This window comes from Chenopodium quinoa, unplaced genomic scaffold (assembly GCF_001683475.1).
Source record: "Chenopodium quinoa cultivar QQ74 unplaced genomic scaffold, ASM168347v1, whole genome shotgun sequence".
NCBI lineage: Eukaryota > Viridiplantae > Streptophyta > Magnoliopsida > Caryophyllales > Amaranthaceae > Chenopodium > Chenopodium quinoa.
The window spans coordinates 107,781-179,869 of NW_018744052.1; the positions used below are offsets into that span (position 1 = coordinate 107,781).

General features: G+C 38.3%; 1 protein-coding gene and 1 long non-coding RNA gene across 2 annotated transcripts; both read right to left on the reverse strand.

Annotated features, from left to right (window-relative positions):
* Positions 1-1,053: 1,053 nt before the first annotated feature.
* On the reverse strand, positions 1,054-32,125 carry LOC110690619 (transforming growth factor-beta receptor-associated protein 1-like). Its single transcript, XM_021867469.1, has 14 exons — positions 30,556-32,125; positions 27,065-27,340; positions 19,842-20,038; positions 15,768-15,909; positions 12,547-12,819; positions 12,402-12,474; positions 10,706-10,754; positions 9,395-9,680; positions 8,773-8,828; positions 6,559-6,627; positions 6,336-6,447; positions 5,131-5,220; positions 3,109-3,279; positions 1,054-1,327 (listed from the first exon to the last, which is right to left on the reverse strand). The coding sequence occupies exons 1-14, from the start codon at positions 31,783-31,785 to the stop codon at positions 1,235-1,237; spliced, it is 3,117 nt and encodes a 1,038-aa protein (XP_021723161.1). The 5' UTR covers positions 31,786-32,125; the 3' UTR covers positions 1,054-1,234.
* Positions 32,126-53,909: 21,784 nt separating this feature from the next.
* Positions 53,910-56,840, reverse strand: LOC110690620. The gene is made up of 4 exons (XR_002505121.1): positions 56,384-56,840; positions 55,542-55,629; positions 54,209-54,535; positions 53,910-54,118 (listed from the first exon to the last, which is right to left on the reverse strand). It is a non-coding gene; the product is annotated as an uncharacterized LOC110690620 (long non-coding RNA).
* Positions 56,841-72,089: the final 15,249 nt, after the last annotated feature.

The following is a 72,089-nucleotide window of genomic DNA, read 5'->3' on the forward strand; positions in this document are numbered from 1 at the left end:
GTATACCTACTACTGCGACAACAGTTGGGGGTGCCTCTTCTCCGCCTGGGTTTTTAATGGCACAACTTGGCCTGACTCCCCATGGCAGTGCTTTACTATCTCTTCAGGTAGATGGCTCCTGGTTCAAGGATTCTCGACAAGCAGGTATGGGATGGTGTTTGGACAATGATGACCCACTGGATGATCGGATCAGTGGAGGTAGTAACTTCGGGGTTTGCTCCTCACCTTTACATGCGGAGGCTTTGGCTTGCATGTATGGGCTTCAGTGGGCGTTTGATAGGGGATTTCTGTATCTCGCGGTTTTTACTGATTCCTATAATTTGGTCTCCCTGCTTCGTGAGGAGGGCCAAGGTTATATCGCCTATATATGGCTCATTCGGAGGATTCTACTACTTGCCTCTAGGTTTAGAGTGTGCGGTATCCATAACGCGGATCGCCAGCGCGTCCACAGAGCTCATCTAATTGCAGGAGAAGCGGCGGTTAACTCTATTTGCTTTAGTATTAATATGTAATATCTTGTTTGTATCCTTTGTCAAAAAAAAAAAAAAAAAAAAATTTGTGGGAAAAACTTTTATATACACCCAATTACACTAATACATCAAGCAATATAAGGGTAACTTTTAGCTAATTTTAAGGTAGCTTTTTGCCTTTTTTTAGATGACTTTAAATATAATACAATTTTTATATAAATAAACAACAAGAAAAATTTTATAAAGGTAATTTAATTACATTCAATCACTAACAATTGATTTTTAGTAATTTAAAATGTAATTCTTTACTAACAAAGCTTAGATAATTTTTATTTGTATTGAGTTACTTTTATGCATATTAGAGTAACTTTTATTCATTTCACGGATAACTTTTGCTCATTTTAGAGTAACTTTATAACGGATGTTTTATTGTACATATTGTACATCCATTTTTTTATAAAAAAGTTTGTCTTTCTGCGGATCAAAAAGTACATTAAGTTTGGCAATTTAACTTTTTTGAAAGGCATCTCATCAAAAGAGCTCATGAACTTGTTGGGAAATAAAATATGGCTGACTAAGAGAGTGAATATGATATTCAAATTTTGAATACACACTATGATTACATTTCAGAATTTACTGACTAATCATATATCCACAACACAATCAGTATCAATTAACAACCTAAACAGCAAGGACCCAAAACAAAGTAAGCAACCAAGAGCTACTATGTGCAGCCATTTGCTTCCAGAATGTCTCTCAATACACTACCTAGAAACAAGCCAACCGGGTTTAATTAATGCATCCTTCTTGAAATTACGGCGCCCTACAGATGTAGATTCCCCAAGGCGACGGAAACACTGTATGAAAGATGCGAGATATTAGACAGTAGACCTAAGTAATGGTATCAAATAATTTCATATAAAACAGTTTCTTAACACCAGAAAAAATCAATCCACAAAATTCCCACCAAAACAACAAAAACAATTATCAGTCTACAAAATAAGCACTCAGCTCTACGCCCAAAAGATCCATTCAACATTTATTAAGTATCCTTTAGATTCTGAAAGTGTATCTGAAATTCTAAACTAGAAGATACAGAAACAGTCACCCCCCTAACTTAGAAGCATACATATTCTTTTTTTCTGATATAAAACAACCCCTGAGAAGGATCTTTATTCGTTAATCCCAAAACCATCCCTAGCTTAGAAAAATATACTTCGTACAAAAATTATATGTACTTACGCTGGGAAGATACAAAAACTCATGTACCTGTGTTGAATGGTACAAAATTATACAAATATGAACTTATATTCCAAACATTCAAAAAGCTGCCCCTGAATGGTAAACATGCCAAACCATTACTTAATCCCCTAGTCCTACCCCCCCCCCCCCCCCCCCCCCAAATTTTTTTTTTTTTTTTTTTTTGCCATATAACCAGCCTTTCCTCTGCTCTCTCTCTCCCCCCCCCCCCCCCCCACCCACCCCTTGCGGCATACCCCTACATCACTGGTCCAGCCTACATGTACAGATGTACTTGTGCTGGGTGGGAACATATGATTTAATCTGGCCAGTTCTTCTGAACTCAACATCATCATAGCTAAAATTAGATAATTGAGCTTAAACAGTTTTAAGTGAGGCAATGGTAAGCAATCTAGAAATTTCACAATGGTTTATTTTAAACCAGGAAGCCTCCCATAGACTCTCAATGTGCTGTAATGGTGGGGCCTGGATAATTGTGCAAAACAGATTAGCAACAGAAGGCAGATGGAGTGTTTTCTCTGCTATGGTTGACAGTGGATATACAAATACCACAATAGGCTGATCAACTCAACAAAATCAAGTCCAAGACACTGCTGGTTCTCCTATCATTTTGCACATTTAAAGTAATTGCCTAAATAAGGAGTGGTGATGGAGGCAGGGAGGAAGATGAGGTGTTGACCAAGGGGAGAGAGGGTGAGCAGGGGTAAATTTAGGTGGTGCCTTTCCAGCTTGATGGTAAAGAGATAGAAAGAAAAGTTTTGGCCGAGTTAAAGAGGAACAAAGAGAAAGCTATAATGATCGTAAAAAGAAAGAGTTCTATGAAGGTTTCAGTGTTGCTGGAAGCTATGGAAGAGAGAAAAAGAGGGGGGGGGGGATTTTTTTTTATTTATTATTTCTTTTCCAATTAAGTTAGAGATTGATTGGAAACTTAATTGAGTATTGAACCAATGAACAGGGTAAAATAAGAAACATTTTAGAATTTAATTAACCTTAAGGTTTGACAATACTGACTAAAGAAAGGGTATGATTTGATGGAATAAGGTTGATAAAGTGATTCTTGTTTTAAAATCCTTTATAAATAGGACAGTTAGATTGGCAAAGAGGTAAAAAATGAAAGAGATGTATACTAATATAAACATAGGGCAGGAATTTGGTTACTAGTTTACTATTAGTCATCCATCTCTACAGTGAAACAGAGGGAGCTTGTAGGTCTATTACCAACTTATAGAATTCTCTAGAGCAGAGTTTATTCTCAGAATCTAGCTAAATATCTGCCAGAATGAAATACACAATGCCATTGCAACACCAAAAGAGATGACAAGACTACAAAATCCACCATTTACCTACTGCTGAATTTATCACATACAAAATTACCAACCTTATAACAGACGATAGAATCATCAGGGTACATTGCAAAGAGCTTGGTTCCAAGACGGGCATGGCAAGAATCACATAAGCTCTCATCATTAAGCTGCACATTCCGTGCTCTCTCTTCAAGTCTAGCAAGCCTAGCATCAACATTTACTGCACGCGAAAGACTATGCACAATCTGGGAAAAAACGCGTTATGTCAGATCTGCAGGGAACTTAATAGTGTTCTATGCATTAACAAAGACATCTGGATTCTGGAAATAGAATATACAATACAACATAAGCAGGTTATGTTTGAGCCGAGAGTACTTTAGTCAAATGTGAAGATTAAGGGTGATCTCAATAATTACAAGGAGTCTTTTTTGTTTTAGATCCCCCGTATGCAATATGTTGGCTTTTGAATCAGTCCAATAAAAACCTAAGTGAAGAGGATTACTATAAGGCTTTTGAATCAGTCCAATAAAAACCTAAGTGAAGAGGATTACTATAACTTTCTTAAAAGTGGCATGTTACAAAAGCAGGTTTTGGAAACCCATAAGGAGCCTTGATTGTGTCAAGATACATAGCTCTTGATCATGGCTCGACTCAGTTGAATCAGTCAGATAAAAACAAAAGTGAAGAGGATTACTATAACTTTCTTAAAAGTGGCATGTTACAAAAGCAGTTTTTGGAAACCCATAAGGAGCCTTGATCGTGTCAAGATACACAGCTCTTGATCATGGCTCGACTCAGTTGAACTTAGTTTCACAAAGTTTGAGCTGGATCAAGCCATCTTGAAATTGGCATGAATGTTGTTAGTGGATTTTGTATTCGAGCTCAGAGCAACAAGCTATTTAACAAAACAAAAACAAAATATAGTATTGCTGCAGTACTGCTGCTCCTACTTGTCTTTGTGGTAGTGTACAGATCATGCAAGCCATTTAAGATTCATTGAGGCACTTTAGTAAACAGCAGACTGGAGACCTTTTAGAGGTTCGACCACTCCAAACCACTAATTTATGTGTTTAGTAGAGGCTAGATTCAAAGAGCAGTTTGGTCCCAAATATCTAATTTCTAAAAGCATGAAAGAGCAGCATTTTTAATTAGCAGTTCAAGATATAAGACATAAAAAGACAAGTTTGCCCCAAGCTATATTCCACATGCATCCTACCTGCCTCCTCTACTCAGTACTCAACCCCATAAAGTCCATATGCAACTGCAATTCAACTTCCATTTTTGGTTATTGATGATTTTGGTAACCTCATCACCCAAAGCCCCCAAAAAGAGGAAAATCCCTCTAGCTTCATCATAATTCCAGATCTAAATATGTATGCATGCTTCAAGTTGAGACTTGAGAGATTCCAGACATGGTAATGAATTGTCAAGAAACATTGCAAGATTTGCAACTGGTAGTAATTTTTTTTATCAAATTACATCTCAACATGGTTGGGAGTATATCAAACTCAGTAAGATCATTTAAAGAAAGAAAAAAGGAGAAGGGTCAAGACAACAAGAGGAAATATGGTAGGTTACTATTTATAAGAGATGGAAAATGTTAACATCCTTCATTAATTTCTGTTTGTTTGGTGAGATGAAGTTCTTGGAAAATTGCCACAAATGAGCCTAACTGCCTAATCTTAACATCATAAACTTTTTTTTTTTTTTAATTTATTTTTGGTGATCAAAGTGGTACTACAGGTTTATTACATAAGCTAGATTGTACTCTCTCTGTCCACAAATGATAATCTTGTATTCCGTTTTTTAAAGGAGTGATTTTACAATTAACTCTTAACTATTAGCTACTTGCCAAACACACATATAACTAATACAATCATCTACTAGTCACCAGCTAATATAATCAGCTAATTAAACAAGCTTATAGCAACAGCTGATTGCTAAAAAAGCATAATCAGCAAAGATTAGAAACTACCAAAACACAGAACTTAAAATAAATATATGTAGATGTGTATTTGCGTAACATTTTTAAAACCACTCAAATCTGTAGTATCATACATACAGCATGCATATATAAAGGGAAGAGGTCAGCATACTTTTCCTTGATGATAATGATGAAGTCGAGCTCTCAGCATTCTCAATATAGTTTCTGATGCAAGCTGGAGTGGCATATCTGGTGATAATCTCTGCGGAGGAGACAAAAAATCAAAGCTGAATAAATACTCCTGAAGTAAAAATAAGATATGCATTCCTATCCTTCATCTAAACATCTACAAAATTGTGTCCACCCCAACACATTCACTATACAGGCTCCCAATGGCCAAACAGTCCCCCCTCCTAATCCCAAAGATAAAAAAATGACTATCATAACATATTAATAATTGGACATCTTCTTAGAAAAGCTTAGTTTAAGTGCAAGGAATCTATATTAGGGGAAGGGTGTGTTAGTCATAGCTTATTAGTAGTAGCTTGGGAAATAAGTTAAGAGTTTGTTATGAGAGTTTTTCGATAAATAGGCCTCATTAGGAGGGATAATGATCATGTTGAATATTGTGAGGATTCTTATTGGGAGAGCGTGAGCCTCTCGAAAGCTCATATTAGGAGAGAATCCACCTCTCGAAAGTGGAATTATCGTTCTATTAGTTGTAATTCTCATCTTAATCCTATAATCAGTCTTTTTCTTCTTAATTTTCTGACATTATTACTGCTGGAAACCATGCTAATGCCTAGCATTAAGCTTCTTAAAGAAGCTATGTTTTTTACTTTAGGTGTTATATTATTTTCTTCTACGTAATTTTTATTCTCAGTATTTTCTACTCCCTCCGTCCCCAAAACCTCAACCCTTTTGGGTTGATTTTGTTGTTATTAAGAAAGTTAAATAAAAAGAAATAAAAACATATTGGAAAGATAAATTTACATGGGCTTTGTAAAAAAGTAGAGATATAAAGTATTAAAAATACATGAAAAAACAAAATTTTATATGGGGAATCTAAATTTGTACAAATATTGTTGTAAATTGGTGGGTATTTTAATGCAAATGGGTCGATCATTTTGGGACTAAAATTAGGCCAAAAGGGTCGAAGTTTTGGGGACAGAAGGAGTATATTTTATGTCTATCAGTCTTTCCCTGATATAGTGAGACTTTTAGATTCTAGCAGTCTTCCCTACAATAGGGGGATAGCTAGTATCCGTGTACCTTTCCATTTTTAAAATAAAAAAAAATACTAATTGACTTCCCTATAAGGATGTTCATATTTTCGGTGTTTAGTTTTGCTTTGGAACAGGGGTCTTGATCAAATACCTCTAGGACTTGCAGAGGATCAAGTGATTCTCCATGATTATGAAGAAGACGAACTGCAGCGTTAAACATTGGCTCCTTGCCGTTCTGTGGATCTAAATACATATCAAGCAACCTGATATTCATGATATTTAAAAATCAATTAGAAGAAAATTACAAAACACAATAGACACAATCTATAAGATAATTAGCTATAGACATAGGAGACAGTGTATGGAAAACTAACTGCATGTAGGCATCTGGTCTGCCAAGTTCTACACAATATTGTTCAGCAGCCTCACTATCTTCTAGCTTCCTGATAGATTAACAACAAATTATCAGTGATCAGAAATATTTGCCAAAAAACACTTCAAGGAACTTTGTGAGCATGCATATGAAACTAAAACTTAGCAACATAAGTTATGTCCCAGATAATGTCATCCAACAAAATAGGACACTACTTTGTATGCTTCCTTTTATTTTATTCTATAATAAGTGGTCTATTGGACCACTTTTCTACCTTAATATCCCCTAAATTTGGTCCCTTTCTCTTATATTTATACCCCATTCAAGGCATTTTTAGTATTTCTTCTTCAGTTTCCTTATCATGCTCTTAGCATGCTCTATTTTACATGATTTTCAGAAATTCATACTGATTTTTAGAAATTCATACCCTTTTTATTCTTCCATTTCCTTTATATACCCTTTTAGCTTATATTGTTGCACAAGAACTTATTGTAGGTTGCTTTTGGAACTTTTTACTGCAAGGTATCATGATGATGGGAACCCCCCGAAGGCCCTTAGCAAGGAAGACCAAAGCAAGGAGTAAAACAGGCGAAGAACGAACGCGCTAAGGAGTGGAGCACCTGCTCCATATTGGTGAAGACCCCTTTGAGAAGAAGGCCTGGAGCAACGCTCTGGCCTATGGAGAGCCTGCTCCGGGTTTTGAAGGAATTTGTGCTTCAGAAGAGGAGCGGCTGCTCCTGACCAGCAGAGTGCATGTCGTATTGATCTAGACTTTAATCTTTGTTTCTAGCTTTATATTTGGGGAATTTTAGGGGGTATACATGAAAATCTCATGTAATTAGAGGATATCTATATTAATATTTTTAGGGTTGATGCTAGACTAAGTAGAGAGAAAAGTGGATCACCATTGTTATACAATCAAGCTTTCAATACAAGTTGATGCGGATTGAGCATCAAGAATTCAAGAGTCTAGATTTATTTCTTTAGCATTTATTTTTCCATATTACTATGATTTACTTAGGATAAAGATTAGGAATATTTATCTTTTTATAAAATATTATTAGTGTTAGCATTTAATTTTATCTTTTAAGTTTATTTATCTTATTAGGCATGAGATTGTATGCCTATAAATATTTGTTTTTATTAATGAAAACTTAGAGATGTTTTGAGTTTAAGAAAATTAATTGTGAGATAGACTCGTGTGAGTTTTCTTCTTATTTTAGTCGAAAAGATCAAAATATTTTGAATTAGGTTTAACCCTAATTGCTAATATCCCTTTCCGTGGTTTAATCCACATCACAAGTTCTCCAATTTTCAGTAATTTCTTGCACTTTTCCTCGATTTACTTGCTTTCCTTGGTAATTTTGTGTGATTACTTAATGATTTATTGCTTTAGTAATTAGTGATAATCTTCATTAATGCTTAATCTTATTATTAATTGATGTCTAGCATAGTTGATTTTGAGATTGAAATTTTAATGTTTTTAAGTTGGTTAAGCTTTCTTTAAATACTTTATTAACATAGATTTAATTGACTACAATGCATTCTTTGAATACTTTATTATAGATTACTAATTGAATTTTGTACCCAACAGCATTTCTATTTGGATTTTAATGCAGCTAGTTTTCCTATTCTTCTCTCCAAGAAGTCTACTCAAAATCCTTTCAAATGCTTTACATTGGAATAATTCTTGTTATCTTGCACAAAGCTAAGTTTAATTCTTCCACTACAATACTACATTCGAGAAGCAAATATCACCATTTTAAACACTACAAAATAAACACAAGCACGTGAATGAAGGCAGGTGCAGACTTATGTACGCATGCAAGAATGATTGTGTGTGTGTGTGTATATATATATATATATATATATATATATATATGAAAGGCTTTTAAATTCATTGACCACCCATGCCAGCCACTTATCCAGCAGAAAGAAATCACCACAACTTATGCTATGCATGCTCCACCATAACCAATACTACAACAATTCTTGGTTTCTCAGATGCATTTCAAGCCATAAGCAGTTATTGTTTTGAAAATTCCTTATATTATTCTCCATCACTTTAAACACACCCCTCCAATAATATAGTAGAAAATACTTAACCACCAAATGCAAAACAGACATCTAAGATATACCCAGGCCTTGATAATATACAATCAATACATTATTAGTAGACTTTGAGGGAAAAGATAACTGTTTTAAATATACTCACAGTGCCAATATTTGAAGAACCAATGTTTCCTGTCCTAACTTCCTGTATAAAATAGCCTGTCACAGAGGAATAGATACTTGATCATCATACTGAAAGTAGAAAACTGGGCACATTTTCTACAACTTAAAAAAGCTAATCTTCAGTGAATATCAGCTTTATTAAGTGAAATTAAAATTGAGTCTCATCAGTCAACTTCAGTTTTAATCTTTAACTGTATGAGGGAAAACTACTAAAAAATAATTATCTTTTTTTTTAGGAAATCTAAAAAATAATTATCTTAATCACAAAAAAATTAAACAAAAAAACCTAGTCCAGCAAATAAGATATATGAGAACAAAGCCTATCATTGATTCATAAGAAAAGGCATAAATACTTATCAGCTGAACCATTATAGATATCAGAGCATTATTAGTGTGAGAAGTGACCCCCCCCCCCAAAAAAAAAAAAAAAAAAAAACACCAAACAAACACACAAACTCCCACCATCCAAAAACTATCCCAAATCGGAAATATTCCCACCAAACTAAACAAAAAAATATATATATCAATCATAATGAGTACATTAACTTATTAACCAGAGAATTTTTCCACATAAATCCAATACTAAAAACATTATGTGTCACCTTCTCTAGCCATAAGTCTGAGCCTTCAATTAACTCAAGAACTTCTTCTGCATTATACAGATCGGAAGAATGAAGAAAGATTTGTAGTCTTTCCCTAACAGGATTTTCAGATGACAAATTTCTTCCAGGTATACATGTATTTGGTTGCCTCATGCTTTTGTTAGTAGCATTCTGAGTAGCATCTGTTTCCAGACTTTCAAGAGCAGTTTTGGCAAGGGAAAGAGCATATAATGTATGAAAATGAGTATCACTAAAGTCTTGATCTTCAATCAACCACTGCAGATATCTGCGCCATAAGAGGCCTGGAAGTTCAAATTATGGTAATAACATCCCAAGGTAAAAGAATAACTAATATAAAGCACACCTTACGTTTTAAAATTTTAATTGAAAAATGAATAAATGATACTTCCTCCGTTCTGTTAATATTGCAACAAGGAGGAAATTACGCATCCCAAAACACATTTTATATGCTAAATATCTATAATTGTGTAAGAGTAAAAATTATAAAAAGTTGATATTGTGAAAGTATTTTATGAGACGAATCCAACAAGATCTCACTTGACTATATTTTGCTTAACGTATAACTCATATTATATGGTCAAACAAGAGTGATGAATAGTGCAAAAAGTCCATTGTTGCAATATTAATAGAACGGAGGAAGTAATTTATATAAGAAATATAATTTTTTTTTGAAAAAAGGACCTGTAAGCCTTTGAAGAAAGAGTGGGTGTAGCAGACTTTTTGTGTGAAACAGCAACATATTTATGAATTTTAGAGGAGACAGATAAAATGGAGCCATTTGACAAGGAGAGAGAGAGAACCATCAGTCAAATTAAACAATTTTGCAATTATTTTGCACTTCCCAAAAAGAAGTGCATAGCATGAAGGAAAGGACACCAAAATTTCTCTACAAAAATTTTCTATCCAAGACTAGATATGAAGTCTTCAAGCCTATTTATCTAACCTGAATGTATCACACATAAACCAAAATAAATTATTTTAGGATTACCCCATGTACATAGCTAACTTATATGGAACTTACATATTCATACACACAAAAGTTAGATTTACTTTGATCAAAATAAAGGTAATAGTCTATCTTAAACAAAACTCTATATTCCATTTATCTAAAGTGTTTCTTTGAACATTAAACCCTCTTTTTCTTACATTTTTATGCACCAACATGTACTAGTGCTACAAAACAGGAATAATTACTATTATGTCCAAGATAACTGGACAAAAAAATGCATCACTTTTTTTTTTTTTCTGAGCAATAACAAACATGCATCACTAATTACAATAGCTTCATACCTTTGAAGGATCTCTATTTTTCTTGGATCAATAGCAGCAATTACATCATCTGCATTAATAAACACATGTAGAAATAATGAGTAACCAAAAATTTCCTTCCAAGGACAGTAATCTATTTTACAGCAAATGCATGAAACCACACTCCATAGTGAACACTCAACAAAGTTATGAGAAATTATCACAAATATACCAATTTCATTTCCCACAATCTTCAAGACATACTTTTGATCATCAATATCATTAATTGTATATTAACAAAAAATTATAAAAAGTTGATATTATAATACTCCTTCCGTCCCTAAATTAAAAGCCTCTTTCTCTTTATATTGTGAGTAATAAATGCTAGAAAGAGGCTTTGTATTAAGGGACGAAGGGAGTACAACATATTGACATGAATCTTATGATATCTTACATGACTACATCTTTTGTATATATTAGTGAGAATTTTTTGTCAAAGTTTATAAATTATGACGCCTAAGCACTATATTATGGGACGGAGGAAATAGTATACACTTGGATAAAACTCCCAAAATATCAAATGATAATATATGTATTTAATTTGTATAACTTCTCTATCACACTTCTAAGGTTTTTTTTTTTTTTTTTTTTTAATGCAGCGCTTGAATTTATTAAGCTATAATTAATTTTATATCTCTTTTATTTTCAAAAATAATTTAGAAGAAAAAGAAGTTGCATGTAAAAGTCTTGTAAGCATGGAAGGTTACATGAATTAATGGAATATTAGCCACCCACACGAAAAGTGGGGGTAATAGGTCATCCTATCCTATAGAGAGAATATCGAGTAAAAACAAATATATATATATATATATATATATATATATATAATAAGGAAATGATGCAGATATTTTTCATTTTAGGGAAATGGTGCAACTACGAGTATATGAAATGCATTTAGTGAATTTGGTAATCCTATATTACTATGGGTAGTTTCCACATTAATATGTATATTATTATGAAATAATCAAGTCTACTTAGTGATTGTGTGTCCAACCACATTGGAATATTACCGAAATAATGAGATTATAGTCAAAATTTAAGTCAAATATTCCGTACTAGATGTTCTTCTAGGGTGCTTGAGGTGTCTAGGTTATTGCAAAAAGTATTGACATGCTTTTGACTTTTTGAGAGACTTCGACAACAAGCAATTGTCAAGTACTTCCCTATTCCTGTTTAGTTGAAATGTTTTCCATATAAAAGGTATCCTATTTAGTTGACACAACCTTTCTCTCCATAAATGGCAAGGACCCACTCATTTTTTAAATATTTCTCTCACCTTACTTTTTACCCACTATTACCCCACTATCAACTATCACACAATAAAATAAGACGAAAAATTTATGCCGACCAAGGTGTGTCAACTTAATAGACAAAGACAAAGGGAATAATAAAATGTAAAGGAGATATACCAAAATATACACACATTCATTCCAAAGTTTAAAGGACAATATGCAGATGCATGAAGTGAATATAAAATGCAAAAAACAAGGAAGCAAAATTACAACTTACCCATGAAATCTAAAATCGGTATCTTTACCCTAAAAGAACTCAAATCAATGATCTTCTCCATGTATACAAATCATGACTTCATGCAAGAGTGGGCAAAAAATGCAACTTAAAGTCGTAAACTACATGACCAAAACAAATACAAGTTGCCTATATGAAGCAGAAATCCTACCAGGTGGAAGTTGGCTGGTACGTTTTTGAGATGTTAAAACGCGAACGGCAAGTTCCTCATTAACTTCTGCAATCTAGACATGGATAAAATACACTGTTGGACACCAAATATATAATCATCAATTGAACTTTACACGGATAAATACCCATCCAAGATGCTGCAGAATCGACTCAACGTCAGCGGACTCCTCAAGTATTTTAGACGCTTCAATGGCTGCAGTTTCCTTGCTGAAAGCTGGTATTGAATTTGAATCACTCGCGTTGTATGAATCAGCAACATCTTGGTGAACGCCAAGCGGATAATTTCTAGCTAAAACACGCCAAATAGCTAATGCATTAGTGCTCATTCCTTTATTCGCATATAGAAAAGCTAGGGTCCTCAAATGCCCAGATTCTTCTAGTAAAGATTCCAATTCCTCCTGCACTGAACATGCAACGTTTATAGTCATACATCAAACAGGCTTTTAAAGAAAGCCTTCAAGATTCTGAGTTTCTGACAAACACAAAGACTGCATAATGTAAACTTTCTTGGAGCCCAAATATTAATCAAGCCAACAAAAAAAAAAGACCAACAAAAATCCTCTCATAAAAATTCAGACCTGCTGACAAGTGTATTACAATGCCATGGCCGCACAGGTAGGGAAGGGGCAGAAGCCTCTCAATTTAATTTTTTTTTTTTTTTAAAAGTAAAATTAAAAAAATACTACTCCATAGCAAGAATTGGATGCGGTTTATCTAAGTCAAGGTTCCTTCTAATTCCAGTGACAATAGGCAAAGCAGAACGTTGAATACAGAAATGATCAGGTGCAGAGAAGAATTCAATTTATTTAAGCCACCTCTATATAGGTTCCTACATTTAGCATGTGCTATCTAATTCTTCAAGTAATAACCAGGTTCAAAAACCAACTCTTACCAATTTTATTCACATTAGGTTATTGCTTTTGTTCCCAAAAATATGATGTTTTGGAAAACAGCAATGCTTGTCAGAATAAAACAATAACTCTTCTATCTTCTCCAACTTATAATTTCTGCTGTAAACTAAAACTGCAGCGAAACTGCACATTAAAAGACAGATTAACAAAGAAGGGTTGAGAAACTAGGACTATAGGAGATACTATAGGTCAAGGATTGAAAATTTAGGGGAAAGAAAGGGAGAAAATGCTTAGGAAAGAGAAGCTGTAGATAGCTTCTGCTAGGAACTGGTATTTAAACAGAGAATTCCAAACAACAAAGTTGAGTAATCAAATAGGCCCAAAGCCCGCAATAGTGTTTGTATTGATGACCAGAGAAATCAACAATATAACTCCTTTCAAGAGGAAGGATTCTCTCCCTAGTGTTTACTTCTCAATTTTCTGGATACCTCTTCCAACGTTACATGGGACGGGATTCGATTCGAAACGTGGTACGAAAACGAATACGCGGAACGCTACCCGTGGTGAATCCGGTACAATTGGGTACGAAATAATTAAATTAATAAAAAAATTATATAGGTGATTTTTATTGAAAGATTTTTATATCTAGGTGAGTGGATTGCTAAAGAAAGTAAATAAAATAAAAAGCCCAAGTTGTTTTTTTAAAAAAAGACCAAGTTGTTGAGAGACATATATAGGTTTAAGGCCTTTAAGCTTTTTACCAAGTAAAACAAAACCCTAGCCGCCACCCTTAGTGTGCACAAATAAAATTAAAAAAAAAAAATATGTTACTGCTAGGTAAATCAGGAGAGAGGAGGGAGAAAAAAGTCAAAAACTTCATAAATTAAAAAAGAAAATACACGTGAAAGAAGAAAGAGAGAGAAAACTACATTAAAAATGTCGGGAAAAAAACCATTAAAGGTTGCAGAGGAAGAACAACCGTGTTTGCTCAGCCACAACTAGGAGTCGCCACCTTCAGCGTTATGGTTCGCTACCACCAGCGACCCAGGTCGCGTTTGTTCCGTGTTCCGGTTCGCACGAATCAGATCGCGATTCATGGCTCCATACCGCGAACCTTGTAACGTTGACCTCTTCCCTCCTACATTCCTTCTATTTATTATAAGCATCTTGCATAACAAACTAACAAAGTCTATCCAGCTAATAGCGAATAACAACTTAAGCACAAATTACTTTATTGCCCAAAAACACTAACAAACTAATAACTGATTTTCCACTTCAGCACTCAGGTAGCTGTTGCACCCATTTTGGCCTTCCTTTGAGCACATGTGATCACAGGCTTGGGCTGATTGGGCTGGTTCCTTGCAGCTTCCTATCAATATGGTTGGTTAAGATAACACTGATAGGAGAGGGTATGTACTCAGTTTAACTATAATTGATTCTAGGGCAATATCGTATCTACACATAAAGGAGCATTAACTTACACTTGTCATGTATTCTTCCTTTATATACATTACAAAAGAAATTACATTGTAGACAAGAAAATCAATTAAGTACAGATCAATAAAATCCTCTCCAGTGGATGAGACACATAAATTAAAGAGCTCAAAGCAATAAAGCTTTCAGTTCTCAGGAATTCTATATAATAGTACTATATTTAATATTATTTTTTATGTATCAATCTGGGTAACTGGTATACTAATTTTATAATAATTAGAATTCAACTTTCTAATCAAACACTGGAAGCCAATACCTTGCATTATTCATAATGTAAGATTTAAAGCAAGAGGTCACCAATTTTTCTACAATACTTTTTGACCAGTTCTTTACAAATAGTTATGAGAATAAGGTCTTGGAAGAAGACTCTTTGACGTCAAATTCTAGTACAAAATTATATGAAATGGTGCTCGATAAATTTCAGCATAATACATTCCTTACTCCTCATGAAGTAAGGCTCTTATCACAAAGAAAATCACCTGATAGATTTATGATGAGCAAGAATAAGAATAAAGCTAATTGGCATGACCTTTTTCACAGCAATTATATTACAAAATATTTATAAAATAAGCAGCACAGAATATTAGAAGCCAAGCTTTAACATAAGCTCATGGCCAATACTACATTGCAAGGTGATGCAAGAAAATATTCTAAAGCTCTATGGAAATATAGATGAGTTGGGTATAGCTGATAATTAAATAGGTTCGCTAACAAAAGGCTTCAGAGGTTCCACAAAGGCTGTTAATTTGCATTTACAGCTCAACGATGTTTGGTCATCACCAAAATTCAACAGCAGCATTGCACATGAATTGACCTCTACATGGAAAATATACAAAAAAAAAGGTCATATGTACAGTGTTTTAGTGGCCAATTGTCCCAGTCATCAATATATTCTAATAAGAACCACCAATGTAAAAGAAATACCTACATAAAAACAGAAGAGAACTCCAATACAGTCATTAAGGGAAAAAAGAAGAGGTTCAGGGAAAAAGAATGCGTACTACAACACAGCTATTTTCAGAAGATGCAAGTTTCTCCATATCTTCAGCGCAATTAAGTATTCTGTATAGGTACATTAGAAGTGTGTCAACTCCTTCCTTCACTGGCTGATTAAGATCTTTATGTCGCATTACCAGGAGATACCTAAGAGAGACATTAAACATACATAAATACAAAGAGTGTGATACAGAGAAATAATATGTGAAAAATGAACTTATTTTAGCTAGGATAAACATGTATAATTTATTCCCTCAACTTCATGGTATATCTTGTTTTTATGAGGGAATGAGTTACATAAAAATACTGGTTATTAAATATTGCTGGAGAAAGAAAATGTTTATGAACAAGGTTGAAAATAAGAAAACGTGAAGTGAAGAGACCATTGTTTCATATTCTCTCACAGGATTCAATATTTGGACTTCTAAACACAGTTTATTTAATTGCTTTAGAGCAGCTAATAGAGTATAACCCATCTATGATGCAAGAACACGAATACAAGTACAGATCAGAGTACCTAGACACATTATAAAAGGATCTGGAAATTGGACTTGAACAGGGGGACACTGACAATCTTTTGGGAATAAGAAATAATGTAAATGAAGTTCATAAATTAGAATGAGTTGATGCTCTAAGAGCTGACATTACAACTATACATGCATCATAGAACTTACCAGACATTCATTGTTTCCATTGTAAGACTAGCTATGTATTTAAAGGGTTACAGCCACACATCACATCACAAAACATACTTCCTCCGTCTTTTTTTTAGATGCATCACTTTCCTTTTTAATTACTACCTCCGTTACATATTAATTGCAATTTTTTGCCAAAACGGGTTGCTACACATTAGTTGCAACTTTCCATTTTTTCCTTTTTTAGTAAGTTTTTTTCAATAAAAGTACAAAAATACCCTTACTAGAGATTTTGTATACACAATTAGTTGCTCAAATCGGATTTCATTAAATTCCTAATCTAACTTATTTAACATAATAATACCACCCAATTAAAGCAACAATCATAAAAAATCATTCAACTTCCATCTTCATCTCCCACGAAATAATCAGACCACCACCTTTACCGTCACCGTCACTGCATCTACCCATCACCATCTTCAACACGTCAATGCTCATCACCAGTGTCAAAGTCGTCGTCGCCTCCTCCTCCTCCGTTGTTCCTCTCTCTCCCCCTCTCAATCGTTTAAATCTGATGGATTTCGAGGTGGATAGGCTAGTTTGGGGTGGCTCAAGGCAGCTGGGTGGATTAGGTTGAGAGAGGGTGGTTTCGTGGTTGTTCAAGTGGCAGAGGGAGTAGTTTTAGAGTTGTCAAGTGTGCGTGGGTGGTTTCAGGGTGGTTCGAGTAGAAATCGGGTGATTTCAAGGCAGTTTAGGTAGAAATGGGGTGGTTTCAGGGTGTGAGGTGGGTGGTTTCAAGGTGACTGCAATTGGGCTACGGTGGTGGACGGGTGGGCTCGGTGCTGTTGGTGGTGGTGGTTACTAATTGATTAATTACCTTCACTTTCTCTCTCTTACCCTTAATTTACTATTCTTTAATTCATTAATCAGCCATTATGAAATTTTGTCTTAAAATCCATGTGGAGCACAAAGTTGCAACTAATTCGAAACGGAGGAAGTAATAAACTGTCTCTATCTCTCTCCTAATACATGGGTCTACTTTTTTCTTTCTCTCTACCCTCTCATCTCCAAAATTGCCTAGGAGTCCGCAATTTTTATATTGATGCAACTAAAAAGAAAAGAAGTAAGAATAAATACAAACGAAAAAGAGAGGCTGTGGATGGGAAGTTGCTGTACAAAGGAGGAAAAAGACTTAAGAAGCAAGGCAGAATAACTCTCAACCTTCCTTCCTCCTATGCTTCATTATCTTTCTCGGCGGGTCCACTTTCTCACCTTACCCTATAATCGATGTCCTCACCCATCCAGGTTTGATTGTGTCAAACGGCACAGTTATTTAACAAATCCAAGCATCAAAGCCAATTAAACCATACAGGAGCTGAACTACAAATTCTCTGTTCCACATTGCACCACATTTAATTTTTCAAAGCATCCCAAATTGGTCTGTTCTGATGTCAAAATAGCCAGTGCCACTTCCTGATTACATCACCCTTCCCATCTTTAATCTCTCAGTCTATCTTCTAACCCTCTCAATTCTTCCCCAGAAAAATCCAACCATGACTCCAATGACTCAATGAGTCACAACTACCCAGCCCAACCCTGCTACACCTCCAGTCCACCATCATCTATTCTACCCTGTCAACACCAGTTACAAAATCATTAATTCCCTTAGCCATCAGCACCGCAATTATTTGAAATCCCCATCCAACCTAGCTGCGGCAACCTCAAATGGAAAACCTTAATGGACAATTCCAACAACTACAACTACAATTACAACTACAATAACAAAAACAACAAAGCTTTAGTCCCAAAATTAAGGGTCTTCATTACCGTCTTCGAAGTGCTTTGTTTGTGGTGAAGGATGAAGTAGTGGGTGAGGGTTGGCGCTGGTGGTGTACGATGAGTGTTTGTGATGTAATTGAGTTTGGTTACAAAATCTGTTTGTGAAAATATTAGGTGAGGGTCTAAGCAAATGGTATTGATGGCAGTGAGGGTCCATGCAAATGGTATCAGTAGCACTGTGGCAGTGAGGGTCCAAGCAGTTGGCATTGAGCATCTAAATCTATAGGCAGGTGGAAAGATGATGATGCGGCTAAGTCAACAGATGGAATGGTGATGGTGGTGGATTCCATATTCAGGAACAGGGTGTTCGTCATTGGGTAGTCAAACTCATTTGAGGGTGGGTGGTGATGGTTTGGTGATTCCAGAATGTGAGGATCAGGTATAAAAGTATTTTACCTTTTAATAAATGTTCCAAATTGCAATGGTACAACTATTGGGGAGCAGAGGAGTATGTAACATATATGCAAGTACACCAATCCCTATCTGAAATTCTGAATGCAAGTTTATGTTGGGTGCACACATGCATGTTGGTCTTAAGGCAACAAATAGCAAGGAAATAAACATCACCAATACAGGGCAATTAGAGTATGAAATTCTTTGTTCCCAATCATGATCACTTTTACTCCCCACGCTCCCTCCCCTTTTAGTACATTTGCACTCCTCGCATTGCTAGCCATTGTTTATCCCTTTCCTACCCTCTAATATCTTTTCATTTGTCACCCTTCTACCCTCCAACTAGACCTTGTGGCAGTATAGAGCTAATCTCTCTTGCTAACAGACCAAGAACTAAACCAATGAATGGAGCTTAATTTTTTCATTGGCCTATAGATTATTTAAAAAGATCAACATAGTTGTAGAAAAGGAGGGGCTAACCAAGAGGATTCAATGATAAACTCTTAATTCATAGTTCTAGAAAAGGAGGGGATAACCAAGCACTTTCTATATTGATCCATATCATAATTCATACTCCAATTTCTAAGAAGAATAATAAGATTAATTCTTTACGGAACTCCGTTTCTCAAGAGTTGCAATTTAATATGTTTATAACCTTGCCAATTTACCTAGAGTCTACATTCTTCCTTTCTTCGGGTTTTTTCGACTGCCATTCTTAATGCTGCCATCATAAAGCAAAAAAAAAAAAAGGGAAGGGCGGCGGGGGGGGGGGGGGGGGGACCTAATGCTAAGCCTTCTACTAGTTCTTCGTTCTTTGGGAGAGTCCAAATGAGCTAATGAATCATTTGAATAAGCAGTTACCTTAAAAGAAGCTTAACACTAGTGAAAGACTGCAAGTTCAAAGGCTAAATTAGGTGCTTTTGCCTCTATTGTCTATAGTGTATAGCTAGTGAAGAAGACATATTTTCTTGTGTGTGCTCCTTAAGGTGGTGACATATATAGGGAAAAGCTACATGAAATTGTCCAAATAAGGTGGATGGTAACAACTAACAAATACTGTACATAATTTGCATGTCCGTACTTTTTCCACAGTTTTGTGTTACTTGATAAGATCTTACAGGGTAACGTCTTTAGTGAACTCACAAACACACAGCTGATATCACCAAGATGCTGCTAGCAATTTACATATAAATTGTACAAAAAGCATCTCACCTAATTAAATTCCTAAATGCTGAATCCAAAAGATCAGCCCTAGTTGGTGGATTCAAAAGAAACTCATTGTCGACAGCACTTTCTACTCCAGCTTTCTTCAAAAAAGATGCTCTTTGGATAGCCAACAGGCCATCTTCTACAACATCCTCAACATGTACGGGGGGTGGATGCAGACCCCAATACCTATTCCTGGGAACCTGCAGAAAACCAAATGGTTAATGCACCCTAAAGACATACATACTATAAGACAGAATATGTATAAATTGACTTAAATATTGAAAGAATAACATGGACTTGGCTTGTTATCAAGGTTCTTGTGATGTTAGGCATGAACTTAGTGCCTAGCCAAATGGTGCCCATCAGTGCTAATGTAATCCCCCCATATTTTTAAATATGTTATAAATGAAATTTAATTTTATTTATAATATTGATTTGTATTTTTCCGTAATTTAATTTCAAAATATTCAAATTATTAATTTGGCTCAAAAATTATTTTGGTACAAATTATTTTATGAACCTTCATTCTATAATTTATTTGGATACAACTAAAGCTTAGTCCATTTCATTCATTTGGCCCATTAATTTTATAAAGCCCAATCTTTCTATTTACCCTACAACATTCTCCCCTATAAATACCCCATTAAACCCCAAAATTTTCCCACATAAAAAGGTTAGTCTTATTTTCTCCTTTGTTTTATTAATTTTTATAATTATAATTATTGATTTATGGGTTTTGATTTTATTGTTTGAAATTAATTTAATTAGTATCAAATTGTATTTTGATGATTAAACTTTTTAATTTCAAATTTTAAAAATGTCATTATTTTCAGATTTTGTAAATTTTATAATCTAGAGTTTTTAATTATTGAAAATCATGATTTTAGGGTTTTTATGAACAATTGATTTAGGGCATTTATAGTAATGATGTTTTGATATTTTGGTGATTATAACTACCGATTAGTTTAACTTAATTCTAGATTATTTTGAACACGTAAATTCGAGTTTTAATTTTTAGATTTCCGTTCGTTAATATTAATCCCGTTTTAATCCCGATCAGGTTCTAAACTCATCCGATTTTGATAAAAAAAAAAAAAAAAAAAAAAAAAAAAAAAAAAAAAGTAGTGTTTTCCATGTGGAAACAACGTTTTACGAAAGATTCACTACCTTCGGTGATGAGAACCACCCTCTCGTGGCCAAATTCAGCCTCTAAATATGATTTTCGGACAGTTTTTTATTTTTAACGAAGTTTGATTAATAAAATTAATTATGTTTAAAGTTAATTAAGCATAAATATATGTTTTTATTGAAGTTTTAAGAGGTTTTTCATCATGATATATTGTTGGAAATTACTTGGGATGGTAATATTAATTGTTGGTTGTTTTTTAGGAAGTGATTATTTCCTAGGAGACTTTTGATTGAGTATTAAAGTGATGTGTTGATAAAGTTTTGAAGGGTTTTTATTTAATCTAAAGTGCTGGAAATAGTTTCTAAGTACTACTTTTGATGTTTTATAAGAGGGTTTAATCACCCATTAAAAAGGGAGACTATTAGGGGTTTTTAAATAATTTTCAGATTTTTATTTAACTTTAAACTTATTGTAATTTCATGTATAAGAGTGTATTTTAAGGTTTTTTTATGAAGAAAATTTAAAGAACTATATATAAGCCTTTAATTTTAACTAAAGGGAAGGTTTTAAAGTGTTGTTCGATTTGGATTTTGAAGGTTTTAAAGTAAGTTAGTATTGCTGTAAATTTGATTGATTGGGTATTGATTGAGATGTTATTGTTTGGTTTAGGAGAGGTGTTTATTGAAGGTGATTTCTAGATAGTAAAGTGGCGTACCAATTCGTTTATTCAAGATACGTACGAGTTACGAAACCTTGCTTTTAGGTGCATGTTTAAGGACGGATCGAGAACTTAGTATCATGTATAGGGATGACTGGATTAAATTGTTTGGTTATACATTGTGGATTTTTGTATGACGTGCACTATTCTATATTGCAAGTATTGTTTATGCTCTAAATATGCAAGGTGCGCTTAGAGGCAAAGGTATGTGGTTGGTGAAATAATTAATTTATTACTCATCATAGTTTTAAAAAGCGCGAGGCGCACCGAGGGTCCCTGGAGCCTAGGCGCAAAGCGCAAAGCGAAAGCGCACGCCTCTTGAATATGAGGTGCAAATTTTTTAATGTGAATTTATTTTTATTTAACTTCTTTTTTGACATTAAAAATTTATTTAAAAATCAAATTAAATTGATAATTTTTTCATTTTATTTTACGTAGTGCTGTTTTGAAGAAATTTTACAGTTTTTTTGTTATTATTTTTCTTAAAATACTTAAATTTAGGCATAATAAATAATTTAAACTATTTTTTTTTTGGGTAAAGAAAAGGGAAGGTGGTCAGGTCACGTGCTTAACACTAAAAAAAAAAAAAAGGAGCAGGCTTTTTGGTAATAATAATAATAATATAATAAAATAAAAAGTAATAAAGAAAAAAAAAACTTTACTTTATTGTAGGTGGGTAGAGACTAGAGAGTCAGAGACTGCAGAGGAGAGAGAATAAGAAGCAGCAGAAAAAGAAAGAATGGAGAAGAGTGTGGATCGAAGAAAGAGAATAGATGGAAAAAAAAATATATATATACCTGGGTTGCTTCACCGGTGCAGGCCGCCGGTATATCTGCAGCCGGAAACCACCGGGGATTGATCGGCGGTCTGCCGTAGCAAAACCCACCAATTTTTCAATTGCAAAGCAACCCGTAAATTAGGTTTTTAAAAAATTAGGGCTTTTAAATTGGGGGTCAAATTGAGGTGATTTCATTCAATAAACAAGGGGCTTTTGCTCTGGGTAAGCTTTAATTTGGAAAAAAATGTGTTTTTATTACAAAAATTAATCCAATCCCCTTTCTCTCACGCCTCTAAACGTAAGGCGGCTCAGGCGTTGCGCCTTACGCCTTGGTGGAGGCGGTATGAGGTGCGCGCCTTCTGGAATCCGCGACGCCTAGGAAGGCCGAGGCGTTTTGGCCTGCGCCTCAACTGCGCGCTTTTTAAAACTAAGTTACTCATTCATGATTATGGAAACAGAATGAGTTTAGGAAGAATTTAAGTCTTATACGACGAGATTAAGTTTGTGGGGTGCCTTATGCACTCAAGGTGTTTATACACCGAGGTAGTTATTAGATTTAATAAATGTTGCTTGTCAATAATAAATCAAGAATTGAAATTTGAAAGTTTGTTTTACGTGATTGAACTAATAATGGATTGATTGTGTTGTTTGCAAATGAGTCATCACCAAGTCTAAACTTGTAAATCACGCAAAGTGCAAGATAGATGAGCAATAAAACTCTAAATTTGTGCACATCTGGAGTAATGACAACACAATCAGGGGTTGGGGTACACGGCGTATTAGCCGTTCACTTTTCATCGAGGTCGTCTGATCTACGAGTCTCTTATTTCAAATACTTTTCAAAACTAGGAGTTAGATGAGATCTCATACTAACTACGGTCACGGAGTCGCGCCCTTGGATGTTTTATTGATGTTTCCGAAAGGAGGCATGGGGTATTTCTTTCATTGATGTTCTAAATGGAGCATGCGTTGGACAACCTTGTCTATTGCTTAATCCAATGATTAAAATAATGATGAGTTAACTAAATTAGTGAAGTCTTAGTAAACTGACAATTGAGTCGTGTGTTGAGTCTATAATTTGATAATGTGTCATGACTGATTATTAGTAGCATGCTAGGGATTTCTTTTCATGTTTCGCAACTTGTATGTACTCAGTTTTGCTGATTGCGTGCTTTGTGTGTCTTTATTTGGTCATGGCCTTCGCCTTTCAATGACCCAGTAATAATCCAATCTTTACACTTGTAATATTGGGGAGCGGACTCATCACAAGTGTTTACATACTTTGGACTTGCATCAAGGTGGTGGGATTTTGAGTGGAGAGTTGGTTATTGTTCGCATATATTTCTTTTTATAAATTTGAAGTTATTTAAACTCTGATATTATTTATTTAATTTGATTTTATTTGTTGGTTTTGAAACTTATTTATAACTGATTTTTTAGTTTTTCCGCTGCTAATGTTTGATATAGCCATAACGTTTGAACACGTGGCGGTAGCACGCCATTAATTCTCTTGGATTTTGTTCAGGGTATTTAAAGGTTTTAAGAGAGAATTATTGGGGTGTTACAGCTAAATTCAGGGAAGAGGTAAGTAGTTTTACAAGAATCTCTTTTCCAAACCGCATAACCTAATACTTTTCGTCTTTGAGAGGTACAGAGATTTTAAAACGCCGGATAAGAAAATGATATATTTAAGCCCATGCAAAAAGAGAATTGCAATGTCTTTTAGAATAAAAAAAAAAAAAAAATTCAATTGTCACATAAGCAAAATAAACGAATTAGAATTAAGATTTTAAATTCAAGTATCACGTAACTACGTAAGTATAAAAAAAATTGATAGTTTAAATTAATTATAATGAAATATATTATATATTTATACTACCTCCGGTCCACATTAGTTGCAACTTTGGGGGTGATTGCGGAGGTCGAGGCAAAAGATCATAAGCATGATTATTGAAAAATAAGGGTATATGCTTAAGTTTTAATCCAACCTTTAAAAAATAAAAAAAAAATAAAAAATAAAAACAATTCAACTCAATTTATATTAATTACCCACCACCACCGGACTGTAGAGAAACCACCCACCGGCCACCACCACCACCACCGCCACCACCGCCTACCACCGAACCCAGCAAACCCAGCACCAACGACCCCCAAACCCACTACCACCAAACCCACGAACCCCCACGAACCCATCAACCACCAATTTATATTAATTACCCAGCAGCACCGATGAATCACACCAAACCCACAGATTTGAAACCCTAACCCACCGAATCCACCAGCCACGACCACCAAACTACCGACCCCGAGCAACCCAACGACCCCCGAACCACCAAAACACCAACCCCGAAACAACCAACACCGAAACCACCACAGCCGAACCTACCAACCCCCAAAACAACCAACACAGGAACCCACCGACGAGCCGCAATAAACACCCACCTACCACCAAACCCACGAACCCAAAGATCCACGAACCCACAAACCCACAAATCTAGAAAAATAATAGGAATGATTGGAGGAGAGAGAAAAAAAAATGGGGATGAGGAAGATGTAGAAATTTGATGAATAATGGTGATGAGGAGGAAGATGAAGGAGAATGAAGGTGGCTGCAATTGGTTTCGGTGGCTAATGGGTTGATTTTGGTGAAAATAGGTAACTTAATTAATGTTAGGGTTTAAGCTAATTAGATAAAATCAGTTTTGTAATTAGGGTGTTTTAAAAAAAAGTAAGGGTAAAATTGTAATTTTACCACTAAAAATTTACTACAAAAGGAAAGAAATGGGAAAGTTGCAATTAATGTGGACCAGCCCAAAATGGAAAAAGTTGCTACTAGTGTGGACCGAAGGTAGTATTAGGAATTATCTAAATATGAGACAAGATATTTACGATTTATTATTTTATAATAAAAAATCAAGTAAAAAACAAATGAATAAAATCATAAAAATTATCAAATAAATATACAAAATATTTGTTTTAAAAAATACAAACAAACCGTGCATCGCACAAGATTCATCTAGTTATAAATAAAATAATGAAAATAAAAAAATGTAGTATAGTGCCTCATATCTGTCACAAAACTCAATATGAGGTAGAAGGTAACATTTCTATTGCTAGGTAAATTTGTTGATGTCACTTATTTTATAACAGCCAATAAATTATCTACTAACCACTTTGTCTTTTTTCTCTTGTGTATTGTAGATTGCCTTAGTAGCTTAAGGTATGTGAGTGAGTAAAATACTTACCTAGGTAATACTGTAACACTCCAATACCACACAAAAGAAAATGATGCTAAGTGATCAAGTATTTCAGGGACTAGAACTAGATTTCATTTATATATTTTTATTTCTCTTTCCATTTCTACAGTGTGCACATTCAAAATAGTGTATACTTCTCTCATTTTCCCCCGCCCCTCAACATCTCCGTTTATCACTATCGTCCACACACATAATCAACTTTAAAAATCATAACAAAATGTAAGCACAAAGCTTTAGCTTAATTTCCACAATCAATAGCAGTTAAATTATCGACTGACAAATAAAACCCTTCACAAATCTGCAAGGAATCAATATTTGGGGGAAGGGTACATTAGTCATAGCCTATTAGTAGTAGCTTGGGGAGTAAATTAGAGTTTAATATGAGAGTTATTCTATAAATAGGCCTCATTAGGAGGAATAATCATCATGTTGAATATTGTTGAGAAGTTTGTTATTGACTTGTTGGAGAGCACCTTCCTCTCAAAAGAAGGCATTGTATTGTTGAACAATCAGTTTGATAATACAACTTATCCCTCTTAGCTATCCTTTTCTATCTAATTAGCTTGCTTACTTACTGTTTGGGAGCTAATTCCTAGCAAAAACCTTCCTCCTCCACACCCAAACCCCCCCCCCCCCCCGCGGTCTTTCCGCCCAAACCACAAATATATATACCTACAAAACAAAGAAATAAAGCAAAAACAAAGAGGCAAGCTTTACAATTTAAGAAACAATGAATTGGTGAGAAGGAGAGACGTGAAAGGATATTTGGACTTGCATTAAATAAAAGATGTGAAAGAAATGAATTTCACAGGGATCAATAAGAGAACAACACTTGAAGCTGTTTTTTCCCCTTGAGGAAACAAAAAAACAAAAAGGTGACTTCAAAGATACAATAGACTTGATTGGTAAAAAGAGTTTTAACCAAAAATGAGGAGACCAATTTGAAGGGTTCACTTCATAAATCCGCAATTTTTATCGTATGATAAAGCGCTTATTGAATGAGCTTGTTGACTTCTTAAAATTGACAAATGAAGTTAGGTTAGCTGTAACCACATAGCAATGATCTCCAAAAGTTACTATAATTTACATCCCTACCAGCCTTACTGCTTATGTCTTCTAGTACTGATTTGTCGTTTTACACGTTCAATAACAAAAAACTATAAGTTATTAACTAATTTTACCAATCATATCAGATTAATATAACCATCTAGTCAAATTAACAATTTTTTTGTAAGAGAGTCAACTAGTAATCAAACAAGGCAATAATCTATATTAATTGCTTAAGATGAATGGAGCAACACAATTCATCACTAATTAAAAAGAAGGGGGGGGGGGGGGAATTACCAGCAAAGACCATCGATTAGGGTCTCGTATAACAAATGGAAATATTTCTGATGGCTCCATGGTTTCTGACAATAAGAAATGTTCAATCGCTTCCTCAAAACGCAAGTCAAACAGCAAAAGAAACCCCACTTGAGCATGGACAAAAGACACCATTTCTCTAGAAAGGTCACCATCAACCTCAAGCTCCTTCACTAAGGAGATCGCTTCCTTATAATTCTTCTTCCGTAACAAATCTTTAATTTGTTCTTCAGATGATATTTTACGGTAACAAAACACCTGCCAAATGAGTATCAAAAAGAACAGCGAACGATTATCATTAAGCATCCAATAAATTATACTTAGATAACTAAGCAGACCTTGCCAATATGACAATAAAACAATAGATAGTGAAATAAAAGTCCCTCCAAAAAATTAAGAAATTCTCCAAGATCTTAAAAAATTAAAACATTTTAAACCTATTATTTAATTACATAAGAATGTCTTTTCTTATTAATTCAGACATCTCCATGTAACAGTGTCTTCTCCCCTTTCCTCCTTAAGTATATTGGTAGGGCTAGCAGCACTATAGATCACTGGTAAGACTTGCTTTCTTCTGATATTTAGTGCTGTGTATAGTTCTTGTTTTCCTCTTTTTGACTCATTGACTGCTGCTTAATTAATTAAAAATTTGCTCAAGAGCTTACGCATATATAGTTTTGCTGGTTATGTTGGTTTTAGTTTTGAGAATGAATTAAAATATTGTGTATTGTGTCTTCCTCTCATCTCATTTAGAAGATGAATTGATTGATGAGGGGACTCCAGTTACCAAGCATGTTAGATCAGCCCTCAGCCAGTCAGCCCTGAGGAGGTCCTTTTTGATATAAAACCTAGAAAGAATAAGATAATTCAGTTCTTAAGAATGATAAGTTTGATTTTAAATTATTCCAATTGTGATAAAGGTAGTAACATGCTCTTTTTTAGCAAGCCAATGAGTTTGAAGTTATAAGCCTTGTTTCACAGTATAGTGTTTTTCTTAAACCTCAATATTATTCCTTGTTCTTCGTAACTTCACAAGTTGTGATCAAGATGTGTTCATTGGTGCTAGACTATCCTGAGAATGCTAAGGGCTAATATAAGGGAGACTTAGTGGCTTAGCTTTAAAGGAATTGTGTAATCTAATATTCTAATTTCAGTCAAAAAAAGAACTTGTTACAGCTGCTGAAGATTAACCTACAAATCAAGATGTATTAAGAGATTTGCAGAATGTAGAGAGCTTGTTAAATTATAGCTCTAGAAAGGAAAGACCTTCCTTAAACTAATATATTCTGTTAACCATGAAGGTTCTGTTAAGCATCCGAATGAGTCGACTTCGCAACAAGTGGATCAAGGATAAGATCAGAGTCGTTTGACAACAAAGATCAGAGTCGTTTGACAACAAAGATCAGAGTCGTTTGACAACAAAGATCAGAGTCGTTTGACAACAAGATTAGACTAGGTTGTCAATACAATCAGGTATTCATGGAAACTGATTGTACCATTTGGATTGACCACAAATGAAAACACCAAATGTTGTTTATGCATGTTTAATCATAAATGCTAATACAAGTAGTGGAAGGCCACCTTGAGTTTAATGATAAAACATTATATTAAAAAAATAATAATAAAAAAATAAAAAATAAAAAAAATAAATAAAAGGACAACAGAAATAAATAATCGCAACTTTGCTCCATCTTCCCAAAACAACCCCTTTTACTGGGATCTTCTTTCAACAATCTCTTTGACCTATAATCTGCTAAACAGGTTAAAATCTTTTTTTTTTCGAAGTCTATCTCCTCCTAACATGGCCACTAGTCCACCACCATAACACCACCCTAAAAATTCACTTGCCCTCTGAAGTTCAACCCTGCCATGGCCACCCCAACCCACCATGAACCCCCCAAGCACACCGAAAAACCCTCTACACACCCCCAAAACTCAACCCAAAATCCCCTTACCACCCCGAAAACCAAACCCTTGCCACAATAAAACCCCCATTCCAACATAAAAAAACCCCACCCCGGCCCTAAAAACCCATTAAACAACCCGAAAACTCAACCTCCACCCCGAAAACCCCACCCCAACCCCAAAAAAAACCCTAAAAAGTGAAAATCCCCTAGCCATGCCAAGAAAACCCTATAACTACTTCGAAAACCGAACTCCCACCCTGAAAATCCTCACCCACTCCTAAACCCCACCATAGCCACGCCGGAGAACCCCCTAACTACCCGTAAACCCTCCGGCCACACCAAGGTGATCATTCATGCCTTGGTGGGGTTGTAGGTTTTTTAAAACTATTTTTGTTTTTTTAATTGTTAAAAAATAAAATATACCTATTAAAAGCCGACACGTGGAAATAACCTAAGAAAAACGATAACCAGTTGCTAAGGGATCGTTAAAAGAAGACTCTTGTCAAAGGTTGGATTATTTTAGTATAATTGAAATGTAGGATTATTTTGGGAAAATGAAGCAAAGGTGGGATTATTTACTTATAGTTTTCCAAACAAAATGAAATAAAAATAAATTTTCCTTTTTTAAATAAAAAATAAAAAAAAAATAAAACTCTTCTTTGTAAATTGATCAAATTTAAACTGCCGCTAAGAGAGGAAATTGCATAGATCAATCTCCCATATTTACATGTTTGAAGGGTTGTGTTACTACAGTTGGTAATTAAAATGATGCACACAAGTCTTTAGAAAAAGTGATTCCTAAGGTCAAGGATCAAACAGTTAACATTCCAAACTTGGAAAAGGTTAAGGGCATTAAAAAAGATAGTGACATAGAGTCCATTGTTTCCATGTACAGTAGCAACTGTTTTGACTTACTTGACACTCCAAAAACTCCTAAATCCTCCCTTCGTTTTCTCAGGTATGCCTTGACCGTGTCAAGTTGATGGATTTACTAGGAATAAATTAAGTAAGGCCACTAAATCCATGGTATGGAGGACAGATAATAATTCTAGTTAGTATCCCCCAGATGATGATACTAACAGATCATGTATTTTCGTATATGAGAGAAGATAGCTCAAAGTAGTCCAGTTTATTTTATGTACTTCTTATTTCCTTTTGTCAGCTTTCTACTTTTTCTCTATACCCAAAATTGCCCAAACAATAGGAAACACAAGATGATTTGTAAAACTATGTTGAGGTTATTATTGATGCATGCCAAAGCTGCAATATCAAAAGAAAGAACAAATGGATAATCTTTCAAAGGAGAATATCTCCATATGTCTTTTACACTAGCATCAAATTCTCGCAACTAAATTATCAGAATATTTCTTGGCCAGAATGTCATATCCAGCAATGAAGTTACCCATCAATTCTCTGGACTGAATTAAATGATTCAATAAATAGAGGATACCTCTGAAGTAAAACAGGAAAAGCAGAATGAATGTCTGATCTAGTAACTATTCCGAATTTCTGAGACAGTAAGTTAAGAAGCAAATAATAGGGGGCAAACAAAATAAAGCACTTTACCTTAGATGATGTAGCAACTACAACAAATCTTCCATTCACATCCTCCTCGTCAGAAACAAAACAATTACTTGTTCCAACATCACCCTTGAAAGAAAGAGCTTGAACACAATTTCCTGATGTTTTATGATATAATTCCATCTTTCCATTACTAGCAACCACCACATACGAAGATATCTCAGCAATCGAACGAGGAACACAAACAAATACCAGGGTACCACCAACGGGCTGTCCATGACTATCCACTACAATGCCCGCATTATCAACTAGTAGAAGCACCTTCTTATCTTTTGACAACAATTTGAGACAAGGAATAGCAGCCGTATCAGGCAGAGAAAATATCAAATCAACATGCCCTGTAATACAGGACATCAAACTATAAGCATTATCAGTCCCTAAAATCAATGAATCATCAAGCCAAGCCATACTCTTCACACCATCAATACAAGACATTTCCTTCAAAACCACGAACAACCCACGTTGCCCATCCGCCTCTCGATCATGCTTACTACTGCCTGAATTCAGCTCAATGAACACCACTTTCTTCCCCATTGCCACCACAAAAAGGCAGGCACCATCATTATCCACTTCCCTAGAACTGAATTCCTTAACCCTCGCCCCATTCGATCTAACCCCGCCACCTAACTTTTTCATAAGCCTCCCACCTACACTACTACCACTACTACTAACTCCCTCTTCATTAATCCAATTAGAATTTCCAGATTCAGTACTACAAACCCTTCTAGCAACAACATTAACACCCTTCAGAATCCCTAACTTTTTCACAGGCTGTAACAATTGCAGATCAACTAGATACAAAAACCCATCAGATAGAACCAAAATTCTACCAATTTGATTAACAACATGAATTGAATTAATACCAGAATGACTGATACTAACACATCTTACAACCTTCAACTTACCATCATCATCGATTGTCGCCGATGACGATGATCGATCAAAATTAGGGTATATGGTCAACAAAAGAAGATCACCGGAATTGGTACCACAGTAAATTAAAAGCTGAGAATCATCGATAACAGCAATGGCGACGCAGTTGAAGGAATGTAGAGAAGAGGAAGACGATGAAGTCGATGAGAGGTCAAAGTGTGCCAAAGATTCTAGGACTGTCCTACAATTTGAGGGCAAGTTCCGTCCCTGAGCCAGGGCAGAAGGGACGGAGACCCTTGACCCAGGGAGAAGAGGTCCGTTTTCATTGTTCCTTCCTAACATAGAAGTGGTAGTGCTAAATCTTACCTTGGAAGGTATTTCAATGGAGGGTTGGAAGCTTAGAAGTCGCTTCAATGGAGGATTTAGACATCAGAGTACGGTTCAATTGAGGAGAGAGACGGAAAGTGAAATGCTCAAAGGAAGAACACAAAAAAGGAAAGGGAAACACTGTGTTTTCAATTTTTTTTTTTTTTTTAATTATTGACGGGAGTGTTTTCAATTTTTTCTATTACACTAGTTGCCCCATCGCGCACCTGGCCAATACTGAAAATATCGACACATCGATAGTGTTTATTGGATTTCTTGGTTAAAGTTTTATTTCCATATTGTATATTTTTGAAACGAATGATAAATTTTAGTTTTTGTAAATTTGATATGGATATGGAAAAAATTGGAATGATTTGGATATCGGGTGTTGATATCAAAGCAGGGATTTATTAACTTATTGTTAGGAATATATGAAAGTAAATTATTGTTAGAAATCATTCAAGCTATTTTAAGCTTTTGGTTTATTAACTTATAGATCATGCATTCTCAACGCTTGAATGTTTACACAAAATACATTAAGCTGCAAATAAATAAACCAGACATGAGAATGCTAAATCAAAGAACTTTATTATACCTTAAACGATAAATTTTCGAGTTATATGAATACATATGAAGCAATTACAGAGGCTAAACTGAAAAATCAAACCTCTTCTCTAGTTATCATATTCCTAATAACAATTGCACTTATACAACAACAGCAATCTAAAACGTTTTACATTATTAGCTCTCGTGCCAACAGAATACCACATAAACTCAATTTCAATTCCAACTATAAAGGAACAAGGTTAGATCAACATTTACTCGTAATCTATCTTTCAATTAATTTTTCCTACTCTGAATCCCCTGCGGAGGACCATTTATTGTTTCTGAACTTTGTTCTGACTCGGATTGCTTAGCTTGTTCACGACGATGTTGGCCATCCATCTTAGCAGCATCAACAATAGCTTGAAGTTCTTCCATCCTTCTACCTGTTTGCAGAATATCTTAATCCACCTGTAGCATCGACCTTTGCAATGTAGCCATTTCTTCCTCTAATTCACTCTTCCGAGATCACAAATTTTTTAAACAACGACGTGACAAAGGTATCTGCATCCAGGTGTCCAAATGTGCAATAGGAACATTTGTAGGCACTTTAGATGATGAAGATGACTTGTCAATGCTGTTTGACATTCTAAAATTGAACAAACCTTCAAGTAGGTTAGTATATAGAGAAATAAGAAATTATAAACCTAAATTATTTTCAGGAATTGAAATAATGAATACAGTCAAATTACAATGACCTAGGCTTTTATAGAGTTCTTAACATTCATTATTATGAATTTCATACATATACAAAAAACAACACATTTGTGGTAAAATTTGGTTGTAACCTGCGTATCTGACAAGGGTTAAAATGGTCGCTACAATCTAACTCTCAATCAAACAATACTTATACGAACACCCTATAACCAAGTACAATGGCAAATAAAGGTTCGGTCCACGAGGAACGAGAGTAATTGCAAATCAATCTTAAACCTAAGCTAGTTCGAAATCAATGGAAAATGGTGTTCTAAAATACTACTAATAAGATGGAATAAATCAATAAACTAAGACACTAGGGAGAACGGGAATCCGCCTAACCATTGGTAACTAAGCAACAAGGAATCACAGAGACAAACGGGATATGCAACGACTATAAGTCTGATCAATATCATGTGATAGGAAGACAACGGGCAATACTAAGCTTGGATTTCTCATGCACTTAACATTACTCGATACATAATCAAACCACATTCAATAATGAAATACTCAATTCACAATCTCTTGTTCAAATCAAGAATATCATGCAATCAAATTCAAGATTCTAGGTTAGCTACTCCTATTATAATGAATTAACATGCAATCGCATATAATCAATTTAATCACAATCCGTTTATCAAAATCAATCCTCAATTACATAGATTACCTAGGCCGGGTTTCATCCCGAAACCCTAGCTAGGAGACTACTCACACATATTCATAATCAAAGCAATAATGAATTCCAAAAGCATAATAGATATAAACATGAATTCTGATTAAGGAATAATAAAGCTTGATTAATAAACAAGAATGAATAATACCAATTGTATTGATGCGAATCAATGGAAAAGTTCAGAACTTTGATATCCGTCGTCAATGAATAATACAAAGAATCTTCGCAAATCTTGCTTCAAATCAATCCAAGAAAACTAAAATCTCTAGAAATATCTCTAAGAAAACTAATGAATCTCTAATACTAAGAACGTTCTCCAATAACTCTCTACAAAGGCTCTCAAAACTATCTCTAAAACTGTCTGAGGAATCCTCTTAAAGTTGGGCCTTATATACGTCTTCTAATGCGGAGAAGTCAAGCGCGCAGTTAACCCTGGATCAGCACGGTCGTGCTGTATTTGGCACGGCCGTGCTAGCTTGTCAGTAAGTAAACCGGATTTCTTCTTCAAATTGGCACGGCCGTGCAGCTTCCTGGCACGGCCGTGCTAAAAATGACACGGCCGTGCTGAATATGCTCTAGCACGGGGCTCATACTGAAGCTGACACGGGCACGGGCAACATCTGGCACGGCCGTGCTAATGGCCTGCACGGCCGTGCGGGTGCGTGGATACTGACACGGCCGTGCTATTGGCTTGCACGGCCGTGCTGCCTTGCCTGGGGTTGCTTTCTTATAGGCCAGCACGGGTGTGCCTATGGTAACACGGTCGTGCTGCCTGTGCTATGTAATCAATGCACGACACTTGAACTTCCTTAACTCCTCGGACTCCGGTCAAGGCTAGCTCGGTTACGCATCAAAGGCTCGGGATCCGATTAAACTCGGTTGATATTACCTGAAAACACATCAAAAACAAACCGAAAACCCGTGAAGCACGTAATATGGGGAACGTAAGCATAACAAGGTAATAATCGGCCAAAGCGGCCCCAAATACATCCAAAATCATCCTAAAATATGCTCTAAAGCGCGCCCTAAAGTGCGCTTGTCAGTATCCATCCATAAAGGATAACATCGCATGTTCAGCCGTGTTATCTACCAATATATCAATATGTGGTAGAGGAAAATCGTCTTTAGGGCTAGCTTTATTAAGATCCCTAAAGTCGACACACATATGAACTCGTCCATCCTTTTAAGGGACTGGAACTATGTTCGCTACCCATTCTGGGTAATTACATACGCGAATAAAACCGCCGTCCAACTGTTTTTGTACTTCTTCTTTTACTTTTAATGCGACATCAGATTTTATTCGTCGAAGTTTTTGTTTTACTGGTTTAGAAGTAGGGTTCAAGGGAATGATATGTTCCGCGATTTCCCTATCTATTCCCGGCATGTCATTGTATTACCAAGAGAACACGTCTTCGAATTCTTTTAGCGTCGATATGAGGGTCGATCGCTCTTCCAGATTTAGAGTTAAGCCAATTTTGACTTCTCTCTTATTTTGTTAGTTCCTATATTAACTATTTCAGTTTCTTCAACAATAGGGTTCTTTTGTTCTCGTTCATTCATTAATTTAACCAATTTATTAATGTTATCATCTTCATTAGATTGATTGTTAGAGCATTCTAAAGATTCAAGAGAAGGCATATACTCGGAAATAGAGCTCATATTATTAAAATCAAAAGAGAGTACATCAAGAGAAGAATCCTTTTTGAGATCTTCGTCCTTAGAACTAGAAAATAAAGACTCAGCAATGGCCACAAGGCCTAGATTTTCAGCTTCCCTAGAGTCTACAATAGATTCATCGTCCGATTCTTCAAACATCTTCCCTTCGCCTATGACGATCTCCAGTTTATCGCCTTTGTGATTGATCCATTTGAAAGATTTCCTCCATCCATACTCAAAAGTTTTGTTTGAAGGGGTGATCAACGAGGTTGGGTCAAAGGCTTCATCTTGAATGGCGTTTTGATTGGTCATTGTTGCGACATGATTTTGCTCTAGTCCAAATAGCAAGTTAAATGCTTGCCCATCATAGCACCCTATAGTTGGGTGTTTTGATTTAACGATACTAAGATTGTCATCCAAGAAGTAGTAATCATGAAATATCTCAAATCCAGGCTTCTTGATTCCTTCCACAACTAAGGGTTCCGAAAATTCGTAGCATGGGTAATCTTCTCCCTCCCTAATGAATTGTCCATTAAGGGTTTGTTGATAGGATGAGAGTAAAGTGATTATCCCTTTCTTATTATTGTCTCTACGTGCTTTTTTTTTGGCATCGTGAGACTCCAATTCTTCTTTGGTTGTTTTATATCCCAATCCAAAGGAGAAGCTTTTCTTTGGGATAGGAAGTAAGAGAGATTTCTTCATTCTTATTCCCAAAGGCATCCCAAGAAAGTAACTACTCTTGAGCAAGATGTTGTTTACTATCCGAGTGGAATATGGATTAAGCTTGAATGGTACTTCCAAGTCTTCTTCCATTTCGATTGTGAAGATTGGCTCCACGACAAATCCCCACATGTCTTCTTCATCATTATCATGGTTTATTTCTAAGAGTGATTGATCATTTATTGCTATTTTAAGTGGAGAAGCATGTATAGTCATCGGAAGCCCTTGATAGTTCAACCTAATCATTTGATGAAGTTGTAGGGAATATTTCAAGCATTAACCCCTAGCTTAAACCCCATAGTGATCATACACTAAAGTACGGTAGAGTCCAAAGGGAAAGAAGATAGAGCAAAAGAGTCGCCAACAAGTTTTAGGAACTTGTAGACCGTTCACGAGGTGAAGGTTACACCCCTTAACGATCCAAGAGATCGTCAACTCCATAAGGTCTTGAACCAAATAGGGTTCGGGGATGAAGGTACAAATCCAACCTAGAAGAGATTGAACCTGTCCTAATAATAGGCCTCTACTTTATTCTGATCGTATTCATGTGCGCTTTCTGACTGACATGCAATCATTAGGTTTACCCTAAACATGTTTAATCTATGTTGGTTTAATTTAATGCACAAACAAAACTATTATTAGCGATCACTTGAATTATAATCATATTAACCCTAAACAAGATTATTAATTATCTTATTAAGCGTGATTACAAGTACAAATTCCCTTTAAGCATGCATAAAAGGCGTGATCAAGCAATAAATAATAATATATATCAAGCAACACGATAAATAAAAATCATCAAGATAATAATATTCATGTTAAAGCATAATAGCAAGATCCTAGGCATGATACTAACAAGATTAATAACAAATCCTAGCATGTCACTAAACAATAAAAATCAAAGCTTTATCCCTAACATGATACCAAAAAACATAAATATTAGGAAGAATATAGGAAGCATCATACTTTTAATCATACTTGATGATTTGGGTATTTTTACCCGGCCAGGTGGCCCAATCAGAAAATGCCACGTGTCCTCAATAAAGGTGCCATTAGGACCTATGAGATGATGACATGTGGAGGGCTGACATTCCTCTTCCCTAAACAGACTGATGATCCAGCATGGACCAATCAGAGGGCAACGCGTGTCATCCAAAAAGATGCCCAAAGGCCTTTTGGGCTCAGTGACGCGTGTCACTTAGGCATTGCCTCTGGAATGGCGGCCTTCAAGGGCCCAAACCTTGAGGCGCCGTTTTGCGGCGTGACCTAATCCCTAGGTCACCAGATCCTAGGGAAGGCACACCTTCCAAAAAGACCCTATAAATAGGGACATTCTTACATTTATGACAAGATAGAATATACACGCAATACGAGACAATACGTCACTTACTACAGAGCTGTCATTTTCACAGAACAGACAACACTAACCCTGAGCTTGGAATCCGAGCAGATAACTTTACTTCCGCACGTTTTATTACCGAACGCTTACTACCTTAATCTTCGGAGGCGAACCACCGACCATCCAGCGGTCCGTTTGCTTTGCAGGTACATGCGACCTTTGCTGAACCCAGTCTTAGTGTTGTAACTCTCCCAAGGGACCAAAACCCCCGAAACATTTGGCGCCGTCTGTGGGGAGAGTACCTCTGAAATGGCTTCACAAGTACCTGTACCGAATCCAGAGGCCAATCGGCCTCCAGAAGACATAGTGGTCCAGACGGACCATGACTCAGGTGACGACGCTGACGTCGAAACCTATGTGGATCCAAACGGATCCCTCATCTCTAGACGCATCCGCAGTAAGGAAAAGCGGGAGCGTCACCCTGACTAGGCAGGGCCAAGCAAAACTGCTGGTCAGCCAAAGAAGCCCTCGGGGCGGCCGGGTGATCCTTCCCAGGCGGCAGGATCGACTCCTGTCACTCGAGATGAACTAATGAGACTCCTGAGTAGTCTCAGGGGTGAAATCAAACAACTCTCCTCAAAGAAGTTGCCTACTCCTAGAAAGAAGCAGTCGGCCAAGAAGCCAGCCCAAGCTGGCAAACAGAAGTCGGTCAGGGAGCGTCAGCCGACTCCTCATCCTGCCCCTACGGAGAAGGCTCGGCCCCAATTTGACCTTACCAGGCTCCGTTTCCCAGAAACGGGCACAAGAAAAGCCATCCGACACATACAGCCGGATGGTAGCAAGAAAACATTCTTTGATGCTCGGCAATACATTGAGCGGAAGAGGACCCAGCTATCAGAGTCGGCTTCAACGTCGACTTACCATGATAGCTTTCGGAATACCTCTGTGAGGTGTTCCCAGTCTGTACATGAGACCCCAGCAAGCAGCCCACGGGTTCAGTCTGGCCCTCATATTATTCAGTCGGCCCAGTACATGACTCAACCATTGTATCAGGCGCCGGTTTTACCTTACATGCAGCCTGCCCTCTTTGGAGGACAGGCGGCATACGGCTATCAGCCGATGGACTGGCAGCTTAGGCTGCAGCACCTTGGAGATCAACCATCTGCTTTCTCTAGGGAAATAACTGAAGCCGTACAGGCGGCTAAAGTTAAAAATGTTCTGGTTGGAGCCTATGACGGGACCTCCAACCAGAAGACCACCTGCTAACATACACCCACCTCATGTATTTACAGGGGTTGGATGATGCCACATGGTGTCGTTGCTTTCCAGCCACCCTGAAGGGCATAGCCCAACAGTGGTTTGACAAGCTGCCGGCTGGTTGCATAAATAGCTTCAAGACGCTTGCGTTCTTGTTTGCTTCAAACTTCTCTATGAACATCCCTGCCAAAAAGACAAGTCTTGACTTGGGCAATGTACAACAGGGAGATAGAGAAGGCTTGTGTTCCTATGTCAGGCGGTTCAATCTAGTCCGAATCCAGATTCATGGGCTGTCTGATGAGGTCGCCTTCACAGACTTCTTTAAGGGTCTGAAGGACGGGTCTACTTTTAAGTACGAACTCGTCCAAACAAATCTTTACTCTGCAAGGGGCCTTGCGAGAGGCGGAAGCCTATATACAGGCGACTGAACTCTGCTCCTCCAATAAGTAGTCGGACCATAAGAAGTCCGATTGACAGAAAGAGAGTCGGCCTGCTCAGCCGGCTGTGAAGCCAGAAGAGAGCAAAAAGAAAAAAACAAGTCTGGGCCATTGATAACTCTGATCAACCGCCCCAGAAGAAGAAAAAAGAGTGGAAACCGTACGTCCCAAGGTACGAATTCCACAAGGACTGTTGCTCCATCCTCTTGGAAATTAAGGATCGGTTGACTCTTGAGAAGCCGACTCCTATGAAAGGTTCCATGAGGATGTTGGCCATGACACGAACGACTACTTCAGTCTCAAGTGGGAGCTCGACCGTCTGGCCGATAAAGGACAGCTGAAGTCCTATGTGAAGTTCAAAGTGACTTCAAAGGCAAATCCAGGGCAGTCCAAGAAAAAGACTCCCCAGCCTGCTGTGAGTGTCGAAACTGATGAAGAACCGGTATACACCATAGCAGGCGGCTTTGTCGATGGTGGCCCGACCATTCGGGGCACCAAGGACCATCTGAGGAAGATGGTCAACTCTGTTGAGGAAGGGGATGCGGCAGGCACATCCGCCTTCCCTAAAGTTGTCATCACCGAGCAGGACAGAGGCAAAGTCCGTCGGCCGCATGATGACCCTGTGGTCATTGAATGCAAGGTGGCCAACCAGCTGGTTGATCGAATTCTGATTGACACAAGAAGCTCCTCTGACCTCATCAGCCTCAAATGCTTATCCAATCTCAAGTACAAACCGGATAGCATGATGGAGGTCTCCCACACCCTTGTTGGGTTTGGGGGAGGACTTATGCACCCAGTCGGACGCATTGACTTACCAATCCGCCTGGGAAGCAGGGGAGACGGTCGGCACATAACCATCCGTTTCCTAGTGGTTGAAGAGCTCACAGCTTACAACCTCATCTTTGGCCGTTCCACTCTGAATGAGTGTAAGGCCGTCATCATCCCTGCTCTCATGCTACTCAAGTATGAGAAGGATGATGGAACAGTCGGTTCCCTTAATGGGGACCAAAAGACGGCTCGAGAGTGTTACCTCTCGGACGTCAAGCTCGCGGCCGTAGCATCCAGCCGGGGCAAACAAATGATCGACCTCGACGATGTCGAGGAAGAACAGTTGGCCCCACCAGCCGGAAAGAAAAGAAAGACTGATCAGCTGGTGGTGGTCAAAAAAGAAAAGCAATAGCAATCACTGACCGGGGAACGGTCGGATGATCTCCGTTCCCAGCCTGCGGGTGAGCACATCGATATTCCTCTGGATGACAGCCGTCCAGAGCGAACGGTTAAGGTGGGGACGGTTGCGTTTGCAAAGCTGGGTGAAAGCCTTCACCAGCTGCTTAGAGAATTCAAAGACATATTTGCCTTTGAAGTGGAGGAGATGCCAGGCATCAGCCCGGATCTCACTGTCCACAAACTCGCCGTGGATCCTAAAAAGAAGCCCATCCGGCAAAAGAAAAGAAACCACGGCGAGGAAAGAAGTCAGGCGGCAGCCGCAGAAGTAAAAAAGCTGCTGGATACCAAGTTCATTCGGCCGTGCAATTTCCCTGAGTGGGTAGCTAACGTTGTGTTAGTAAAAAAGCCGAATGGAACCTGGCGGATGTGTGTTGACTACACAGACCTCAACAAGGCATGTCCAAAGGACAGTTATCCATTTCCTAAGATCGACAGTATGGTCGACTCAACAACCGGACATGCCCTGATGAGTTTTATGGACGCCTATTCAGGTTTCCATCAGATCCCCTTGTGGAAAAAAGATCAAGAAAAGACGGCATTCATCACTGATCAGGGGTTGTTCTGTTATACGGTGATGCCGTTTGGTTTGAAGAATGCGCCTGCTACTTTCCAACGAATGATTAATACGGTCTTCATTAATCAAATCGCAAGGAATGTAGAGGCGTATATTGATGATATGATAGTCAAATCCAAACAACAGGCGGATCATCTTGCTGATCTCCGAGAAACATTCGCCACACTCAGGTGGCACAAGGTCATGCTAAACCCAAAAAAGTGTGTCTTTGGCTTTGAGTCTGGGTAGTTTCTCGGATTTTTGATTGACCAAAGGGGAATAGAGGCCAACCCTGAGAAAATACAAGCGGTAATCGACATGCAGTCACCCCGTACTGTGAAAGAAGTGTAAAAATTAACAGGTTGTCTGGCGGCTTTGGGGAGATTCCTCAGTCGATCAGGCGACAAGTGTCTCTACTTCTTCCAGGCAATCAAAAAGAAGACCAACTTTGAATGGGGGGATGATGTAGAGGCGACCTTTCAAAAGCTGAAAACTCATTTGCACTCTTTGCCAAGGCTTGTCAGCCCTTTGCCCAAAGAGAATCTCTTCATGTACTTAGCCGTCTCTGATCACGCCCTCAGTGTCGTTCTCTTAGCTGAAAGAGACGACATCCAGCTCCCGGTGTGTTTCATTAGCCATGTTCTGAGGAACGCAGAGCTTCGATACCCCATGGTTGAGAAATTTGGCCTTGCCCTTTACATGGCCATCAAGAAGCTAAAACCCTACTTCTTAGCGCATGCGGTAGAGGTCTATACTGACCAACTGATCAAGCGGCCACTCACAACCTTGGAGTCTTCTGGACGAATGCTTAAATGGGCTATTGAAATGCAAGGATTAGAAATCACTTACGAACTAAGGAAGGCAATAAAGGGGCAAGCATTCGCCGATTTTATTGTCGAAATGACAAGGCCGGTTGTATCGGACAATACAGACCAGGTTTGGAGCTCCACTGTAAACGGCTGTGGTGTGACAAGGTAAAGTCGTATCCCCTAATAAAAAATAATACCTAAATCCTCTAACTAAAGTAGATAGGGAAGTAGGGTCGATTTCCACAGGGAAACAAGTCTTTTTACTCCTAATTAATTAATATAATCTAAATTATCTAAGTAACCAATATTTATATTCGAATAAGTAACTAAACTACTAAGATTGAGAATAGAGAGAAAATAATATATGAAAGGATCTAGGGTATAGTTTCACCAATAAATAATATACCAGGGTAAAATATAATAATCATTCATCAATCATACATCAATCAGATTATAAAGGGCTTTCGCTACGTATTATAATCACACAATTAATTTACCGGTATTAAATCTCATCTTTCGAATCTCGACTTAACCATTTATAAATTAACCTGCCTATTGAAACTAGACCCAAATATTTATTCTCATCTGTCGAATCTTGAATTAATATTGCCAAACTCATGCATAAAAGATCAGGCCTAATCTAGTCACAGAGCATTAATCCAATCAATAGGAAATTAATCTAGCATTGATAATTAACAACAACAAATTACCCCTTCATATTATTTATTAGATCCCCATAAACCCTAGAAATTAAACTACTCACAAATCATCATGACTAAACTAATCAAATAAATAAATAAAATCATAATCAAGGAAGAAAATTAAATAACTGAAATTAAAGGGGAAGAAATTGTTACCAATAAGTAATTTGGAGTTAATGGAAGAATTAAGAACAAAAGTTGAGAGAAAGAAATCTAAGAGAACAATTAAGAGAGTAAAGAAAGTGTAAAAAGGAGAAGAAGAAGAAGATCCTAAAATCGTATTACGGAGGAGTATTTATACTCCGTACAAAAATCCTAAACTTAAACAAATTAAAACGACGTTAAGCGTCAACTAATAAATACACGCGCCCGATCGGGCGCGCCTTTTTTTGCTCCTAATACTAAACTCGCGCCCGGGCGGGCGCGTCACCGGGCGCCAGCCTAAGCTTCTCCCGCCCGGCCGGGCGCGCCTGTGGGCGCCAGCCTCTTTGGCCGGGTGGCTCATTTGGGCCAATATTTGGACTACGATTGGGCTCCAATTCTTCGGGCCAATCTGGATTTCCTCTTCCGGTCTTGAATACTCGGTCCAAATGCCCCGGTATCACCTATACCGAGCCCTTAATCACCGGTTAGATGGCTCTAACCGGTCCTGGGCTATAAAATCTGGTCGTGCTTCTCCAATGTTCGTGATTGCTCCAAAATATCTCGGGAAAATACTCCAAAAGCATAAATCCCTGCAAAAGTCAACCAAATCTACGAAAACACTAGAAAACACCAATTAGTAATAAAAGTGGCTCTAAAGAGCCAAAAACACTACTAATTATGACCAAGGGACGGGGGTAAAATACTATATAAAATAGACACATCAAACTCCCCCAAGCCAAACCTTTTCTTGTCCCTAAGCAAAGATCTCATCAATGAATCAATAAATATGCTTCACCCCAATCCATAAAAATCAAGCACAAACGATCCAGGGTAAATCAAATAAACATGCTTCAAAGTTAACCAATCAAATCCATCCAATTACCTTTCTTCCCTAACAATTTTCAAACAGAGCAAACCACAAGAGCATATAGAATTCAAGACTAGTGCTCACACACTCAACTCTCATTTATGTGGTGAGTACAAGATGTGCTCGATCGCTCTCCCTCCAACCCCTTTATGTGAACAATGCCCTCCCAACTCACACTCTCGTGTGTATAAAACAATGAACGCTCAATCCTACTAGTCGACTCGAAATATGCCAAATCATAACTTGCATTGATAAACAACACTTTCACATTCATACAATTCTATGCACAAAGGTCGGAAGGTCTTTAAAGCTTGTAATGTAAGGCTAGGGTAAAGGGTAGGATAAATTTGGGAATAAGTGAGAGGAAAGCTATGCTTAAAGGAGCCATATCCTAATAAAACCCATGATCAAAATAAATAATGATCCTACATCTCCTACATAACCAACTCTAACATCAACCAAAATATACTCCAATCATCATAAATAAACCCAACTCTTACAATTTCACTCATAAAATATAATAATGAAGAAGTAGAGTGAATAAACAGACTTATTTTCCAAACTTGAATATTTTTCATTGAAGCTCTATTATTTTCCTTTTGATCAACCTCCAACTAGAACATTTGAACATTTTTTTCTTTTCGAAGTTCACTTATTTTTTTCCACATTTTTTTTCTTGAACTTCTCTTTTTTTTTTCTTCATAATACCATGCTTTATTTTTTCAAGAAAATATAACTCTCAAACTCCTCAAAAATAAACATGAATAACAACAAAACAACTTCTCAAATCCCACCCAAATTGTGCAAGTAATAAGCACACTACAAACTCCCTCACCTCACTCACTAATAGCTCCCCCAAGCCAAGCTTGGGACTAGTAACCAATGGGGCAAAATAGGCTTGTAATGTGGCTAATAAACAACAAAAGGTCAAGGCAACAACATGGGTAGCAAGAAAGGAACAAATGTATCTACAATATCTGGAGGCTACCGAAAAGAACAAATGCCTTCGTCCTCCACCAAGTGCATAATAATGAATCATATAAATATTACTAATAGTTGCAAACCAATACTCAAATTCATTGACATACCAGGAACTATGGAATTATCACACATTCCTTACCAAATCAACAAGTCAAGCACTATATTCACAAGTAGTTGGACAAAATTGACGCATGTTAAGGTTTCAAGGCAACCAAACATCAAATCATGGTCAACTAATCCACAGTGCTTATCATCAAATACCAAGAATCAAAACAATTTACTCAAGTAAGGGGCACAGGGAAGGATAATTTATAATTCATTGGAACGTATTTTTGGATTTTTTATTTTTTCAATTTTTTTGTATTTTATAAATAAGAAAGCAATAAAAACTACCCTAGAAAGCAGGAAATCTAACCTAAGAAAACACACCAAAAGAAATAAAAGAAAAAAAGAAAAAGAAATATACCAAATCAAAATCTCCCCCAAGCCAGAATCAGACAATGTCCTCATTGGCTCGGAAATAACCCAACAGCTAGTCCTCATCATCCTCATCCATCGAACCGAAACCCGCACCTCCACTGCCACCTGCACCCGAAGAGCTACCACCAAAATAATCAGCGTGAAAACTCCCCCCCCCCCCCGCCGGTCCCCCGAAAGGAATGGCCTGGCCGTACCCGAAGAAAGAAGAATATTCGGTGTAAATACCACGGGTAGTGGGATCCCTATCGTATCCCTGGGGTGGAGGCTGAAACCAGTTAGGGTGAATAGCGTCGTCGGGAATGTTGCCCCGACGAGCATAATTATCGTACATAGGGTAGAGAGCTCTACCCTGGTTCCTCTCTAGGTACCCTAACCTCTGGTCTATGGAGCCTACCATCCTCCTAAGGTCAGTATGTGAGTGCTCGATACGTCCTAGGGCCTGACCTATACTCTGAAGATCCCAAACAGGGTCAGAGTCAACATGAGGGACGGAGTGGGACATACGAGGTGGAGAGAAAGCCACCTCGGGCTGAGGCTGGGGTGGTGGAACTGGTGGTGGTGGTGCCTGCTCCCTAGCGTTGGCAACTAAAACATCATAAGAGTAAGAAGGTTGCCCTGGGGGAAAGACGGTCAAATCAGGACTGGGTAGGGGAAAAATGGGCAAAGGTTGCTCGTTCCTAGTTCGAATACACCAAAAGGGTGTCTTCTCGCTATCCGGTCTAACCCACCCCACATCCTCAAAATACCTAGCAGTCATGTAGGTATCTGGTCCACAGTTGGTCAGCTGGTGGGGTCCGTCTACTACAAAACTGGCCTTTTTCACCGCTATTCGAGTGATAAGGCCACCTAAACGGATAGGGGTCTTGGAAGTGGTGCTGGCTGTGGCATGCCTACTCAAATGGTGAACTATAAACCTACCTATGTTCAATTTCCCGTACCCGTACACATAGTGTCCTATGACAGCTAGTTCATTAGATTGAGCGTTATGAGGCTCGACCCTACCTAAAAAACACAAACCCGCAAATCTTTGCCAGATTTTTGGGACAGGGTGGTGAATAGGTTTGGTACTAGCATGTTGGGGGTCGGGGGTAGGCAAACCAGTCAAAGCATAATATAAGTCACCCATTTTATAGTCCGCATGCCACTGGTGAGATAATTCAGAATTTAATTCAAAAATTTTACAAAATTCTAAAAAGTTAAACTAATATTTCTATTATTTAACCTGAAAAATAAATTTGGCCCATTTCTACTACTAACAACATGAAAAGTGGACAAGAATTCACAAGTAAGTTCTCGGTATGTAGGATAGTGCATATTAACAAATTTTCTCATGCCAATGTCATTCAAAAATCGTTTTACAAAATCATACAAACCAAATGATTCTAGGGTAGGGCGATGTAACCACCGAGAAGGAATTACCTCACGACCGATCAAATGCTCTAGCCGTTCCTTTTGTTCTCCGCTCACAATCTGGATCGTCGGCCAGTACGGGAGTTGCAAGTCCGGGTCGTATTCCTCCCTCGAACTGGAGCTCCTACCAAAAATGGACCTAGCCCTTTTTGAAGCCATGTTCAAGAAATGAGTTTGAAAATTTATTGAATTAAAACTGAAAATTTTTTATATGAAAGTGAAGAGGATGAAGAGAGGATCACAAATATGTAAAGAGTTTTTAATTTGGGTAAGAAATGGAGGAGAAATCTTAGAGAGAAGGTAGAGAGAATGTGAGTTTTAGAGAGAGAAAGTAATGGAGGAAAGAAGAAATGGAGAAAGAAAGAAGAAAAGAAAGAAGAAGAAGGGGGCGGATACGCTCGCGCCCGATCGGGCTGTGGGTTGCCCGGTCAGGCGATCTTGTTTTTTAAAATTGCTAAGCTCTCGCGCCCGGTCGGGCGCCGGTCGCCCAGCCGGGCGATCTAAGGTACCCGATTTTGACCAATTCACGCGCCTGGTCGGGCGATCTTTATTACCAATTTTCCCTTGGTCTCGCGCCCGGTCGGGCGCCCTTCGCCCGATCGGGCGATCTTGAGGTTCAAAATTTCGCCTTTCTCGCGCCCGGTCGGGCGAGGCTTGCCCGATCGGGCGGATAAATTAGTCCGTATACAACGAATTTTGCGCCTGGTCGGGCGCCTCTCGCCCGGACGGGCGAAATTACTTATTTTCAGATCATTGCTCTCGCGCCCGATCGGGCAAGCTTCGCCCGGTCGGGCCCGAGACTAAATCGACGACATATTAATTTTATTCTTTTCTCCAAAATTTGGCTAACTCTTTTCCTTCAAACCTGTACAAACACTCATAAAACTCATTAAATTCCCTCATCTCTCCTCTCATAAGAAAAAGAAAAGAAAAACTAGACTAAAAAGCATTAAAAATACGGGTTGCCTCGTGAAAGCGCTGGTTTATCTAGGTCCCGCACGACCTTCTTACCAAGTACAATTTCTAGGACCCTTGGCCTAACGCTTGATCGGGTGGTTTCTCACCCGGTCTAGCGGTGTTTAGGCTGCGATACGGCTTCCTGACATACCCTGTGGGACGCCAAATCTCCTTATCTGGCGGATCCTCCTTGATTTGGACTGGGGGATCTTCAATGCTACGCACTAAAAATCCTCCTTCGATCGAAGGTTGCTCCAAATTATCATTGCGTTCAACACTTGCAACTCGATCTGGCGGAACACTTACCGTAGGCTCGATTCGCACAACTTGCTCGATCGGTTCCCCTTGTTCATCCTCGAAACCAAGACCAACATTGTAGAGTTCTCTTTCTATTGCATTGACTTTCTTCTGCCATTTGTCTATCTCATCTGAAAAGGACGCAACACAAGATACCGCCTCCAAGGGATCTTTTTCAAGAGCTTGGGGCTTGTTAGAATAATTTACAACCACATTAACACTGAAACATTTCTCCTGAGTCGTGGAGATTTTAGGGGCATTATTCAGATTAAAAACAACTTTATCATCCCCTACTGATAATGTTAACTTACCACTTCTTACATCTATGACTGCTCCTGCAGTGTTAAGGAATGGTCTACCCAAAATAATTGGGGTTTGCATATCCTCATCCATATCAAGAACAACAAAATCTACAGGTATATAAAATTTACCTACTCTAAAGGGGACATCCTCTAAAACACCTAAGGGGTATTTGAAAGAACGGTCGGCCATTTGTAGAGTTATATTGGTAGCTTTTAATTTACCCATATTCAACTTAGAACACACAGATAATGGCATGACGCTAACACTAGCACCCAAATCACATAATGCATTATCAATCAAGAGATTGTCAATATGACAAGGGATAGAAAAACTACCCGGATCTTTTAATTTAGGTGGAGACTTATTTTGAAGTACGGCACTACACTCTGCAGTGAAAGCTACTGTCTCTACCTCACTAATAGACCTTTTTCTCGTCAATATTTCTTTCATAAATTTTGCATACGAGGGGATTTGTGTGATCAATTCAGTAAAGGGACCTGTTACCTTCAAATCTTTTACCACCTCCAGGAACTTACCAAACTGCTTATCCAAGTTTGTCTTCAATTGACGATTGGGGAAAGGAAATTTGATAATTGGCTTTGGAGCATTATTATTCTTGTCTGGAGTAGCCACCTTCTCTGGAGTTGTACCCTGCAATGTAGAATTAGATATGTTAGTATTATCCTTTAGCCCTGCAGGGCTATCAACTACATTGTTTGGTTTAACGGAATTAAAATTAGCATTATTTAATAAAACAGGTTCATCAACTCTGGGCATAGAGGGCCCTTCATATTTTGAACCGCTCCTCAGAGTAATTGCAAATGCTTGATCCGTAGGCCTAGTCGACTGTGCCGACAGAGCTCCCTGTTGGCGGGCTTGTAGAGTAGCGGAGAGTTGCGCAATTTGATTATCTACAATTTTATTATGCGCTAGAATTTGATCAATTGTCGCATCTCTGCTCTCCATGTGCTTTTGCATATTGGCCAACATTGCTCTAATTTCCACCAGAGAAGGGTCAGAAGATGAGGAGGGTTGTTGTGGCTGGTTCTTCTGGCTAGCATTGGGATGATAATATTTATGCTGATGTTGCTGTGGCGCCTGTGGTTCTTGTGGTGGTGGATTTTGAACATTAGTGCTCCGATAGGAAAGGTATGGATGATTCCGATACCCAGGATTGTAAGTGTTGGAGTATGGGTTATTCTGCCTATAAGCTTGGAAGGCATTAACTTGCTCCACGGAACTCCTGCAATCCTGCTCCCAATGACCTATAATACCACAATTTTCATAGAAAGCCTCATTAGAATTATTATTAATCGCAGAAACATTGGCAACATTAGGAGTGCTCAGATTATCTAATTTTTGGCAAATAGAGGTTAGTTGAGCTTGCAAAAAGGATACAGAGTCGACATTATGCTTCCCCTTGTTAGGAAATCTCTAGGGTTCCCATACTGGGAATTGTGTATTGCCATGTCTTCAATAACCTGACCTGCATCATTAACATCAAGATTCATAAATCTCCCACTAGCTGCAGAGTCTAAAATTATTCGTGAAGAATTTCCAAGGCCATTATAAAAGGCTTGGATTAACTGCCATTGTGCTAAATTATGGTGGGGGCAATCTCTTTGTAAATCCTTGAACCTCTCCCAAGCCTCATGTAAAGATTCATCGGCTTCTTGGGCAAAGTTCTGGATCGCACTCCGTAGTACGGCTGTTCTCTCTGCAGTATAATACTTGTTATAGAAATTCAGAACAAGAGTTTCCCAATCAGTTATACCAAGTGTAGTTCTATTTAAACCATTAAACCACAATTTAGCTTTTCCAGTTAATGAAAAAGGAAAGAGAATCTCCATGATTTGGTCTTGAGTGACCCCGGCTTGTCTGATGGTGTTGCAATATTGACAATAGTCGGCAATGTGAAGATTCGGGTCTTCACCCTTGGCTCCACTGAATTGCTTCCTCTCTATCATCGTTATAAATTGAGGTTTAATTTCAAATTGAACCCCATCAAGAGCCGGAGTAGGGGTGAGATGTGGAAAATCCGTAAGATTTGGTTGTGAATAATCACTAAGCTTCTTTGGAGCCGTCATCTCTGATTCTGCGTCTAATGATGTCACTGAATCGCTAGAACCAGTTGGAGGATTACGGTGATTATTGTTATTATCACCAGAATCCGCCAGGATTTGCTTGTAGAAATTTTTCTGTCTATGGAAGGAACGTTCGATCTCAGGATCGAATGGGATGTAACCTGATCTGGAACAACTGGGCATAAACAAAAACTAGAAGCAAATATGAGATTTGTCTCAGAGAACTAACGCTCTCTAAGACAAAAGGGAAATAATCTAGACTACAAAAACAATCAGAAATAAAAATAAAACCGTTTTCCCGGCAACGGCGCCAAATTTTGACAAGGTAAAGTCGTATCCCCTAATAAAAAATAATACCTAAATCCTCTAACTAAAGTAGATAGGGAAGTAGGGTCGATCTCCACAGGGAAACAAGTTTTTTTACTCCTAATTAATTAATATAATCTAAATTATCTAAGTAACCAATATTTATATTCGAATAAGTAACTAAACTACTAAGATTGAGAATAGACAGAAAATAATATATGAAAGGATCTAGGGTATAGGTTCACCAATAAATAATATTCCAGGGTAAAATATAATAATCATTCATCAAGCATACATCAATCAGATTATAAAGGGCTTTCGCTACGTATTATAATCACACAATAAATTTACCGGTATTAAATCTCTTCTTTCGAATCTCGACTTAACCATTTATAAATTAACCTGCCTATTGAAACTAGACCCAAATATTAATTCTCATCTGTCGAATCTTGAATTAATATTGCCAAACTCATGCATAAAAGATCACGCCTGATCTAGTCATAGAGCATTAATCCAATCAATAGGAAATTAATCTAGCATTGATAATTAACAACAACAAATTACCCCTTCATATTATTTATTAGATCCCCATAAACCCTAGAAATTAAACTACTCACAATTGTTACCAATAAGTAATCTGGAGTTAATGGAAGAATAATCAAGGAAGCAAATAAAATAACTGAAATTAAAGGGGAAGAAATTGTTACCAATAAGTAATCTAGAGTTAATGGAAGAATTTAGAACAAAAGTTGAGAGAAAGAAATCTAAGAGAACAATTAAGAGAGTAAAAAAAGTGTAAAAAGGAGAAGAAAAAGATCCTAAAATCGTATTACGGAGGAGTATTTATACTCCGTACAAAAATCCTAAACTAAAACAAATTAAAACGACGTTAAGCGTCAACTAATAAATACACGCGTCCGATCGGGCGAGGCACCGCCTGATCGGGCGCGCCTTTTTTTGCTCCTAATACTAAACTCGTGCCCGGCCGGGCGCGTCACCGGTCGCCAGCCTAAGCTTCTCCCGCCCGGCCGGGCGCGCCTCCGAGCGCCAGTTTCTTTGGCCGAGCGGCTCATTTGGGCCAATATTTGGACTACGATTGGGCTCCAATTTTTCGGGCCAATCTGGATTTCCTCTTCTGGTCTTGAATACTCAGTCCAAATGCCCCGGTATCACCTATACCGATCCCTTAATCACCAGTTCGATGGTTTTAACCGGTCCTGGGCTATAAAATCTTGTCGTGCTTCTCCAATGTTCGTGATTGCTCTAAAATATCTCGGGAAAATACTCCTAAAGCATAAATCCCTGCAAAAGTCAACCAAATCTACGAAAACACTAGAAAACACCAATTAGTAATAAAAGTGGCTCTAAAGAGCCAAAAACACTACTAATTATGACCAAGGGACGGGGGTAAAATACTATATAAAATAGACACATCATGGTGCAGGGATTATCTGTCAATCTCCTGAGGGAGATAAGTACGAATATGCACTACGGTTCAAGTTTCAGGTCTTTAACAATAAGGCCGAGTATGAGGCCCTGCTACCCGGCATTCGGTACCGCAAGGCGGCAGGGGCAAAAAAGATTGCCGCCTGCTCTGATTCTCAACTAGTCGTACTCCAAGTCAATGGAACGTACGAGGCCACTCATCCGGCCATGATAAAATATTTACAGGCGGTCAAAAGTGAAGTTGAGACACTTGAGGAGTTCCATCTAACTTAGGTGCCCAGATCTTCAAATAATCAGGCGGATGCTCTGTCAAAACTAGCATCATCCGCCTCCTGTGAAACGCCTCGGTCGGTCTTCTAGGAGGTCGTGGAAAAGAGAAGTATATCTAATGATGACCCCATTGGAATTCTCGACCGAAGCTCTACCTGGATGGACAACATCCGGGCTTATCTTGCAGACGACACGCTCCCTGATTCACCTCAGGAGGCGGCTGCTCTGAAGAAGAAAGCGGCAAACTTCGAGCTGAGACAAGGAGAACTCTTCAAAGCTGGTTTCTTGAAACCCCTATTGAAGTGTGTTACCCCAAAAAAGGGTAAAGAGGTCCTCGAAGATTTGCATGCGGGTTTCTGCGCCTCCCATATAGGCGGCAGGTCTTTAGTTGCCAAGGCCAGGCGGCTCTATTTCTGGCCAACTCTGGAGTCGGATGCTATGGAAATGGTAAAAAAATGTGACAAGTGTCAAAATTTTGGCAAGCTCATCCATCGTCCGCCCACAGACCTGACGGCCATCCACATCCTAATTTCCTTTGCCAAATGGGGCATGGACATACTTGGGCCTTACACCGCGGCCCCAGGCGGCAAACGCTACATATTGGTAGCTATGGATTACTTTACCAAGTGGGTAGAGGCGGAGGCGGTCAAAAACATCAAGACAAAAGACGTCATTTCCTTCATCTGGAGGAATATTATCACTCGCTTCGGGATGCCCATGTCTATGGTTTTTGACAATGGTCCTCAATTTAAGACGCCTCAACTCAAGACTTGGCTGGGAGAATAAGGGGTCTCAAGCCTCTTTGCATCAGTCGGTCGGCCCCAAGCAAACGATCATATTGAAGCCTTCAACAAGCTAATCTCAGACGGGATTAAAAAGAAAATAGAACGGGCTGGTGGTCTTTGGGCGGATGAATTACTACACGTCCTCTGGTCCATCAGAACGACTGCTAAAGGGGCGACTGGAGAAACCCCGTTCCTCATGGTGTATGGTGCAGAAGCTGTCCTGCCCATTGAACACGATGAGCCGACTCTTCGAGTCATGTTATATGACGAAGAAGCTAATTGGGAGGCCATGCGGCTGGCATTGGACTCACTTCCAGAGCGCAGGGGCAATGCTGCCTTGCGCCATGAGATTTACCGTCTGAGAATGACACGGGCTTACAACAAAAGAGTACACAAGCGTCCTCTCAAAGTGGGGGACTTTGTGCTACGGAAAATGGAGGCAGTCGGTAGGGCGAATGAGCAGGGAAAGTTAACCCCAAATTGGAAAGGCCCCTACCGAATATATGAGGAAGTAAGAGATGGCACCTACCGCCTGGAAGAACCAGACGACAGAAAGCTGCCTAGGACTTGGAATGTAGATAACTTGAAAAAGTACTACTTCCACTAGTGGAAAAATAGCCATCCGTAACGGGCAAAAAAGGCATATCCGTAACGGACAATGAGCGTTACGTATGCCACCGTTACGGATAGCAAGTGTTAGTTGTAACGGGCAGTGTCAGTTACGAATAACAAGTTATTCGTAAAGGGCAGTTGAAATGCCCGTTACGAATAACTCGTTATTAGTAATGGACATTTCAAGTGCCCGTTACAAATAACCCGTTATTTGTAAGAGGCTTTTCAACTACCCGTTACGAATAACAAGGTTATTTGTAACGGGCATGATATCTGCCCGTTACAAATAGTGTTACCCCAATTTTAAAAAAAAATCCAGCACATTGTGCTGGATTAGCTAGCTTGCATAATAATTATAGCACAATTATTTTATTAATTAAGTGAGATAAAAATAGTACTTCATATTTATACAATAAATAAAAAAAAATACATTTATTATTATCTAATAACTAAAACTAAAAAAAACAGAGCAAAAGAAAATCTCAATTGCAATAAGAGATTTAAATGATTTTCCACTAAATTAATGTTAAATCATTTACATCTTCCACCAATTTTTCAAGTTAGTGCAACTTTGATCTCAAATTCTGTGACAGCATCAGTTTTCACTTCATCTTCCGATCTGGTCGACCTACTTGATCTATTACCAACTCCATTGCTAGTCCTCCTGTTTATAGTAGTCTCCACAACTTTACCACCTACCAAATATTCAATCAAAAACCCACTTCAAAACCATCATTCATACAACATATATCAAGTAATTAACGGGAAATAAAATCGATTATTACTTGGGCTCGCATGTTCATAAAGAATGATTCAGGGATCCTTGTTAGAGGATTATTATTGAGCATCAGCATAGTAAGTTCTGGGGTCAAAGATGCCATACCACTTGGAATCTTATCGATTTTGTTATGACTCAATGACACCTTTACCATACCATTGCTTCATTGCTCCACTTCAGGCCTTTTTCCTGGATGTATCTCTGCATTCTTCAAGACTATGAGGTTATCTGATTCAACAGCAGTGAGAAAAGTCTACTTTTCTCTTATAAGTCTTCAACTCGTCATCTAAGTTAATAGCCAATAAATTGCACAAGACTCCTTTCATTGCAATTCCTGAAAAAGAATTAAATATGTTAGGTAACATATATTGTAGGTATGCCTTGAAAGTTTGTATTCGATTTCCTTGCTGCATATTTCCAACATCAAATAAATGTATAATATTCAACTAATTAGCTTGCTGAAAACGTGGTATATCTAATTGGCAAAAAGTTTAGGAAAAGCATGACAAATAAAAGAATGACAATGCTTGAACTTGACTGATTAGTAGTTGTTATCTTGTTCTGGTAACTTAAGCAAAAGTCAATATAAATGACTAAATGATAAACAAAGAAAAAGTAACTAGAAGAAAAAGAACAATCCAAATTGCAAGAGATTACAATCAAATACAAAAAAAAGAAAAAAGTTGTCTTTATACTTCTTCCATGGTTGCAGTTCATTACACATATTACTAGAATACTAGTATAGGTCAAGGTTCTCAATATTACGCCTTTTAAAGCTAGATCAACAAGTACATTGAGTTGTAGGCTAGATTATGATTTATGAATGCACATAAGGAAATAATGAAATCAAAATTTCATCACCCTACTGGTTTGTCCCAGCAAAATTCACTACTCCCTTTGCTAAAAACGTAGTTACGAAAATCAAACAATTTGGCTTTTGAAAACTGATGAATTCATAACCAGTCGAGTGCCACAAGCAGATGTACAACAAAGAATTTCTTTTTCATATGAAGTCAAACCACTAGATGCAAACCAAAGCTGGCAGCTCTTATCAAGGAAAGTACTTGAAGGGGAAACTCATTCAAACCTAGAGAGCTTCGTTAAAAGTCAAACATACACCTACATTTTTAGATCATAATAGGACTATTATAAACTAATGAATGTAGTCCACAATAGAAACTAGTTGAAGTCTATGTATCAACCAAGTATAATAAAGCTCCACAATTATAACATGATAAGTAACTAAACATGAGCCAGAAAAAAAAAACAATTTAAATGAGGTTAAACAAGCATATAAGTAAAGATAAACAACAACAAAAGCTAATAAAAAATATGCTTACCCTGATGGTGTCGTGGTGGTTCCAACTGACTTCCATTGATAGACGGCCAAGCAAGCAGTATTTGTGACCCTTTTGAAGCCTCAACACCCTGAATTAACCCAACACGAGACACTGTTAATACTTAGAGGCAAAATCCCAATTGAAAACTATATATTTACAGATATAAATTGAAACTAACACATTGAAAGAACATTAATTAGCATATTTTAAAACTTAAAATCCCAATTCACAACTAGAAAATATCTTTCTTTTTTCACATAAAGTTTAGCTTTATTCTACTAAAAATAAGAGTTATAAAACAAAACATCAGCCAAAAATATCTTACAATTTGTTCATGATAATCCAAAAAATCAAGAAAAAATTCAAAAATCTAAAATAAGCATCAAAACCAATACTCACTAAATAAAGACGAAATAACACAAAAATAACAAACACAAAAATTCAAGATAGGTTTTGAGAGGACGAAAATTCAGATAAAAAGATAACAAAGAAATTGAGTAAAAAATGAAACATATAACACAATCATAATTTCCAATATGCATATCCTAAATTTAGGTGAGAAACTTCTAGACCAAAGCAGATAGTATCTCAAACACCACAAAATCCCAAAATCAATGAAAAAAAAAGCCAAAAATCCGTGCTTAAGAACACATAAAAATGCATATAATTGACAATCATAACATAATCAAAGCAAATAATTCCTCAATTACCAGGAAAAAAAAAATGCAAAAACATACAAAGAAGCAAAGAAATGCATAAATAATTACAATTAGAAAATGTTTAAAAAATTGAGAAATAGTTAAATTCGGACTAAAATTAATTAAAAAAATGGTTGAAATAACCTGAATATGCTGATAGAGGAAGGCAAGTAGTGTTTAGGGAAGGAAGAGGCGCCATTAAAGAGTAAATTTGCCACAATAAAGCGTAGTGCCCAACAACCATCCCCCCACCAGGAACCCAGATCTGGCCATGAACACCACCCTCACAAACCCACAAAACCCATTACCCATGAAATCACAATACTAATTTAAGAGTAAAGCAACGAAAAAATTAAGGAATTTAGATAGAAAAATAAGGGAGACTGAGTGACGGCGGCAAAGGGAGACTTAGTGACGGCGGCAAAGATAGATTGAGTGAGTAAAAGATTGAAAATGAAGGGAAATGAAAGAGGAGAGAAGATAAAGAGGGGGGAGGGCAAGAATTGACGGCTAAAGAGTGAAACCCTAATACGAGTAGTAAATGGGCTGTGGGATATGGGCTATGGGCTCCTCTCCATCAGTTGGACTAAATTATTTGTGACGGGCACTTTATGCTTGTTACGAATAATATAGTATTTGTAACGGGCAATAATTTGCCCGTTACGAATATTATATATTTGTAACGGGCAGTATTTTGCCCGTTACGAATATTATATATTTGTAACAGACTCCTATTTTGACCGTTACAGATATATTTAATGTAACGGGCATAGCTTTGCCCGTTACGAATAGCCTGTTACGAATGACAATTTTTCCACTAGTGTTCTAAGTACGAATGTAAATACCTCAAATTTTGTCATTTAAAATTTGTCTAATGAGAATATGCCTTCATTTCCAGCTTGTCTTTTCTTATTATTAGTGTCGCCTGTACAAAATACAGACGGCCAATGTATTTGGATAGCGTCTGTCCTAATAGCAGACGTCCCAATCCCTCTGAAGAAGCCGACTGCTTTAAAGCAGTCGTTTCTACGAAATTCTATAAATTTATGCCAACACTTAACGAATATTTACTTAAATCTTAAAAAGGCATAAGGTCAGATAAAATCATTTTGAGGCCAATGGACGTATATTAGGAAAAACATATAGAGGTCGAATGGTCACAGTCTGCTCCTACATGAGTATGACCATCTGCTCCAACATGAGTCAAATAACCGACGACGTCCATTCGGGCGAATTCATCGAGGAGAAGCATCTCCCATTTGGGTGGCACATTGCTCTACAAATACATCAAGCGGCCCTACCGAATGCTAAGCAGCATTCGCAGTCGTTTGGTTTAATCGAAAGTGAAATTTTAAAGGCCAGAATTTTCTAACTGTTCTAGCACGGTCGGGAAAGGGTCACTGTTTCATAAGTAGAGGCTATTGAGGCATTAGGCCGGATGCGCCTGTTTTTGCTCTGGGGAAAGACAGGCGGAAATTTTTTACTAATCTACAAGTCTAGTTAACTAATGAGGCCCTTGGCCAGATACGCCTGTTTCTACCCAAACGAAGGACAGACGGACTATTACTTACCAAGAAAACGAGCTAAAATACTTAGCAGATTAAAATACTTGTGGGTCGGATGCGCCTGCTCTTTGCTCTTGGGGCGAGACATGCGGTTTATTCTAAAGTAAAATTAAAACTAAGTTAAAACTTAGCATCTTATCTCGTCGAGGCCTTAGGCCGGATGCGCCTGCTTTTAACTCTTGGAGAAAAACAGGCGAGGGATTTTTGTTTAGCAGATTTGCTAAATCAAGAATCTTGTATTTCGTTTGAGCCAATGGCCGAATGAAAACAATTATTCATTTGCTCCGGATGGCCGTCTGTCGCGTGGTTTGGGGCAATCACCATAGTGATTGATTGACTTAGAAACCATGTATACTCTTCTAAGTATCAATAATTTCTAAGTCATCCACTCAATCAAAACCACTCGACATCCGTCCAGGGGCAAGAACATTCGCATGGTATACAGGTTGTAATACTTAGCCAAAAAACATGCAATGAAAAAATTTGAAGGACAACAATATGAATAACTTCAGCCAAACAGCCGAATGATTTTAAATTAAAAAGACCAATCGCCACCAGACGATTGGGTAAGATTGTTTGCTGGCAAAGCCAGATGAATTATCAACTTACCCGACCCCTCGGTCGGTAAAGATACATAAATACTCGGCACGCAGGCCGGAAGATGAAATGTATGGCCATTCGCCCGCAGAAATAACTAAAAAGCTTTAAGGGACGAAGGGATTATCAGCATTGGCAGCAGCATCATCAGTTGCCGGCTGCTCTTCATTTTCATCATCCTCCTCTTCCCTGTCTTCGTCTCCGGAGGAGCCTGAAGAGGAGTCGGCCTCTTCACCATCAGCGTCATCCTTGTTCGCCTCCTCTTCAGCATGACGAAGGAGTTCAGCATTGAAATCCTCGTTTGCTTGATCAAACTTAGATTTCCAGATGCCAAAATCAGCCCCCGGCTGTACCGCCTCCCATGCCGTCTGCATGATGGATTCATAGTCTTCCATCATTTGTTTGACAAGGGCCTGCTTCTCCTCCTCAGCCCGGGACTGGAACTTGGCCTTCAGCTGCTTCTGCTGGTTCGCCAAGCGCCCCTCCAGGCGGCCAACCCGCTCCTTGGCCCTCTCAGCCTCTTTCTTGGCCTCTTAAAGAGGCTCAAGCTTTTTCTTAAGGCCTTTAACTTCAGCCTTAAGGTCATTGATTTTGGAGCGGGCTGAATCCAAGTCCTTCTTCACTTGCAGGTTGGCGTCCGCCTGGGAATACATCATATCAAGGGTCAGAAGCTCATTCTGAGCAATTTCAAATTTAGCTCGGTCTAAGGCGGACTCGGCTCGAGCTTTAGCGGCTGTTACCTCTTTAGATTTTTCCTGGATTGGCCATCTTAGCCCCTGGACGCGCAGCATGGCCTGGAAATAAGAAAAAGACGGATAGTTAGAACCAGTCGGATATGTGCTAAATATTAAGGAAAATTTAGCTAATTTTTTTACCTCACAGAGGTTCCCCAAGATGGCATCCAAGTTAAGGGTGCTGACTCCTCTTACGGACGCCTTGTCCTCTAGATCAAGCGCCCGCAGCATCTCCTTGGCCATCTAGACGACGGTCGGCCTTTGCACAGGAGCTGCAAAAATATAAGTTAGTCAAGAAAGTTCCAAGAAACAATCTTAAGTATTGAAATTCAATAAAGATGCGGCTCATACCGTCCGGCTGAGCTTCCTCCTCCTTCTCCTTCCCATGACGCCTCTTCTCTCCTGCTGAGCCGACAGTAGTGCTGGGTTGCTTAAAGCCACCTTTCGATGACTGAGTGGCATCCGGTTTGCTGACCTCCCTGTCTGCTTCGAGAGTAGAGCCGTCCCCTCTCTTGGGCTTGTGAGCGATGTGCTTCCGGTTCTTGCCGGATGCACTCACATCACCCGCCCTTGTCATTTTGAATTTTTGGTTGGGATTGCTTGGAGGGAGAAGGCCTGGTGGAAACGCTCTGCATGAACAAAAGGAAAGGCGTCAGAAAAGCAGGCGAGCAAAATTTAACCTCTATTGAAAAAATATACCAAGTATCATAAACAACTACCTTGGGAGTCCCGACTGCTTTCTGCTCATCACTCGCCCTATTGAGGACGTTGGTGCGGTACTTAGCTGCAGAGACGGTAGCCGACTTCTTTGTTGCCGAGAGCTTTTCCATTGCTTTGTCTGCACCAAAAAGAAGGAGTTAGGATTTATAAACATACACTGAAAAACAATTTAAAATTTTGCATAAAATTAGACGGCCGACTACCTCTCGGCATCTCAGAGCTTAGACCACAAGCGGCCAAGTACACCCCATCTTCTAGCCACTTGTAAAGGGGAATGTAGCTCTGGGGGACAACTATTTTCTCCCCATGCTCATTTGTCCGAACGGACACTTTGAACAGATCCTGGTCAAAAATTTCCTCCTGGGCCCGCCTAGGGGGAGGGGGCAAGGCACTCTTGCCAGTCAGGAGGGGCGGATCCTTGTTCCACCGATTGTATTTTTGGTTCAGTCGGCTTTCAGAAGAATGGACAATGTAGAACTTTGTTCTCCAGTCCTTCCATTTGTTCTCTTTGCCGACTGCCATCATACACCCCTTGCAGGTGGACAAGGTGTACCAGCCTTCGCCGCCCTTGGCAGGCGCTCGACTGAGATAGTGCATGTGGGCGAATGCCTCAAAGCTGGGATCCACCTCCAGCATTTCACATGCGGCAAGGTACCTGATGATATTTATCCATGAGTTCGGGAGAAGTTGCCAGATACCCAGTTGGTATCTGTCCAGTATCCTCTCCACGGCCGGATGGAGAGGGAAGCGTAAACCAGCCTGAAGGACCGCCTCGTAGCAGCTGAAGCTTTGTCCTTATAACTGGCCAGGGAGGGCCAAGTTATAGTATCCTCCTTGTTGGGGACGGACAAGGAGAAGCCATGCCCCATTACGGTCTTGCACCTGAAATTGGCAGAACCGGATGTCATGGAGGTTCGCTTGCTTTGCAGAACATGGTGATAGTAGGGGGTGCGCTCCAAGCGCCTGGAAGCACTCGGCTCCGCCCAACCTTCCCCCTTTTCTACTGACAAGGACTCCCTTGCAGTATCTATATTTGCTCTGGCCTCCTTTGACTTAACAGAGGCGCTATCAGAAGATGATGAGGCCGAATCGTCATCAGAACTTTCCCCAGAGCTAGGGGACTGCCGGCTAGGGCCAGCAGGGTCCTCCCCTAGACTCTCCTCCGACGTCTGTTCTGAAGGCTCGGCCTGGTACTGACTGTCGGCTTCCCGCAGTATAGTATCACTGGGGGTGCCACTTGAAGAAGAGGGAGAGTAGTAAGTTGGAGTTTGGGGAAGGTCAGAAGAAGGGTTTGGGGGGTGCTCAAAATCTCACTAGCTGGCACCCTAATGGAGCCGTCTGAATTTGGAGTCTCACTGTCCGAATGGTAAAAGGTACCATCCGGCCTATATCTCCTTGTTATCTGCTTTGTTCGAGCCATCGTGTCCTGTAGATGCACAGACACTGTCGGATTTGGAGATGTACTTAAAGGAAAGTTCTCGAACGAGCATTCGTCACTCCTAGTTCTAGATTCAGCCGTCCCCGGTGACCGGCTGATCGCTAACCTAGGCCGTGCCCGTGTACGTTTGGGAAACCATTTGAATAAATGAAAAACGCAAGAAAAAATAAAAGAAAAGAGCAGGCGGTTACCTTAGAAGAAGGTATTTGAATTAAGGCGCTTGGTTGGCTGAAGCAGTCGGGCAAAGAAGCCGAGTGTCGGATGCTTGACAAAAGTTAGGGTCTTTGAGAGTCTTTGAAAGTCAAAAGTCCAGAGATTCTCCAAGATTTGCAAAGGTGTGAAAACGAAAATGAAGTCAAACCCTCCTATTTATAGAAAAGGGAAACCCTAATTTTTCCCCCCAAAAGCAATTTGAAAATCCAACCAGTCATATGAAGACACCTGTCACAGGTGCCACGTGCAATGCACGTGATCCCTATGAGGGGTAAATGATTTGGGTATTTTTACCCGGCCAGGTGGCCCAATCAGAAAACGCCACGTGTCCTCAGTAAAGGTGCCATTTGGACCTATGAGATGATGACACGTGGAGGGCAGACATTCCTCTGCCCTAAACAGACTGATGATCCAGCATGGACCAATCAGAGGGCGACGCGTGTCACCCAAAAAGATGCCCAAAGGCCTTTTGGGCTCAGTGACACATGTCATTCAGGCATTGCCCCTGGAATGGCGGTCTTCAAGGGCCCAAACCTTGAGGCGCCGTTTTGCGGCGTGACCTAATCCCTAGGTCACCAGATCCTAGGGAGGGCACACCTTCCAAAAAGACCCTTTAAATAGGGACATTCTCACATTTATGACAAGACAGAATATACACGCAATACGAGACAATACGTCACTTACTACAGAGCTGTCATTTTCACAGAACATACAGCACTAACCCTGAGCATGGAATCCGAGCAGATAACTTTACTTCCGCACGTTTTATTACCGAACGCTTACTAACTTAATCTTCGGAGGCGGACAACCGACCATCCGGCGGTCCATTTGCTTTGCAGGTACAAACGACCTTTGTTGAACCTAGTCTTAGTGTTGTAACTCTCCCAAGGGACAAAAACCCCCGAAACACTTGATATTAAAATTACCCTAGACATGATACTAGGAATATCATAATAACAACCTAAACATGATTTCTACATAATAACATCAATAAAAACCATTAAAGAACTTGCTTGGATGCCTCGTACCTCTTTCTAATAACAAAATACACACGTTAGTAACTTCAAGGAAAATAATAAACAAAACAATTAAATTAAATAATTAAAAGAGAGATTTGGGACCAAACCCTCATAAATTAAACCTTTCACGTCTTGGGCGAAGGCAACTTCGAATATGGCTAGGTGTTTCTAAGTCTTGTGAATGCGGAATTTTGTATTTGAGAGAAGGCTAGTTTAGAAAAGAGAGAGAGAGAATAATCAAGAAAATCTTGATGAGAGTTGGTGAATCAAAACGGGGTTTTTAGGAAGCTATTTATAGAGAAAATCAGCCAAAAAGATAAAAAAACCAAAACAGAGTTCTGACGCGCAAAACTAGGTTAGCGCCAAACGCTGACGTTAGCACCAGGCGCCAAGCGTAGTGTCAGGCGCTACTGCTGGCGTTTGGCGCTGACTAAGTTTTGGACGCGTTTTCTTAAAAACAGATAGAAATTGTCGTACAGGAGGATAAAATCGTATTATTCTGATTAAAACTCCAAAAAGTCAACAAAAGTCAATTTATCAATGCTAATTAAATTAGGAATGAAAAGAACCTTCTAGAAGAATCTAGAAGACTAAAACCATTCCTAATTGCATTAGGAATGATAAATCTATATTAGGCCCTTCTCTAGATCATTGGGCTGCATATAAGGCTCAAACCAGGCCCAGTTTGGTAATTTGGCCACAACTTCCTCAATATTCATCGGAATTGGGCTTATAATATATCGTTGGAAAGCTCTTTTCAAGCCCTATCCAACTACACTACTATTGGACCCATGTCATGGACCAACCAAACTGGATTGGCTGTTTTCCTTAAAATAGGTTTTCAAAAAACAGAGAGAAGAGAAAAGAAATCAAAACTATCTGCAACACTAAACTTTCCATACTTTCACTTCATTCGATTATGATTCGACGCGAAAGGTACTCATCACTGGGTTTGGTTTTGGGGAGACACAAATGGGTGTCTACAGAAGCCCCCACTTTGACTGAGTTTGGAGAAACGCAAGTTTCGAAAATAAAACTCAAAGTATCGATAGGGACGGAGAATGATTCAGAACGTTCTGCGATCCTAAATCACTCTTGCAACGTCGATACCTGCAAACTAGCGTTAGTTAAACAGATAAAAGAGTTAAGAAATGCGTATCTTGCACCGTCAAGCACACGTCTCTAAAAGTAACCGATTTGTTGTTGTACTACTGTTTTGACAACCTTCTGCAAGCTAGAGAATGCCATCCCGCTTGAAAACCGCTACACTTATAACTGCCTCCAATTTCCGCTTTGATAATATTCCACAAACCAGGGAACACTATCGAAGATTGCTTCGCTTGAAACGATCCTCTTCCGCTTTATGACCATCTTCCACATCTTAGGGAACACGTCGAAGACAACTTCGCTTGAAATCACCTTAAGTTGTTTGTGACAACACGATCGAACACGCTGTCGAAGATATCCTCGCTTGAAGCTATCCTCATTTGTTGCGATAATTTTCCAAAGGAAATTACCGAAGACCTCCGCTTGTCGATCTTTAATAGCTCGCTTGAACTTTGCTTCCGCTATTCCTGTACGTTGGCGCTTTTGCTGCTTTTGAACTTGTATGTCGGTGCCTTTTGCTGAATGGATGAACCAATATGTCGTTGTGTAAGCGTCGTTCGAAGTGCGCCTACGTAAAAGCATGTTGTGAATATGCTTGACACTCATAGGAAGTGGGAATTGACATATACGATTAAGGACAAGGAAAGTAGGGAGCCGCCAACAAGTTTTTTAGGAACTTGTATACCGTTCACGGATCATAAAAGGCAACCACGATTAAGGGACAACGAAAGGGAACAACGATTGACCCGTGAAGGTTACACCCCATTCGTAATCCATGAGATTACTAACTCCATATGGTTCGGAACCACAAAAGGAGGATCGGGGATGATGGTACGAAGTGAGTCATGGAGTCACATTCGCCCGTATTGGCCGCTACTCGATTCTTATAGTGAAAAATGATTCTTGCGATCTCAAAGGCATGCAAACAAATATTCAATTTGCTCCAAACTATTATTAGGCTAAATTGGTTGAATATTAATGCAACATATAATTCTAAAATATTTGTGATCACTTGAATTAAGCAACAAGATTAAAAGGAACCTAAACTGGTTGTCCAAATTATCTTATTAGTCGTGATTTTCAATTACATATTCCCTTTAACATGCAATATGGTGATCATAAAAATAATAGAATAAACATTAATATTGGAAGCAATTTAACAATAATATCATTAGTCAAATCGAATAATAAATAAACCTAATCATGATACCAGCATTATAAAAATAATAAGTAATTAAATTAATTAATTACTCACATTTCGCGCGTTCCTTTTAATTGCTACATCATGAATAAATTGTTAGTAACTTCAATAAAAATATAAATCAAATGGAAATTAAGTTAAATAAATATATATTTGATTTGGTCCAAACCCTCAGTTAATTATACCTTTCATGCCTTGGTTTAAGTATAGAACTATGGGTATTCTATGGACTCCTTGGAGTGCTTAAGGAAGAAATGATAGAATAGGGAGACTAGTGTTTAGGATAAAGAGGGAGAAAAGAATTATTTAATGATCAAACTTGTTGATCCTTGAAAAAGGGAAGATATGAGATCTATTTATAGAGAAAAAAGAGGGGTCGAAGAATCAAGAAAAGATCGAGTTCGAATCGGATTAAAACTCTTGCGATAGACAACAGTTTTTGCGGTTTTTGTTTTTATCATATCTTTTGATCCAGAAATCGGAATAATATGAATAAGATATCTTTGGAAATATATTGAAGTCTAATTTCTAACCCAATTGGAATAAGATTAAAATATTTTATAGAATAAAAGATATGGCAGAAATAGTGGGACGGTGTCAGTTTTGGATAGAGTTTTTTTTATTTAATTCATATCTTTTTCGTTATAGCTCGGAATTGATGTTACAATATATCATTGGAAGATAATTTCAAGGAATATCCAACCATATAAAATTTGGATAAAAAATATGAGGCACGAAATTCATATCTGTCTATCTTTGAATGTCTTTCAATTCAGATAGAAATAGGATTTTCAAAAAAGGAGTTTTATTCAATTTCAAACTCTTTAATCTTATCTTTTCAAAAAGGATAATTAAGATCTTTTAGAAACTTATATAAGTTTCTAATTAATCCTAATTGGTTTAGGAATGGGATTAAATAATTTGGACCCTCCACATGATAATTGGGTCGTAGGTAAGTGGGCGTAGGTTCGGTTTGGGCTCAGTTTAATATTTTGGCCATAACTTATTCGTTATAACTTGGATTTGGGCTTATAATATATCGTTGGAAAGATATTTTAAAGCCCCATCCAAATATTAAATCATTGGACCCAGATTATGGACCAAAATAAAATGGATTAAACGTTTTATAAAAAGGACACGAAATGAATAATTTTAAAGGACACGAAATGAATTACTTTGGGTTTAAAGGCACGAAAAGAGAAAAATAAGTTATGGTTTGGGGAAATGGGCTAGGAGTTGGGTTGGTTTATGAAATGTATTGGGATTGAATATGGATTTAAGCACTTCAAGATTAAATACTCAACCCGACCAATATTGGCGGTGAAAGGTTGTACATCATCGGGTTTGGATTTGGGGAGACATATTTAGGTGTCTACACGGTGCCTTTCCGAATGAACCAGTATGTCGGTGCTTTTTGCGATGAGCCAATGCTTAGGCGCTTTAAGCCAAGTGAGACGATCTTTCATCAGGTCGATCACTTTATGTAATCAAGCCGATTACTAAAAATCGTGTCAAATTGCTTAGAGGGGCTAACTGGCGTACCAAGGAACCCAAAATATATTGCATAAGGTTAGAACAACCGTACTGAGTGGCTGAACATTCTGGCGCCGCTGAAATGACATCAGCGCCATTTAACTGGCTGTAGCGCCAGACGCTAAAGCCTATCGACTGACGCCAAGATCTGACGCTTGGCGCTAGAGTCGGGTTTTCCTTAAATACCCTTCTCTTCTTCATTTTCGCTGCTGCTCTTCGCGTTTCTTGCTCCAAAATTCTCAGAACTTCATTTGATCCGTTCTTGCTTTTTTCTCAACCAAATTCGCTCAAATTTGCTGCAAATCAAAGCTTATTCCATCCATTTTCCCGATCTATGTAAGTTTTCTTCAAACTCACATCAGTTTTAATGAATTTTTCATGTGTTTATTCTCGAATTTCTTGAAAATTCGAAACTTAGAATGCTTAATTCTCTTCGATTGTCAAATTTTATGCCATGAAATTTCTTGATCATTTTTATATATTTCCTTGGGAGTAATTTGAGACTTGTTTGACTCAATTTAGTGAAGAAATGAACAAATTGCCATTGTTGAACCTCTTAAGGTCGGGAACACAATGTGGCTTGTTCTTGATGTTTTTGCTAGCAATTCTTGTCCAATTTGTCACAATAATTACTATAGTATTGCAAGAAATTGTTTGATTGCTTGAAAAATGTTGTTATGCTCAATTTGAGTTTGTGCTCTGTTTTAGTACTACGTACTCTGTTTTTTTGCGAACATATAGTATCATGCGGCTAGGAGAACCTTAGATACTATAGAACCTTAATTTATGAGAATGATGCACAATGTAGCATGGCTAGACAACGAGGTTCCGGTTCACGGTCCCGAGACGTTCGACGGGAGCATGAGCCCGTAGAGGACAATGCCGAACCGTCCACTTCGCTTGGTCGACTCCCCGAGTGGGATGAGCGGACCTTGTACTTTTCTCTAGTCCACCACATTTCTGAGAGGGTGAGACGGGGCATTACTATTAGGAGGACACGCTGTCATGGTTCCGGTTGTGACGGCTTGGGCGATCTGTACAAGATGTACATCGCCAGAGACGATCAGACGAGAATTCTATGGGAGTCTTGCGGGCTTACTGCGCTATTTGAGACCTCCGAGGCAATGGTTGCCTCTAGCGGGGGTCATCATGTAGTTCGTGCTCTGGTGGAGTTCTTTTGGGACACCACCAACACTTTCCACTTTCCCTGGGGTGAGATGATGGTCACGTCTACGGACTTTAGTCTCATCACAGGAATAGAGTTTAGCTCCATGCCACTGCCGTTCGACAGCGGGATCGACGTCTTTTCTCCTGAGGTCGAGGAGCTGTTGGGTCCGATTGCTATTCGGGCTCGAGCTGAGGTAGAGTCGACTCAGTTCAGTGCTAGGGGGATTCGCCGCTCGATTCTAGCAGCGGCATTCGACGATGGTGCGACTACCCGAGAGCAGCGGATGCGCATCTTTTCACTTATCTTGCTTTCAGGGACGTTCTCCCCTGACAAGGGTAGCAGGGCGCTGCTTTACTACCTTCCTGCCGTTCGCGATCTACACCAGATCGGGACTTATGACTAGGCCAACTTGGCCTATGCTAATTTTATTCGAGCGCTGCGGGACTCGTGTCGACATCGATCATTTGGGTCGAATGTTGCTTTGTCCGGCTTTTGGAGGGTCGTAGAGGTATCCTTTATTCCCTATAAAGTTTAGCTCTACAATTTAGTTAGCATTTGCTGATAACTTTAGCTTCTTGTAGATCTGGTTCTACGAGTACTTTCCCTCAGCTGCCGGCGAGACCGTTGCCGCGCAGGCTTCCAGTTAGCGCTTTCTGGGGCACCCGGCGTGTGGGGATGTCCACTGCATATGTCCGAGATTGGATCATCTCGGTACGATTCTTTTCTTATTTGACATTTTGTGATGCCTTAGATAGACTCTTGCCTAATTGACGCTCTTTGCATCGACCCTACTTCCCTATCTACTTTAGTTAGAGGACTTAGGTAATTACTTTTGATTTGGGGATACGACTTTACCCCATTAGTTGTTTCACGGGATCATCGATCTTAAAGGTTAGGAGCTTTAGTGCCTCAGTCACGGTAACCTATTGGTTCCTAAGCTCATTGACTTCTTCTTGTGTTGCCATTACTGTCCTAGCTTTACTTTATGAGCTATGGGTTTGTCGAAAAGTTGGATTTGTACGAAAAGGTTATCTTTGATTAATTGTCCTTCCTTTCTTGACCACGCGCTGTAATTTAAACCATTTTGCTTTCTAATTACTTGACTCAAATCGACCTTGACTTTACGGTTTTAAAAGAGGAAAAATGAAAAATAGGTGCATATTTTTGGCAATATTAATGTATATATTTTTATAAGAACTAAGTATGGTATTTAAATTGGAGGATTAATATCCGACTTACCTCCCTAAAAAAATGACGGAAAAAAGGCGCATACAAGACTCTCTTAAACATGGTCAAAGTGTGTGTATTGGTGTGTGCGTTGAGTGTAAGTGACATGCTTGGACTCTTGTGTAAGACCATGGGACTTGGTGCCTAAAATCATTTAATGACTTAACAAGGTATTATTGAAAGTAAAATTTAACCAATTAATCAGTAAACTGGTTAATTAGACACAAAATGATGACTCGATCAATAATCCAAATTGTCGTCAAAATGACAGAACTGGCGCCTCTCTTTGCAGTGTAGCGCTAGACGACAGAGTTGTCGCTAGGCGCCACAGTCCACAGAGTGGCGCTACAGTTCAGACTTTGGCGCCATTGCTGGAGCTTCAATCTGAAACTGTTTTCGGTGTTATTAATCAACAGGGGTATGCCTAAAGTCATACTAGGTCAATTCTGGTTAAAATATTAGACTTTATTTACTCAAATTAATTAATTAATTAATTAAGCAAAGTTCTTTTAGTCATTAATTTATTTAATCTTAACACAAGTCAAACAAATGGTTAAAAAAAACATATACTATATGCACAACAAATAATGCACAATTAGTCAAGTAGGCACGATATGATGCAATGAGTTTGCAACCTAACCATGGCTCTAGTTCTCTAAAGTTCGGGATATGGGTTACTCAATAGAGGGTCCATGGTTAATTGTCCAGATGCACCGCGCGGAAGCCTAACCGTGAAGGGTTGGCGCGAGTGGATGGGACACCGCGAATTTTAGAAAAACCTCGCTTCCATGGTTTGGTGAATTCAACATTCTTGGATGTACCCTTTGTTACTCAGAGCGTTCAATCAGGTAGATGGAGCATGAATTCCCAGAGGGTTATGTCCATATGTAGAACACATATGGGTTTCAGAAAAGTGAGAAAAACTCAATCAGGAAGTAGGATCTAGCAAACTATGCGAAAAACTGGTCGAAATTATAACGCATATTTCTAGCTCGGTATTGGAAGAATTTGGCGCCAACAAACAGAGATTGGCGCCGGATTTTGGCTGTAGCGCCTGGCGACAGAACTGTCGTCTGGCGCTACAGTTAAAATTCTGGCGCTAATTTTCTGTTTGCTGACGCTAATTCCTACATGCCTCAGCAGCTTTCTATGCTCGGTAAAATTTTCCAGTTTCGCGCAGTGTTATTTCGGTCCTAGTTGTGAAAGATATTCCTCAAATTTCCTACGTGTCAAATCCTATGTTTTAAATCATTACGGATGGTCTTTCCAATGAGATCTTTTTTATGCATATGACAATAATGTTAATCAAAATTACGCACATGAAATACTTAGAACGTTTCGAGTCTCATCCACTCATTCTAAATCATTGCCGAAATAAATTTCAAGAATTAAAATAGAAATCCTCCCCAGCAGAGTCGCCAAAAACTGTAGGGAATATTTCAAGCATTAACCCCTAGTTTAAACCCCACTGTGATCATACACTAAAGTACGGTGGCTTCCAAAGGGAAAGCAAGAAGATAGAGCAAAAGAGTTGCCAACAAGTTTTAGGAACTTGTAAACCGTTCACGAGGTGAAGGTTACACCCCTTAACGATCCAAGAGATCGCAAACTCCATAAGGTCTTGAACCAAATAGGGTTCGGGGATGAAGGTACAAATCCAACCTAAAAGAGATTGAACCTGCCCTAATAATAGGCCTTTAATTTATTCTGATCGTATTCATGTGCACAAACAAAACTATTATTGGCGATCACTTGAATTATAATCATATTAACCCTAAACAAGATTATTAATTATCTTATTAAGCGTGATTACAGGTACAAATTCCCTTTAAGCATGCATAAAAGGCGTGATCAAGCAATAAATAATAATATATATCAAGCAACACGATAAATAAAAATCATCAAGATAATAATATTCATGTTAAAGTATAATAGCAAGATCCTAGGCATGATACTAACAAGATTAATAACAAATCCTAGCATGTCAATAAACAATAAAAATCAAAGATTTAGCCCTAACATTATACTAACAAACATAAATATTAGGAAGAACATAGGAAGCATCATACTTTTAATCATACTTGATATTAAAATTACCCTAGACGTGATACTAGGAATATTATAATAACAACCTAAACATGATTCCTACATAATAACATCAATAAAAACCATTAAAGCACTTACTTGGATTCCTCGTACCTCTTTCTAATAACAAAATACACACGTTAGTAACTTCAAGGAAAATAATAAACAAAACAATTAAATTAAATAATTATAAGAGAGATTTGGGACCAAACCCTCAGAAATTAAACCTTTCACGTCTAGGGCGAAGGCAAATTCGAATATGGCTAGGTGTTTCTAAGTCTTGCGAATGCGGAATTTTGTATTTGAGAGAAGGCTAGTTTAGAAGAGAGAGAGATAATAATCAAGAAAATCTTGATGAGAGTTGGTGAATCAAAACGGGGTTTTTAGGTAGCTATTTATAGAGGAAATCTGCCAAAAAGATAAAAAAAACCAAAACAGAGTTCTGACGCGCAAAACCAGGTTAGCGCCAGGCGCTAACGCTAGCGCAAGGCGCCAAGCGTAGCGTCAGGCGCTACTGCTGGCGTTTGGCGCTGACTAAGTTTTTGACGCGTTTTCTTAAAATCAGATAGAAATTGCCGTACAGGAGGATAAAATCGTATTTTCCTCAAAAACGTTCTTTTATTCTGATTAAAACTCTAAAAAGTCAACAAAAGTCAATTTATCAATGCTAATTAAATTAGGAATGAAAAGAACCTTCTAGAAGAATCTAGAAGACTAAAACCATTCCTAATTGCATTAGGAATGACAAATCTATATTAGGCCCTCCTCTAGATCATTGGGCCGCATATAAGGCTCAAACCAGGCCCAGTTTGATAATTTGGCCATAACTTCCTCAATATTTATCGGAATTGGGCTTATAATTTATCGTTGGAAAGCTCTTTTCAAGCCCTATCCAACTACACTATTATTGGACCCATGTCATGGACCAAAAAAAATGTATTGGCTATTTTCTTTAAAATAGTTTTTCAAAAACAGAGAGAAGAGAAAAGAAATTAAAACTATCCACAACACTAAACTTTCCACACTTTCACTCCATTCGATTATGATTCGACGCGAAAGCTACTCATCACTGGGTTTGGTTTTGGGGAGACACAAATGGGTGTCTACAGAAGTGAGGATGGTATTGCACCAAGCTCGTGTATCCAAGGACGTCCAAGTAAAAGGTTAAATGTAGGTTTTATTTCCATAACATGGAATTCAACCATCTTTTGAATTGGTCCTGTGGTAATTGGTAGCTTAACAG

Coding starts and splice junctions, on each gene's coding strand:
- LOC110690619 (XM_021867469.1), bottom strand. CDS start 31,785: ATGTTAGGAAGGAACAATGAAAACGGACCTCTTCTCCCTGGGTCAAGG. Junction 10,755..12,401: donor TACCAGCCAACTTCCACCTG/GTAGGATTTCTG, acceptor TTATTAATGCAG/ATGATGTAATTGCTGCTATT. Junction 6,448..6,558: donor AGACCAGATGCCTACATGCA/GTTAGTTTTCCA, acceptor CATGAATATCAG/GTTGCTTGATATGTATTTAG.